Below are 72,089 nucleotides of genomic sequence, written 5' to 3'. Positions count from 1 at the left end.
TTAATATGATTTATGTTTAAACAAATTACATAATTATTATTTTGTAATATTATATAATTTACAATATATTACATAATACATATTATAATTTTTTTAAAACATGAATTGAGTTTATAATTTGGATAAAATGAAAACATAAAAATGTTGTTTTCAGAATTTGCACAATTTGGATCACAAAATCCGAATAAATTTTTTAAAAATAGAATTTAGATTGTCTGTCAAACACATATTTACAGAATTCAGTGAATTAAAAAACATAGAATAGAATTTGGATTCCTGACCAAATAGATTCTTAAAGATTCCAATTTCTACCGTTACAAATTATTGAAAAAAGTGATGTCTTTATTTGAACTTCAATATTTTATAATTTCGTATTAACTTGCCAACTTGAATTAAAAAGAAAAAAGAAGTGAGAATTCTAAATGTCCATGCTATTGAATAAAAAGACAAAAGAAAACAAATTTTTCTTAAGAGTAATTAGAAAAAATTGGATGGCAATGACTCAATATGTTAAGAATGGACTGCATCCTATTTTTGGTATGTTGGTTAGAATTGGCTTTGTCATAGTATTTTTTTTTCACATAGATTTTGTCTAAATATTTGAATTAGTCAGCATTATTTTTAGCCAAGCCTCTTGAATTGAGCCTAGCATGAAAAAATTTACTAATTATCACTAAACTGAGTTTACCTTAGTAATTCTTTTTAGTTTAAAATTGTAAAAGTGAAGATTGAACATCGACCTTTGAAATGATAATGGGTGTATTATCTATTGAATTATTAGGTTCATATTCACTTCAAAATATTTGATATATGGATCTGTTTTGTGTTAGCCATAATTTGTATACCCCTAAGCATGATTTTTATATGTAAAAAAGCTTGCTTTGAGAGTGATAGTTGCTGGTGGTTTGGATATGGCGACATATCCATTGATATATCAATAAATCAAATGGTTTAATTTCGATATTAATGGTATCTTTTTAAAATGCTCGTAAAAAAAAAAATCGTATATCTAATTCAATATGAATATAAATATTAATAACAATATATTCATAACTTAGTTGGATTGTAAAAACAACTTAATTATTAATCTAAACAAATTTTCTAATTTTTTTACTTACAGAAATATTTGTTGATATCGATATTTTATCGACATATATGTAAAATTGAAATATCGATAGTTTAATCATTGCTTGTCATGATATATTTTGTTAGCGTGAGGAGTGTATCATTCTCTAAATTAGATTTCCACTCATTGGCTTAATTTATTTAGATAATCAAATTAATTCAAGATGGGAGAGCATATTAGTGCAAGTAAATTAAACAAATAAGGCTGATTTTACCAACTAATTATAACTATACAAGTTAGTAAATTGATAATATCAATGTTGACAACCAATTGTTTTATAATAATATGCACAATTTACTATTGTCTCTACCGAACTATCTTTTTAAACTATGAAACAAATATTAAATGCATAAATAGATTAATAAAATAAATGAAACTAATAAGATAATATCTATAAATCAATGCATAAAAATAATGGCTACATCAATCTCTAGAAAAATATGCAAAAAATCTCATAGCAGAAAAGTCAAAAGAGAAGAAACTAATTTCATAGTTATCAATTTTCCATAACCAAATTAATATCTTCAATCCCCAGTTTTGAAAATCTATTTTTCTTTACTCTTTTAATATTGAGAGTGATATGACTTTTGCAAGCATTGAGAGCTTTCCTTTGTACAATTGCAACCATAGCGGAAAATTTCGATCGAAATCTAGGTTTAAAAATTTGATTTTCTCTATTTCTCAAAAAAATAATAATAAATAAAAAGTCAGAATCAAAGTTTCATTAATTAATTAACAATAATTTCCATAAAATTTCTCGAGATTTCCACAAAATTAGAACCTCCGTATTTCCATCAACACATTTAATTCTTCTTTATTGGGTCAAGTATATGAAACTTTCATAAAATGTTTAAAACACACAAAAAAAAACTAATAACATTTAAGTTTATTCGTTAGCCAAGATATTGATAAAAAATCTTAGCATTGTTTGATAATTATTTGTTTTTTTTGTTTTTTTCACAATTTTTTTTTTTTTTGAGGTTAGATTTAAATATTTCTTAAGGAGAATTGTGCACTGTTAAGGAGGATTTGAATAAAAATTTAAATGTGGTCATCAAAGCTTTTATAGCTCAGTTGGTTAGCGTTTAGTAAGCGGGAGGTCTTGAGTCCGACTCTCAATGAAAGTAATATCATTTTATCTCTATGTAATTTTGAATATCAAATTAGAATTTCTTTTCATAATTCACTTCATTTTACTTTGCCATACAAAAATTAAAAACAACTATGAGTTTTTACTGTGATCAAAGTAAAATATATCTTCTTTGCTTGTAGTTAGTTACTGCTTTAATGTTCATAACAAAGTGAAAACATTCATGTAGATAAAGAAATATATATTGAGCAAAAACATATTTAGTAATATATTTTAAAAATAATTTCCCTTGTATTATTTCTGCAAGACTGTACATGGTAAGGCTCAATCTTCCCTTTGAACTTTTATTTATATATAAAGGTGAAAATTTTACTTCGTATGCTTAATTTTGACTGAGTAGGTAATGATGTTTCTAGTCTTAGCATTTGTTAATACTCCTTATAATTATTTCCATCCGTTTGATATTATTTTTTGATTTTGAATAACATTTTGTCTGTGATATTTTATTAGTTTTTCTTTTTTCTTTTTTCTTTTTTTTTTTTTAAATAAATAAGAAACATTTCATTGGTTAATGAAATAGGGAAAAAGCCATCAGACAATTTACGAGAAGCATTTTCAATTGAAATCGAATAAGATAAACTAAAATGATTAAAAGGGTGTTTCTCCTTGCACCAATAAAAAACAGTGGACCAAACCATACCTATAAATCTATCGAAAGAGGAGTAAGAATCCTTAAAAATACGACACTTGCGCTCACACCAAATGGTCCAAAAGAAAGCACGTGTAAGGGCCAACTACATCAATCTTTTAGTACCACCAACAGGATGACCCACCGGAAAAGACCCAAAATATAAAAAATATGATTAGAGCATATTTGAGACCAGCCAAAAGCCTCCAAAAGAATGTGTCAAAACTGGGAAGCAAAAGAACGGTGCACAAAGAGATGAGCAAGTGATTCCTCATGACACCAACACAAACTACAACAATAGGGCAAAAGAAAACCATAGTATTCGACTGAGCTCCCGAGAAAAATTTTTATCTTCCAAATAATAGAATAGAGATCTTAAACAAGAAGCTCAACCACCCGAACCATATCATCTAATAGGGATTGATAGAGAAGGACGATGAGAAATCTAAAGTCTAAGACCAATAATTAAATATGGGACACAACTTGATCGATGATAAAATATGTAATAGTAATGATATATAATAAGATGAGTTAGTAAAGAATGTCAATATTCGAGTTTTATCAGTACATAAGACTAATATTAGTTTTACTTAGTCAAGTTGCGTTAATTCATCTATTTATTCTTATTGTCAATAATTCAAAGAAAACGTCCAGAGGTCTCAATCCCTACACTCACAACAGTTGAAGTCCAGAAAAAGAAAAAATATTAATGAAAATAAAATTCTTCAAACATGCCCTTCTAAACAACCAATCTGACCTAAACATTATTAAGTAGTAAGGCATAGGCGGAAAAGAGAGAGAGAGAGAGAGAAAGAGATAGCTTTATAAGCCTTGGATAAATCATTTTTAAAGATTCTTGTTGATATTTCCATTTTACAAGACCACATACTAATTAGTTAAGTAAAAAAGGCAGAAAGGATCATGGAAGAAAATTACAATCATGAAGTAGATCAGACAAGTGGTTTTAATTTCCTAATCAAAGATGGGTCTTAAGTCTTCATGGCAGGCCTCACCAGCCCCAAACCAGAACCACTTCCTAAATGCTTGAAATCTCTTGCTTCAAGTGAATCCCCATGGCCAGCAAACCCTGTGCCTCCTTTCTCCAAGTTCACCAAATCCCTTACTTTACATCCCTTGTTGCACACAAGACAAACTTTGTCCACTGCCATAAACTTATCAGCACATTTCTTACAGAAGACATGGCCACATGTAGTTAAGGCCACAAGAGACATTGTGTTTGTTAGAGTAACCTTACAACTAGGGCATATGTATGTAACATCATAAGATTTTGATTTCTTCTGCTCACTATTGTCCTCTGTGAAATGTATAGGAAAAAGGGACTTTAGCTTAAGTTTCTCATTTCCTTCTGGACAGAATGTACTGCTTGAAGGGGCTCCTGCTTTAACAGGAGCTTCTGGTGTAGCTGAAGGCAGCCAAAATGCCTTCATGGTTCGGAGTGCTTCTTCTTCATAAGAAGTAACCTTTACACTATTTGCCCCATGGAAACCATTCTTGTCCCGACTTTGGTTTCGATCGTTGTATTGTGGTACAGCACCATGGTTTTGTTGATCGAATGCATCAAGTTCTCTAGCTTTCTGCTGCATTAGTTTCTCTTCTGCTTCTTCCTTCTCTTGCTTTTGTTGAGCAGTATATGCAGCAAGCTTCCTGCAGGGTTAACAAAACATGCTCATGAGGGCCATGAAGGGTATTCATGACGAATTTGTTTAACAAAAGGGCCCAACTGCATAAGCACCAGAAAGGGAAAATGTACATCCTACTACACTGTTCCATAGTGTTTCTCGAATTTAGAACATGCCTTCTTACAATGTTCTAAGCATCCTATTACATTAGCGAGTCTAATATTTACTATCAATTAAAAGCCTCATACTCAGACAGACAGCTAGTTGTGAAACTAAATTTCCCAGCATATGTCAATCAATACTAGAACATTTTTTTTTTTTTTTACTAGATTCATGTTTCTTTGTTTATAAGCTTTCGGTAAAACCTCATGAAAGTAGAACTCATTAAGGGAATTACAACCTGCACATTCCACAAAACATTCTTAAATCTTCAATATACCGAAAACTTCTATTGTCAATTGTATCAAATACTTTTCAGCTAATAACTAGAAAGGTAGAGTATAAGAGAATGAAGTGGCTTATGGAAAATGAAAATTTACATTTGGTCTATCAATTTCTCACACATCATTATAAAACATAACGTCAAAAACATAAACTAGTAACATCTCTTGCTCGAAACAACTGCCAGTGCTACTACATTTGTGTTTTTTTCTTTGAAAAAAAAATAATGAAAAGAGACTAATGCTCAAAGTACAAGGAAACCAAAAGCAAAAAATTTTCAAAACAAGTACATAGAGAAGAAAATGACTTAGGGGAAATAAAATCAATCCAGATCTAATATCAAGAGATTTGAACCCGTATTAAACCAAAATGAGCAATCCAATGAAGAAGCTTATCCTGTAATTTGTAAAGACCTTGAGCTCGTAGGGGAAATAAAATCAATCCAGATCTAATATCAAGAGGTTTGAACCCGTATTAAACCAAAATGAGCAATCCAATGAAGAAGCTTATCCTGTAATTTGTAAAGACCTTGAGCTCTTACAAACCAAAGCTTTAACAGAAAACTTGAATGCGATCTAAGCTTGAGAGCATACCCACAAAATTCTGAAGGAAGAAGAACACCCAACAAATGCAACAACCTTCGACCATCTTTAAAAATATTAAGCCTCGAGATTGTAAGTTCAACCCAAAGGACCACTAAAGCCAGCGCTACTACACTTGGTTGCCAAGGTAACTCGTAGTTGGCCACAGAACTTAAACCCATTATCTCCAGATCCTATTTTATCATGATCCCAGTCAATTGGGCACTAGGTCAGGGCATGGTGATTAGCAACATCTCATTTCCTTAACAGTTACTTATAATGATCCCAGTGACTTGACCACAAATTAAGATCAAAATTTCACTTTTTGGAGACCAAATCAATCACAGATTCTTCAAAAACCAACACAGCAAACTGAAGCAGACAACTCAATAACTCAGAAAAAGGCAATAAAAACGACTATAATTCGATCATTATCCAACTACATAAAGAAATTGAAAATTCTCCACTATGGCACACTAACAACGAGTTTACAAGGATCTAAACCACTCGCCCTTCACATCTTCGTACATTTTTAAACAACTGCTTCAAATTTAGGTAGAGAGATACAAAAAAAAAAAAAAAAAAAAGCAATAAAATGTAATCATACAATATTTACAAACGTAACATACCTCTGATTATCCTTCTTCTGAGCCAAAAGGCACTCAAGAATGCATTGTTTACAAAAGGTGTGACCCTTTTGGCAGCACATGGGGTCGATGAAGGGTTTCAAGCATAAGCAACAGACATCGAAAGGTTTGATGGAGTCCTTCCCGAGTCTCTCTTTCTGGGTTCCGTAGCCGAGCTTCCGCTTCTCATCATAGGTGAAGAAGGCTAAATCGTTATTGTTCTTCGAGTGTCTCTGAGGCATATTTCTTTGCCTATTTCCAACACAATCGATCTGAAATTAACAGGAGAGTGAACAAGATCAGAGAATTTGGGGAAGAAGACGATGAGCCCAAGAAACTAAAAGGAGCGAAATTCCCCTTTTCCGAGTCGGATCGGGTTTTGTAGGGCTACTGGATAAAAATATGAAGGTCAATTGTATTATTCTTTTCCAGAATGGCTAAACTAACCAAAACTACGTTTAAACATAATCACATGCCTAAATCAAATCCTACTAACTTATAATTAGGGTTTTTAAAAACAGAGTGGTTTTCAGCACATTCGAATGTCAATTGAGCTATACTCGATTTGAGTCTTATACGTATATTTTAAATAAGACTCAATTACACTTTTTTTTTTTTTTACATGCAACACAATTTAGTTTTTAAGCCCTTCTTATCGATCATTTCTTTTATAAAATATAGGTTTAAATTTTATTTTGGTTCCTAAACTTTGAACAATGTTCTATTTTGGTCCCTATATTTTAAAAAATATATGTTTTAGACTCCAAACTTCGAATATTGTTTATTTTGGTTCCTAAACTTTTTAAATTGTTTGTTTTAGTCCCTGAATATTTAAAAAGTGCTTCTTTTAGTCCTTGCTATATTAAGATTTTGTTAACTCTTTAACAACATGATTTATATTTTTGGATAATTAGGTTACCAAATAAGTTAGTTACGCTAAAAAAATTTAAAGTTTCAATTTTGAATTAGGTAGTAAAGCGGAAGAATTTAAAAAACATTTTAAGTTCAAAATTTTGGTATTTTGGTGTGTTAGTTGTTGACATTTTACTTCACCTTCATCTTGCTCAATACATCTAAAGCATAGTCATCCAAAAATATAAGCTCCTCCAAAATTCTATTGAAGAGTTAACATAATTTTAATAGTATGGACTAGAATAAACACATTTTTAAAAATTTAGGAACTAAAATGAACGTTTTTAAAAGTTTAAAGACTATAATAGATTAAGATTCAAAGTTTTGGGATTAAATTAGGATTTAAACAAAAATGCATATAAGAGAAGTTCAATCACATCACCTGTGGTTATAAACTTACCAAAACGATGATCTTTCCAATACCTACACAATTAAGAAAAGCTATTCCAAAATTTTGAAAATCGTTCCCTCCAAAAATGAAAATAAGAATCAACGATAAACTTCGAATGGGAAAACAAGGTAGATACATCGCTTAGACAAAAAAGAAAAGAAAAGTATATACATTGTAAATACCATAATTTATTTATTTATTTTTGTGTTTTACAACTATACGAGAAAATGTAAATATACATTGCATATGTATTATGTATTTTTTTTTTTACACTTGCAAAAAGGACAAAACAAGATATACAAATTAGGCCCATAGCCCACATGTTTTTTTTTTTTTTTGTTGCAAAAATAGAAAAAATAAAACCCAATCCATATATAAAAGATGTAAAATGTCGCAAATGCCCTCATTACTGATATAAACTTGATACCTTATTCATATACACCTAATGATATACTTGATAATAATGAGCTTGACTGATGTACTCAATATACTTGTCAATCATGCACTCGTTTATACTGTTGGTATCACTTAGACAAAAAAAAAAAAAAAAAAAAATCGAATATACATCGCAAATACCATGGTTTATTTATTTATTTATTTTGTGTTTTTACAACTATATTGGAATATGTAAATATACATTGTATATGTATTATGATTTTTTTTGGGGCACTCATAAAAAGGACACAACAAAATACATAAATTAGGCCCATAACCTACATGTTTGTTTGTTTGTTTTTGTTTTTGTTTTTTTGTTTTTTTTTGCAAAAATAGCAAAAACTGAAGGAACTCTAAATCAGAGTACTTACGAGTGGAAGCGAATCTTTCCAATTCATTGTGATAAAATTACCACATATACATTCAAACATACTAATATGCATTCATAATGCTAAAGAGATCAAGAGATCATACCAGTTGAAGATTTCTTCTTCACAGCGAGTCTAAAACCCAACCGTCTACCTCGAACAATCACTACTTGAACAGAAGGAAACGAAGATGACACCACCACTCAGAGCCCTCAATATTCTTGGAGTGAGAATCCAAAGTGTGGGGTTTGTTCGGATTTGATAGAGGGAAGAAGGAAGAGAGACCGTATACAACGATCAAGCAAGTGGGAGATGAGGTCGTCTATCGCATAAACAAGATACTTGATCGTTTAGGTGAAGTATACAGTAGTGTAGGAAAAAGTAAGCGATCGTCTAAACGATCGTGTAGGAGAAGAGTGAGCGATCGTCTATACGATTGTTTAGTAAATATCGGGAGCTAAACGATCGCTTAAGAAAAGATAAACAATCATTTAGTAAATAGCGCGCGAAGGTGTAATCGGTAAGCAAGCGCTTAGAAATATCATATATGTAAGCGATCGTGTAGGCACTATCATATAGGCACTGATTTTCTAAGCGATGACACACTCTTTTAACACAATGTCCGCGCATCTCATGCTTAACACACTATTAGCTATTTATGCATCTCAAAGTGATCTTTCAATACACTATTCCGTTATTAGAACAGAAGAGACGCCATCCCATTTCCTTTATAACCGTCTAATGAATGTGATCTCATCATATTCATAACATATAATATCATATATTAATTATAATATTTTCCTCTACTAGATATAAATCATATTTATATCCAATTTCTTCCAAATTAATGTATCTCATACATAAAGTTATCATATTATATTTAATTAACTCGTTCAATTATATCATATATAATCGATACTCCCTCTTGTCAATTTGAACATTTCAAATTGACCCAAAATTGACTCTCAACTTATATCCAAGCTACCTAGGGACCTTATGAACCTATGGCTCGAAGCTCCAACGTATGTGAATAGTTGACTAAACTTTTTAGTCATGATATCCATCATTCGTTAACTGCCAAACATTTCACTAAAGACCAACAGTTGAACTCTTATTGCCATAAATATATTTCTATGTCCATTGGATATAACCAATCATCAGTACGATACCTTTCACAGATGCTCGTATTGTAGGATTATATCAACAGCAGCGGAAAGCACAAGGATCATCTAAGCATTCAAATTCACTAATTTGACAATAATAAAGCATGCTTCTGCAGAAAAATGGTTTCAATACATACCTCTTGTAGAACTTCTACATCTTGTAGAACTTCTTCAAAAACTCATCTTCAGTTGCTATCTTTCCATATCTTGTTGTAGACCACACTCAAGATCTTCCCCATTATTCTCTTGGTGCTCTAGATTGAGTTTGTGGAACTCAAAACAAGCTTGAATCAAGGATGAAGGAGAAAGCTCACTGCAGCAACCTTGTTGAAGAACCATTCTTCAAACCGAATTTCTCTCAAAATTATGTAGATTGCATGCCCGATTTTCACTCCAATGCTTTCATTAATTGCAGATCAACATGCAAACAGAAGATTGCATGAAGTTGCACGCTCATGCTTGAAGAAGACAAGGCAAATGTTGCTTCATGTGTGAGCTACTTCAAAGATGATAATGGAAAAACCCATTTTTCCTTTTTGTGTTTTTGGTTTTCTTTCCTTTTTCAATTTTATCTAAAAAAACAAAATTTGATTTAAAAAATCTATTTTAATTTTTAAAATGAAAAAAGAAATTAATTTCATAAATTAATTATTAAATAAAACTTAATTAATTTAATATCAGATATTAAATTAATTTTAACACATATCCATCTTTATATATTTAAATCATATTTAAATATATAAATTATCCTATTCCGTTTAATTCTAAAATTAAACATAATTATATCTCATATAATTACTAATTCCCTTAACTCTAATTTGAACGTTTCAAATTAACTTATCACGCTATTCTAGAGCTAGTCCATTACGAGCTAGTAGGGGAACCTCACAGACCTATAGATCATGAGCTCCAACGATCCGAGATTAACTGGCTAAACTCATTAGACCAGATTAATCTCCATTCGTTAATTAATGGGTCATTCCACTAAAGCCCATAGTTGCACTCCCCTCACTGTAGATATATTATGTCCACATGATTTAACCATAATCAGCAAGTCGACCCTTCATAAGTTGTTCATAATAACGGTTGGGTCAAATATCTGTTTTACCCTCGAGATTACGTCTTATTCCTTAAGTTCCTACTGATCCTCTAATGAACAACTGGTTTGTGATCCAATCACCAAACCAAACTCTCTCAGCACAGTGAGAGTGTGGGGTCCCTTGTTCAAGACCTGGATTCAGTACTTGAGAGAACAACCTTTCTCCTATCCCTAAACCGGGTAGGTGTGAACTCCGTCTTGCACCCTATGTCCCCAGCTATCTATTCAGTCTTACCCCTGAAATAGGAGTCTTATTGAGCCGACACTGTTGAGCCAACCCTCAACTATGCAAATTTAAGGGCAATCTCGAATAAACAGGAGTTCATAGTTAGCTCAGGATTAAGATCGAGTTACCTAGGTCATTAAGGTGAAATAGTCAATCTTAAACAGTAAACAACATTATAAAGTAAGAGTGACTTATTTCTTGGTCCTGATCTTATGCAAACTCATTGCATAGGACGCCCCTACTCATGTCATAACATGTATGAATTAGGATCACATCGTATGTAGCACTACAACTCTTTGTAACAACTATAGGGTAGGTCGCATCCAATGGTGTTACCAGAATAAGGTACCCAACCTCATTCATGTACCATAGATAATTTTGACTATTTACTCGAACCCGATCCACTCTTATGTTTCCACATAAAGTTCAAGTACTCATACAATAGTCATGGGTCTTAATTTATTAGATTTAGACTTTCAAACAATTTATGAGATCCATAACAAGTATATTGATAATAGAAAATGTTTATCATTTTACAAACTACGAGTTTTTAGGACATAAAATCCAACAGTAATTACAGCATGCCAATTTACCGTTTTGCCCCTGTAATTACATATTCCTCTTTAAGTACCACTAATCCCTCTAATGAATAATACAACATAGTCCTACTGTGTGTGAACACCTCTCGGGCCAGGTTAGAAGCGTGCGTAGCACCAACATCTTGTTCAAGTCTCGGGATCAGCCCTTTAAGAGAGCAATCTATCTACTTACACCTGCTTTGGGGAAGAATGAACTCTATCTTATTTGAAGTTGAGTTCGCCAGTCCAAATCAGACGGATCCCAAAATGGTAGGTTTGAATCGGCGCTCTGTCCAACTGCACCTATGCAATCAAAGGACCGCCTCTCATGACAGGAATCCAATCACTCAGGTTTAGGGCATGTTACTTGGTCATCCTAGTGAAGTTGAAGTCTCAGTCATGAACGGAGTTATATGACAAGACTATTAACCACTTCGAGTCAGGTCTTATACGAAACTCCTTTGTATATGATGCCCTGCTCGCATGTCCACTACACGAATGATCAAGATCAAACATCTATGACAAGTCTAACAACATGTTGTAACAATTTTCAACAAAGCTGTGGCCAGCGTCCGTAGTGTTTACTAGGATAAGGTTTCCCTTCTATATCCATATACTACAGACTATTTTGGTTGTCACTTAAGACATGATCCACTTGTATGTCACTACATACATGCTTAAGTTACATAAAGACAACCCTATTGGTTTGTGGTAAAACAAAAAACATCTAAATGTGCAAAGTTAAGAAGTAAATATCATATATATTATATATCACAAGTGTTCATACAAAGTTATTTACAAACTACAGGACACGAGGCTTTAGGGTACAAACCCCAATAAAGACAAAGCCCCATTCACATATAAAAGATGTAAAATGTCGAAGATGTTCTTACTACTGATATAAACTTGATACACTATTCATATACACTTGATACATTTGATGATACACTTGATGATATACTTGATAATGATGAACTTGACTGATGTACTCAATATACTTGTCAATCATGCACTCATTTATATTGTTGATAAACTTGATATACTTGACTTATATACTTGATCATGATGTACTTGACTAATAAAATGCTTATAAATTTGTCAATCATTCACTTGTTTATACTGTTGATAAAATTGATACACTTGACTGATATATTGCCGATAAACTTGATAATGATGCACTTTTTTATAATGCTGATACACTTGACTGATATACTACTGATACACTTGATTGATATACTGTCGATAAACTTGATAATGAAGAGTTGTTATACTTTGTAATGATATATTTAGATTTTTTTTTATTAAAAAAACTGAGCTTCTTTGGCAATAGACCCCTCCCCCATCTCTCTTTTCTCTCTTTCACCAACCAACACTCCTCCACATCATCTACTGCCGACCACCGCTTCACCTCCTTGCCACTTACCTCCGTTGACTGCCGCAAATCCAATCGCCAATCGCCACGTTTTTCTCTTTCTCTATTTTTCTTTCTCCCAACATCTCTCTTTCACCAACTAGCACTCTCCACATCATCTCCGGTCAACCACCAATCCACCTCCCCGCCACAGGGCAAATATGAAATTAAAAATCATTAGAAATCCATATTTGATGTTTTACCATATTTGTAAAATATTAAATATGGGTGAATTTAGAGTGTTTCGGTGTATTTTCAATGTCACAGACTCTCTTGGTTATATAGAGCTAAAGTCTTGTAATGGTTATTTGCTAATTAATTTCTACATTAATTAAACTATTACTAACCATTACAAATTGTTGGAATTATTTCACTATCGGATTCAAACACATGTAGAAGTTCAAACACTTGGTACGAGTCAACCTCTATAAACATAGATTGCACATATCATGATTTATTTTTTCGTGTGTTTACGAATATACTAAAAAATGTAAATATACCTCACATATATTAGGAATAGTTTCTAATTATAATTAATCTTAAGATTTATTTTGATATCTTACTATAATATAATTCAAACAATAAAAGGACAAATAAAAATTGAAAAAGACAAATTAGCCCCATGAAATTTTGCTCGTTTATTAGAACAATCAGTATCTGCAACAACTTGTTTATTGTTGAATTGATGTAACCAACATTTACATGAATTTTTCACATCCTTACATATGTATATCCTCACTAAAAAACTTGGGATATTTTCAGTATTACTATTAATGTTATGTTACAAAACTGATTTGGCTAAAAACACTTCAGCAATCAGTAGTTATCCTCGTTAATGGCTCTAAAGAAAACCCTCAGGGTTTCTTCATCTGCACCTTGTGTACTTCTAGTTCTGTCATTGGAGTTGTTGAAACATTAACTTCACAGAAGCCATTTTCGAAGCTCGATAATCGAGAGTCCGAAAGAACACTGAAAAGCTGTGTATCTACTAATAGCTGCAAAGTTCACCAACCAAATCATCAGATCATTGCCACAGAATACCACATTTTCAATTCTTTGGCTTCAAATATCAAACAAATCTGCCAAACCGAGCCCAACTCAATTGGCATACTCGTGTGTAAAAACCACAAGGTATGTGGTCCGAATCCCTTTACCCCAATCGTACAAATCTTGAATATCCTAGGCTAAAACGATGCCCCAATGTTTTTCGGCCTCGGTTTCTCGCAAGATATTGAGAACTAGATTATAGCTGTTGCATCCAGCTCATTTCAGAATAGAGAATACAGAATGAAGCAGATTCCAATGCACATTGTTAGCTCCCAGTAAAGTAGAACTCATAAAGAATTAACAGGAACAATGACCAAAGCACAAATTTATTGTGCCACATAGCAATCAATATAGAGGCACCCATTTTGATTCAAGTTGGATTTCTTTAATTGATTTAGGCTATGTTTAGGAGCACAAAGAAAAAGTGAACCTTTTCTGGCCCAGCTGTTTGACCAAGAAATACTTTAAATGATTTTTGTTACTAAGCACTTTTTAAAAACAGAAAGAAAAAAAAAATCTACTTTTGCCACCTTTAGGAAGATCTTTTATTAACCTGACCCAATAGAAAGATAGTTGTAACATATTAAAAATATGATTCAGCTAAAGGTATATAATAGAAATGACTAAGAAATCAAGCTGAGAAGTGGAAATCACCTTAACAAATGGTCGGTCCTTAAAAGAAAAGGAATCAATAAAGCTATCCTTAAGAAGTAAAGAAACCTGAAATCATAAACATAAAGAGCTAAGTTTCATAGTTATCGGCCATGTCAGAGACTGGTTGATTATGGGACATTCGATACGGAAAGTAAAACAGAATGTAGATTCGCTGACCCTGTCGTTATTTGATTGGACACTAGTTATTGTATGAGATCTAAGATTTGAACACAATGACTCCATGTATTGCCTCATGACATTCAAAAACTGAGCGGCACATTCAGTCTGCAAATCAAAGTTACATCTGAGTGTTGAGTAGAAGCAGAAGGCATGGGAGTAGAAGAAAAATTAAATTGCCAAGTCTACTAGAATACAACAATCTATAATAACCTGAGATTCATTGCACCTATATACAGGATGCTTTTTGGCTATTGAACTTTTGTTAGCCAATTTAGCGTGGACGGGGCCTAGTTCGGAGGCTAGCTCTCTGTGTCGTGGAAGTGTTGGTAAGGTACATGTTTTAACCTGAATGAGCAAAAAATTGAATACCGACAATTCTATTATCTTGAAGGAGTAGGGAAACAAACCAAAACGGAAAATTTTATATTTGTTGGTAAAGCAACATCAGAAACCAAACCAACAAGGATTGTTTGAAAATCTGTTTAGGAAACAGTTTTTTGTGCCTTTGAAACTGTTTTCCATAACTATGTATTAAATCACCGATTGATCCAAAAGCATACGTTGATGGGTGAAGGTAAATTTAATATTATATTATCTAACACTCCCCTTCACTTGTGGGCTTAAAATATGCAGAAGACCCAAAAACCCAATAAGTGGAAATCAATATTAATTGGGGAGGAAATAATATTGTAAGGGTTTGAACATAGGGTCTCATAGACCACTTGCTCCAATACTATGTTAAATCACCGATTGACCTCAATATTTAAGCTGATGGATAAAGATAAATTTAATATTATATTATCTAACACTATGCTCAAATAAGTCATGAAGCTTAACAATTTTGACCATCTGGAGGATTTACGGCTAACATATTTTGTAAGTTTCCTTTGGTTTTAAGGCTTAACAAGTTGAGCTTGTTCTCATAATTGTGGGACCATCTCAGTTGGGTCATTGTTTAGTATAGCCTTTTTTTTCTGTTATTAAAATAATAAAAATAAAAACAAAGGAAGAATAAAAATGGTCTTTAGAACCTGATTCATACATAAATATAGTGGAAAAACAAAAGGATAGGCAAAATTCCAGCTAACCTGATCCTTAAGTACATCAACAACAACTAGATTAGACGTCTTCATCTTTACATCAGTTGGTCTATTTAGTGTACCAACCTGCAAAATTATCAAAAGGGGAAGCCGTCATTAAGAAATAATTTGGATTCATTAACAAAATTTGACTGATTTGCTCGAACTTCTAGATTAATGAACTTTCAATTTCATACTTAAATCTCACGATCATCTACAGAAAGGGCATCTAAATTTTAGGATCAATAAATTTAGGAAACAATACTTCTCAATGAAAAGTACTAATAAGAGAATTGCATGTTGTTATTTCCATTAAAATATATATATTTTTTCCATTAGAAGTACAAATCCGATTCCATTTAATAGATATTTAAACATACAGTTTATTGTATCAAGGTGATGTTTTGGTTTGAAATAAAATATTCCATTATTTTCGAAATGAACTGCCTCTAATCAGCTAGAAATAGGAGGCCCTAAAAGAAGTTTGAATTAAACGTCAGCAAGAATTTAGATAAAAGAAAATCAAAGACTCACAATAAAGGGAACGGGGGCATCAAGGAGATCATACATTCTTCCTGGTAGAACCTGAAAATTATCGAGATGAGCATAATTCATGCAAGTTCTAGTTTTCTATCAATCAAAACATAATAAAATAATAAACAAGTACTGCATTCCTCTTAGAAATTTGCAAGAACAGTGAAGCTTCAATTAAAATACTATCCATGCCCCTGTTTTTGAGTTTTAGAACTAGTACTATGAATGTGAACTATTACATAGGATGCATAAGAAAAAAGAGTATCAATTACTTCAGAATAGGCTTTCCAGAAATAACCACTGTGTTGCATGGAGAGGCAAACATAACTTACTCTTTTGCTTCAGAAAGTAATGTTTTTAAAAACATGAGACAACTAAAGTGCAATAACCCTCTAAGCCTTAAGCCGGAGATTTTTATATATATCGAAGAAGATAGTATTGTGCAAAATAAAAATAATGAAAATTCTAAGGCTTCAAGGCACAGAGGAGCACATGCCACATGCACTTCACTTCAAACCCTTGCGTGCATGTGTATTTGCCTAGGCTTGCTTTCAAAATACTGATTCAAACAGTGGTGGCAAGTTTCAAGTTACTTTTGACAACAAGAAGCAGAACGAATGGATTTACCAATCAAAAGACTTTCTTAATCTCAAATAAGCTTTTAAGTTTTAACTAAAAGAATTTCAATTCTCTAAATCAAGGTGAAATGATTAGGCCATTTTCATAACCATATAAAAATCTCTGATTTGTGAAAAGAATGCACTTGGTTGTTGTTATTAATGTTCAAGGTAGTTCAAATGAATAAAAATTGAAGATTGATCAATGAACTCACCGGAAGTAATAAACTTTGCCATTGGAAAGGACAAATCAAAGGAACAAAGGATAACACTGTAGCTGAAAGCAGACCCTGCATTAATTGATATACACAATGAAAATCAAATCAAATAAAAAGGTTTAAAGTAGTCAGAATAATGAAGAGTTAAATACAAAAAGTTAAGCATGAGAATATAAGTGAACCAAAAAAGAAAGGACTAATTTACCAGGTTTGGACACACTACTATCACTTGTTTTTCTAGCAAAATCCCTGCAACCAATTGCAAAACCTGAAAAGACACTGTGATCAGATTTATACACTCACTACCAAAGTATGGTATCAATTGCTTATTATACCTACCTGATTTAGAGGGGGGAAAAAAGGGGGAAAAAAAAACTCACGTTCATGAAAGAAGAATATGCAAAAGCTTGCAATAAATATACTTCAACCAAAATTGAGAAGCACTTCTGTTTTTATTTTTAGTTGTCAAGAAGCTGTGGATCTCTATTGCTTCAAGTTCCAAATAAAGAAATCTTTATGAGAAATAACTATTGCGGGGAAAACTCACGTCATATGGTTAAAACATTGTAAAAATGAAGTGACAACGAAGCATTTTATGAGTAGGGAAAATGAGAGAACAATATAAACTGACAAAACCATCTACTTGAGTAAGTTAATTGAATTAACGGAAATCTACAAGGGAGTTGCAAGAATTCATTCTGAAATTAATATAAGAGCAAAATTTTTTGACCTGCAGAATCAAGTGAAAAGCATTGTGCTCACAGTTTCAAGAGAGAGAGCTCGGCATAAAGTGGCCGTTGTCCATATTGACAGAGCAAGAGTTTCTTCAGCTGTAGCCAACTTTGCTTTGACCTATCAAATATTTCACTCCTTAAAGTGACGTGAAACACACCCTAAGAACAATGAGCAACAAGAGAAATACCTCAACAGGGTTCAATAAGTCTAGATAACTTTCACAAAATCCAAGTGATGCAATGGCAGGTCTTCTATATTGAATAGATTGCAAATGTTCTAGAGGTTGAAATAGTAATTCACATCCCCTTTCAGGAACAGGAAGAGAATGATATCCGCAGACTATTTGCAGCACATCATACTTATTCTCCTATCATAATAAAACCATTAAGCAAATGATTAGATCAATGATAATATAGAAAGAAATTAGTCATTGAAGGAAAATTAGCAATCAAAATTAACTAACCCTAGCCCATTCCATTATCGAGTCATCACCAAATTCCTTTTCGCAATTTGGAAAAAGATCATCATCTTCATCTTCTGAAACCATACTTCTAGCTGGACTGCCATATGATTTGATATCACTGAAATTGGTACTGGGCCAAAGGTGTCTAGTATTAACAATATATAAGCATATTAGATATCAGGGTAAATCCACCACCTGAATAAGGATTCAGAACTCCCCAGGCGCTCTAATGGGCGATGCCTTGATGAGAAAGACATCTCTGAGCAGAGGTGACCACTCTCGCAACTTCCATTAGTTCTTTCCATCTAGTCAAAAAATTGAAAACAGTTATAGCCTCAGCAATCACCAAATGATACATATATAAGGAACCATACACACCCTACTATTAATTGACATCTCTTAGAAGTGTTCTTACAATAGAATACATTGGTACGATGAGAATTTTCTTGCAGGCTCAAAACATTGTAAAGGAAATTTTAATCGATCATTTTGGTTTTCCTTACTTGACTCACTTCTGAAGCATCACTGGCTGTACCACTTTCAGGGGATCGAGGTTCGCACGTCTTCACTGAAGAGTTTAAGATCTCACCATCAGATATAATTCCTGCAGCAGCAGCAGTAAGGGCCACTGCACAGTGGATAGGTATTGCTGACGTCATCCAATCACTGGAGGAATTCCTTTCAGGAGAGTCAACATTCTCATTATGATTCGACTTTGACACTGATGGCACATAATCAATGAGAGAAATTTCACTAATAAACTGAGTTACTCGATTCAAACGTTCCTGGGCTATAATACTGCAGACCATAACAAAAAAGGTTGAGTTATTTAGATCCCAAAAGGTTTGTTCTATCATGAATCTGAGTGTAGCTCAGAGAAAAAAAATTACAAATGACCTGTTCAACATCTCAAAGTGTAACTCAAAGAAAGGTACTCTTGTTAACAGACAATAGCAGCGAGGTGCAGAAACCAAAAAACGGCTGCTTACTCCAGGAGAATGAGAAACAGAAGTTGAGATTCCTAGGAGACCAGGTGGCCTCTGAACAATTTCTTGCACGTGTAAGCATACACCATAAAGAGTCGAATTGTTGGCAACCTGAAGGAAAAGAAAGTAGCTTCAGCCACCTTTCCATTTCTTCTACAAACTAAACATATGGAAGTGAGTAAAAAGATAAAAGAAACTTCCAAGTAGTAATTCTTGACTACACATCTTATCATAGACTTGTAAACTCCTCAACCATAAATAAAAAGGTGTGTGAATCTTGTATTACTCATGACTCACGGTCTTGCATTAAAAGCCAAGGCCATCAAAGAAAAATCTAAAATAAAACGTCCATAGGTTGACTTAGACACATATCTGGTGACAAAATGAGCTGAAGAAGCAATCACGAAATTTACCTTAAGGGAAAAAATAAATGCCAAATCATCTCTTTTCAAATGTGCCTGTGACAATAGAAGAGGCTAGCATCATTTGATTTTTGGAAACTAAACGGTAAATTAAATGCTTACTAATAAATGAAGTATGATACATTTACTGATCAAAGGAGGATAAAATATCCTCAACTAGGAAGGAAAAGAAAGGGAAAAACTTTGCCAACAGCCTTTCTTTTTCCTCTCTGAATCAATGGTTAATAATATCCTAATTTCAAGGGTGGCAACAGTCTAGCGAATCCATCCTCCAAATTCCGATTTCCAAAGGTTTTTTTTCCTTTCATCTTTTTATAATAAAACATACTCTATTACTGCTTAGAGCTACAAACGAAGTAAACTCAGAGGACTGCTACCACAAGGGACTTTATAATAAATAACCCGGTTATCATGAATTTTAAATGTGGTTCCATTTGCATATATATGTGTTTAAGTGTTGATTCACTTGGACAGATTACGAACTTACAAACAGCTACCATTCTGAGCAGAATGATAAAGGTTAAAATATATATTAACATATGCTGCCATATATGAAAAGGATAATGCAGAAGATGATTTTAAAATATTCATCCAACACAAAAGACCCAGTCAACTGTTCAAATGTTACCCATCTAACTTTAGGTTATGAAAATAAAACTGGTTGTCATTTTCTTAGCGTTGATATCTTACAAATATAATTCCATGTTCAGAGGATAAATCTTGTCTAGAACCAGAGAGAAATCTAGATGGAGTAATCGCAAAGTCGGCATCACAAAATACATTAATATTGGTACCAGATACCTGACCATAAACAATTTCATTCAGATCACTGAGTGATGGAGTCCTCTCCATCAATTGTGCCTGCATTATTAGAGTCAATGTGTGAAATTATGTTCTAGCGGTAAAGATACATTACCTGAAAATAGAACAAACTAAAACAACCAAGTCTATAGTAAACATCTAAGGCCATTATGATTCGTAAGATGACATCATTGAGAAGTTAAAAGCACCATAAATGTAAACTACTAACTAATGCACAATAATCCACAAAATAAGCAGCGACAAAGATGATAACTTAATGAAACCATTAATTTATTTCAATAAATAATTGTCATCAAATACTATTTTCCCATTCAAGAATTTCATCAATGATATAAATCCCCAAAGGAAAAATTATCATAACCCACATCTGCAACACACCACAACAATAGTTTATTCACATTTAACAATTGATTGGTGAACAAATAGCTTATTTCATATTCAAACGTTGATCAACATATAAATGACATGGAGCATGTTGGTGATAGAGAGGTCAAATTTGACACTTGCAAATATACTCAATCTGGTTTCCTAGATTTTGATTTACACAAATGGATAAAAGAAAAGCAATATCATAAATAATGGATAATAGTCAACCAGCCTAACCTTCCTTAACACATCATGGCTGATGGATAATAGCTCACCTTAACACCTGCAGGAAAACAAAAGGCAGACAAATCCTTCATCCGCATTGGCAGCCTCTTCCCAGGTGGATACTTAAAAAGTATCTGTTGATGCAAGCACAACCGCAATTTCATCAATATGTAAACAACAAATGCAAGAACGCAATAGTTGACTAACTTGTCAACTGCATTGCTTTAGGAAGATGCCAAGAATAAACATGAAACGAGATATCAGACCCAATTAGTCTGCAAGATCTTCATCCCAAATTTTATGCAAGTAAATTTCTTAAGCAAACTAAACTATCGGTAGGCATAAACATAACCTAAAAGAAGCATCTCAAATATCTATCCTTCATAGAAATAACAAAGGCACGAAGAATTAACTCACTACATATTGGATCATTCTACAATACAAATATTAGAGTTCTAACAAACTACTGATCCAGATAAAGAGTTAACCTGAGGTTCCAGCAGGGGAACTGATGGCCCTCTATGCTCTACCATTTTGGCATCTATCATCTCAGAATTTTTCCTTTGTAACTCCCATTTTTTCCTTTTAGCAAATGCATCCTCCACAATCTCAAGGTTAGTATCCGGATGGAGCCCAGCAATAATGAAGTGTTCAAAGAGAGAGGTGGGCTCCTGGTATACATGGTCCTATAAAATAGGAACATATTAAAATTCAGTGTAGCAAATCTTTTTCTTCCTATCTAACTATGGTAGATACATTTAGCTCAACAAAACCTGATCAGCCAAGCTCATTGAAATTAAAAAGACCATGCAATTATCCGACACTGTTGTTTTATATCACAAAATATGCCTGCTGGAGCACCAGTTCTCCTTGTCCACATAAAACTGGATAGTTATACATTTCTTATCTTATGAGTTTCATCTCAAACCAAACTACCAACTCATTTTGTTCTACTTAACTGTAACAACATCAAACACGAAAAGTTATTCAATGAAACCGCCACGTAGTTGCTTCGCCATAACCGTGAGATATGTATTCGACAATATACATGTCTCCTAATAAACATGGGATATAAATTCGAGATACTCTTGCAATTTCTCTCTAATAGATCCAATGGTGCAAAGCTGCCACATTGTGGCAGTCTCCTCTGAGTAATTTACTGTCAAACACCCAATTTAACTCTAATCCAAACTAATCATATTCGTACATGGATATAAGGAAATTCCATAAACAACAAAAAAGCAGAACAGCCAGTAAGTCCAATATATTTTCATGTCTAACTAATTTACAGACTAATACAAGCCATGTGGATATAGGAAATATTTGAGAGCATTGAAAAACTACAGTCCAAGAGGAGCCTAATTTCTGAAATAAGGCAGGATATTGCATCAGTATAATATAACATAAACCAGAGGCCAGAGAACCTCATATGCAAAACGTGCATTCAAAAACACAATCACTTTTTCTGTTTCAAAAAAACAAACATATCCAGCTTTTGTTTGGAAACCTGGAACAAACCCAAGTTGTAGAAAGAATACAGAAATATGGAGTCAATTAGATACCAGAGATTTGGAGTGAAACTGATACCACTGACGTTTTTGATTTGCCAAGATCTCAGGATCGAAACTATAGAAGGCATAATCTTCATCCCGCGTATCTCTCCCCCATCCCCAAGCTTTCTGCATATGGGATTTCAACCTCTGGAAACTGTTGGTTCTTCTGTGTTTGGCGCTTAGAACTTCACTTCGAGCACGTCGATGTCCAATTCCCATTTCCTGTAACCCGGTTCCACCATGATAGACGCTATTTAGAGCTTCACCAGCCACCCTAAACGCCTCCTCCGAGAATTGTTGCAACACCCAGATTGGCGACGGAGGCCGCTCGTCCGCCAATTCACCATCTTCCTTAATCTCCATTCTCAAAAAATCAATTCATCTTTTACGCTCATTGCACCAATTTATCATCGTTCAACACCTCTCCCCATCATCACATTCTCAATCTCCCACTGATTTCAGAGACATACAATTATAAAAAACAACCATACCCACATTTAAAGAAGAAAAAGAAAACCCAATTGTACAATCAAACACGTTTATCCCTCGATTTAACCAAACCCCAAGTCGCAAATAAGCTGAAACATCCCCAAAAATCCACCCCTACTCCATCATGACGTGAATGTTTCCATGCAGAAAACCCACGAATCCCCTGATAGCAAAATGAATGAAAACAGAGAACAGAATGCAAAAATTGTTAAGGGGGGAAAGAAAAACACATACAAGAAGCTAAAGGGGGTGGAATGAGAGAAGCAAATCAAGCATTTTATGAATCCGGTGGATTTGCAGAAGTGAAAACGATGATTGATAACATGAAAATGGAAGAAATGGGAAAGAAAATGCAGAGAAAGAAGGAAGAGAAATCAAAGGGAAAAAATGGTGGCAATGGCAGACATCACCTGATGAATGAATGAATGTTAAGTTAGGAAGTTGGTGCTGAGAGATGGAAAATGAAATTCAGCAAAAATAGGAAACAGAGAAAGGAAGTTTTATGTTAAGAGAGAGAGCGCACCTTCAGGTTCTAAACATTTATATATATATATATATAATCCTATTGGAATTCTCCCATTAATATTTTAATTATTTTTCATAATCAAAACTAATTTAGATTTTAAGCATCAATGTCAGATTCACACCTTTTAAATTAATTGATTTACTGATATTTTGTTGACTTTTTTCCTTTTTCTTTTTTTACATTTTGTCGATATTTTTACCGTATATGAAAAATATTGATGCAAATAATTATGACAATGCTAAAATGAAGGGAAATTTATTTTAAATCATAAAATTGTTGAAAATATTTATAAATAATAATAAAATATGACAGTGATGGACTACTATTTATATCAACACAGATAGTCTATTCTATTCTAATATGAAATTTTGCTATATTTATAAATATTTTGATTCACTTTCTTATGTTTGAAAACAATCTAAAATAAACTTGGTTCAATTGATTAAAGTATTATAATTAATTGAATTTTATATCTTATAATCAATTAATTTTAAAAATTTCTAACAAGTTAAGATCCATTAGACACAAAGTTGGAAGTTGGAGAACTTTTTCAAAGTCTTTAAACATTTTCAAAAATTCATGGATCAACATAGATACAAATTTTAAAGTTGAATAACAATATTTGTAATTTAACTAAAACTTTCGTATCTAGCTATTAAATAATTTGTATATTTTCACATAGATAAAAACAAAAAAAAAAGTAATTAAGGGAAAAAATCTTAACCTTCACCTTCGTAGAATGGGTTTTTTTTTTTTTTTTTTAAATAATTGAGATGATTGTTAGTGCATTAGTGTTTATTACAAAACTATGCGGAAATAATAAGTTGTTTTAAAGTGATTTTCTTTTATACAACTAATACAATAAAATAATTAAATATCTAACTTTTAAGTTCAATAAAACAAATTTTATATGGATTGAATTAGGTTCATCTCTATAATTTATAGAACTTAAAATCCATATAGTCAAACACAACATCAAAACATGTGTAAAAACTTTTTTAAAAAATTGCTATTTGGCACATTAAATGATAAATAGTGATATTAAATGAGAAGTAAATAGTAATGACTTTTCCAAAAAACAGAGAATGATGAAACAATAATTATAAATGATTTTAGTGTATGAGAAATAATGGTATTAAAAAAAAGTATAAGAAATAATAATGGAGAAATAATTAATTAATGTTTTTGTAAATTTAGAGTGGGATCCAAAGGAAACAGTGTTAACTTCCAATAAGAGAGAAAAGAGGTTTGATTTTACTTTGTTTTTGGATTGTGAGAAAACCGACGTGTCGTTTTGATGAAAGACTACAATTTCTACCTGTCGGAAATTCTGGGCCCACGTGGCCCCCACTTTCCAAAAGGCTTTTCAGTTTTTCGCCGTTGATTTTGGCGCGGCCGTTACGGTTCGATGTCCACCGTTGGATCTCCACTTCTCCAGGTGGGAATCCGCTGTTTCCAAGACTATTGCAATCGTTTCTTATTTCACACGTCATCTCCAAGCAATTATTGTTTTTTTTCCCAACTGGTTTATGTGAAGTAAATTTGGTAAATTATATTAATAAACTCAAAATTCATTTCATGCATCTCAAAGTATATGATGTTACATTTTTGTCCACGTGCTTGAGATTTTCATGGACATTTTTCACGACTAAGAAGTACAGATATTTCTAATTGTGTTGAAAATCGATATCAGATATGGATAGATATGAATATCTCTAAATACGTATCTAATACGTGATTTGATATATAATTTTTTTTATTAATTTTTAATTTTAAGATACGTGTATCTGCTTCTAAATACATGAATTGAGAGTTGGGTCATTTTTTTCCTCAAATTTAAGTCCAACCCTCAACCTATTTTATTTAAAAGTCCACTTCAATCTAACAATCTAGAACAAAATAGATTGAAATTGATAAAAACAATAAATAATCAAAACATAAAAGGTTTTTTTCTTAAAAAACTCGAAACATATTTAAATCTTCATTCTTTTCTTCTTTTTCACTATCTAAATCATGATTCACACCTCCTTCATCCTCAACTTCATTCTTCAATCTTTTATTGTTGTATCGTATCTATATCCTATATCCGTATCCTATTAGCATAAATTCTTAATATCTATATTGAGTAGATAAACGCTAGGATGATAGCTTCAAGACGATGATAGATAACTATGGTCTTCTCAACCAAAACTCCGAATGAGGGGATCTCTTTAGATGAGATTAAAGAAAAACTGAGTGCTTATTGTTTTGGTATATTGGGTATCATAGCCCTAAGGTCTCTTTATATACTAGTTCAATTAGGGTTCCCATTAAACCCCAATTAACTAGGAATAGACTTCTACCCATTCAGTCCATACTAATCTAGGGCCTTAATTATAATTAAATCACATAATAGGGTCCAATCTAATAAAATAACCCAATAAAATAAATTATTAATTCACAGCCCATACATTAATTAAACATATTATTATTTAAATATGTCTAACATATCGTATCTGTGCTTCTTAGTCCAAGAGATGAATTAACATTTTTATTATTTGTAAAAAGAGTTCATGAAATATGAGAAATATACAATAATATGTCGTTAATGTGAATATAATATAAATAAGGAAGGTTTTAACTCGTTTAAAAAAGTATAAAATGTTTATTAATTAATTTACATAATTTTCTTTAAAAATATCTATTAACATCGACATATTCATCAAAGTGACACGTTGACATTTTAAACTAGGTTTCAAAATTTGGTTCAGAAAACTACTCAAAATGAAATAAATAAGTTTCAAACCTTCTTTATTTCTTTTCTTTTCTTTTTACAATGAAATTTAAACAAAAACCATTACTTCTACCGTCAAATTTGAAAAGCTAAAATTTTTAAAAAGAATATAAAACCTATTTTCGAACAAACAATTGAAATATCATTATAAAATTGAAGAGCACAACAAGAATAAGAATATGAAAAATGTAATATAATAATAAATAAATAAATAAAAACTAAAATTATAAAATAAAATAACTAAAACATAAAATAACCAAAATTATGAAATTGGATATATGAAAATTAGTGGAAGTGGAATTCTCACCAATGTAGGTTTGTTCTTAAGATCCACCAAATGCCACAAGGCGAAGTGACAAGTAGGATGTGGACTTACATAAACACCAAACATGAATAACTACATGACACATGGATAACATGAATGGTGACACATGATATTTGGGACAATAAGCAATAGACATCTATTTTTTTATTATGATATTCATAATACTCCCCTTTCGATGCCCATATATATATATGAAATATGTCTCGTTAAAACCTTACTAATAAAAACTCAATGGGAAAAACCCTAATGAATGAAAAAGAGTACATATTTCATATAATACATACTCCTAAAAAAATACAATATATTTACTTCCCCTCATGAAAACATCACTTAAGATCTCTAAGTCGCCACATTCCAATATCGTGCACCAATTTTTCAAAAGTTGCGGTTGGTAGTACATTTGTAAATAAGTCTGTCAGGCTATCCTTCAAACAAATTTGTTGTACACTGGTAGTCGTCATTTTCTTCAAGATCATGAGTGTAGAAAAGCTTCGATGAAATATGCTTTGTTCTTTCTCCTTTAATATATCATCTTTTGATCTGGGTTATGCAAGCTGTGTTGTCTTCGTATAATATTGTTGGAAGATTTCTATTAGAAGCCAAGTTACACATTTCACGAATATGTTGAGTCATTGACCTTAGCCATACACATTATTGACTAGCCTCGCCAATTGCAAAAATTTCAGCATGATTTGAGGAGGTGACCGTTATAGTCTGTTTCACCAATGGTCATGATATAGCAGTTCCTCCACATGTGAACAGATAACATATTTGAGATCTAGCTTTGTATGGATCAGATAAATATCCAGAATCTGCATAACCAACTAGATCAAAAATTGATTTATTTGAATAAAACAAACTCATGTCGATTGTTCATCGGAGATAACGGAGTATATGCTTAATTCCGTTCCAATGTTCTTTTGTAGGAGAAGAACTATATCTAATTAATAAATTTACTGAAAATGCAATATTTGGTCTTGTATTATTAGCAAAATACATAAGTGCACAAATTGTACTAAGATATGGTACTTCATGACCAAGAAGTTTTTCATTATCTTCTCGAGGTCGAAATATATCTTTCTTTATATCCAATGAACGGGCTTCCATTGGAATATTTAATAGATGTGCTTTGTCCATATAAAATCTTTTCAAAATTTTTCATGTATAAGTTGTCTGATGAAATATTCCATCTACTAAATGCTTAATTTGTAAACCAAAGCAAGATTTTGTTTGTCTGATGTCTTTCACCTCAAATTCTTTTTTAAGATATTCTATTGCCTTTGAAATCTCTTCAAGAGTTCCAATTATATTCAAGTCATCAACATATACAGTTATAATAGCAAATCCTTATTGTGATTTCTTTATAAAAACACACGAACATATTGGATTATTTTGATATCCTTCTTTCAATAAATATCCACTCGGGCAATTGTACCATATTTGTCCTGATTGTTTCAATCCATATAGTGATCTCTGTAACTTTACTGAATACCATTCTCGAGAATTTGATGTATATGTTTCAGGTACCTTAAATTCTTATGGGATTCTCTTATAAATATCATTATCAAGAGATCCATATAAATATGTTGTGGTTACATCCATAATATACATATCCAGACTTTTATACACAATCAAGCCAATTAAATATCTTAATGTAATTGCATCCACCACCGGAGAATACGTCTCCTCAAAATTAATACCAGGTCTTTGTGAAAAACATTGTGCAACTATTCTTGCTTTATATCTTGTGACCTCACTATTTTCATTTATTTTCCTCACAAATATCTATTTGTATCCCACAGACTTAACACCTTCTGGTGTTCAAACTACATGTCAAAAAATCCAATATTTTGAAAGTGAGTTTAATTCTGTCTTGATTACTTATTTCCACTGAAACCAATCTTTTCTATGTCGACATTCTTCAACAGATTTTGGTTCAAAATCCTCATTTTCAGAAATAATATCAAGAGCAACATTATACACAAAAATATTGTCAATGATTACATTAGTTCGATTCCATCTTTTTCCTGTCATGACATAGTTTTTGAAATTTTATTATTATCTTTAGGTATTTTACCTTCCTCACTAGTCATGTCGATGATTTTTTTATGGGTATTTACATCCTCAACCTAGTCTTTTTCACTATTAATTATTTTTCGTTTTCGAGAATTTTTATCTTTGGAACCCACTAGTCTACCATGCTTCTGGTGTGTTCCAGACTCATTTGTGACAATTTGTTGTATTGAGATATCAATTTTTTATGGAACATTTGCAATTGGTATATGTGACTTAGTTACTTTCTTTGCATCTATAAATCCATCTAGTAATTTGCTATATTTTGCAAATGAATTATTTTCTGAACTTCAAGTTCACATTGATCTATATGGGATGTAAATGAGACAATAAAGATGCATTCCATGTAATTTTTTTCCCAACTTCTTAATTCCTCTTCCTAATGTTGGAAAATTTGTCTCATTAAAATGACAATTAGCAAATTGTGTAGTAAATACATCACTCGTCAGGGGCTCAAGATATTTAATAATTTATGGGGAATCATATCTAACATATATTCATAACCTCCTTTCAGAACCCATCTTAGTGAGTTGTGGTGGAGCAATTGAAACATATACTGCACATCCAAAAATTCTCAGATGGGAAATATTTGGCTCATGACCATAAGCTAATAATAATGGTGAGTACTTATAATAAACTACTGGCCTAATGCGTACAAGTGACGCTGCATGCAAAATAGCATGTTCCCATACAGATGAAAGAATCTTATCTCTCAAAAGTAATGGTCTTGCAACTAATTGTAAACGTTTTATAGATAATTCTGTTAAATCATTTTGTGTATGAACATAAGCTACAGGATGTTCAACACTTATCATAATTGACATACAATAATGATCAAAAGCTTGGGATGTCAATTCACCGGCATTATTAAGACAAATGGTCTTAATTGTATCATCAAGAAAATGTGCTCTTTAAGTAATTTTGCAAATGCAAGATTTCGACTTGATAATAAGCACACGGATATGAAAAATATAATATAATAATATTTTTATATAATAATAATAAATAAATAATAACTAAAATTATAAAATAAAATAACTAAAACATAAAATAACCAAAATCAAGAAATTTGATAATATGAAAATTAGTGGAAGTGGAATTCTCATCAATGTAGGTATGTTTTTCAGATATACCAAATGCTACTATTTATAGACAAAGTGACAAATAAGATGTGGACTTACGTGAACACAAAACATGAATAACTACATGACATATGAACAATATAAACGGTGACATATGGGCTTTAGGACACTAAGCAATGTGCATCTATTTTCTATTATAATATTCATAATAAAAATATATATTTTTTTCTTTTAGAAGAAAACAACCTTAAGGTTATAATAAAAAAGTTTGGGCAAATTAAAAAAACAACCCTAAAGTATGGTAGTAGTTATAATTATATCCTTAGACCTTCAATTTTAAAAATTAAGCCCTTAAACTCATATAAGTGTTAAAATTGGACCTTCATACTTACATAATTGCATAAATTTGAGGGCTTAATTTTTATCATTTATAGGTTCAATTTATACCATTATTATAAGTTCGATGGTCCAATTTTAATAGTTTTTAGAAATTTGGAGATCAAATTTTTGCAACTGAAAATTTGAGGGTGTAATTATAGTTACTGCCATACGCGAGGGGTGGTTTTTGAAATTTCCCAAAAATCTTTATAATACGTGATAACAAGGAAGAAAAGATATTTGTAATTAATAGAATTGCTTTAAATATTATCCCATAAAATTTATTGAAAGCATTTTTAATGTAATATTTTTTAAAAATGCCCACATATTAAAAAGTTTTTCAAATTAACTCCAACTTCGAGGTTCATAGTATAAATATTATGTCAGTTGAGCTATGATCATTTTGACGAGCTTTATTATTAAACAACAAAAACCTAATAAATATAAAATTAAAAAATTAGAATATAATGAACTTAAAAAATTAAAAAACCTATTATAGGTTAGGAGAATGTCAATCTATACTCTTAATTTTGGAAGTAGTATAAATTAAAATTGAACTAATATTTTAAATAATGAACTTTTTTAAATATATTAACTTACATCCCTTCTAGATTTCATTCAAAAAAAATATCGTGTGAAGCATATAAATTATGTCATAATTAAATTTCTAAATTTTAATAAGTGTTTTAAATTAGGCTTCGTTATTATTATTTTTGAAAATCATCCATATATCAATTTCCACATGTGTGTTGGTTTATTGGAATATCGATTTTAAAAAGAAAAAAAAAAAAGACAATTAGCATTGATGCATAGACGATTCTCAACTCAAGTTTTAACTGAAAATTTAAATTGATTCACTTGGAAAATTTTAGGGGTTTAATTATTAATACAAACTTAAGTATCACATGATGTTTTTCCAAACAAAACGTTATGAAGAGCGTAAAAGTGCATTTACAAAAATTCAATGTCTAAATAATTGAAACAATTATTAATTTAGGGTTTAAATTAATACAATTATTTACAAATTTTTTATTATTACTATTATGAAAAATATCCATTTATATCCTTAAACTTCAAAAGTCGTATTAATTTAAACTTGAACCAATACAATTTAAATCCCAAAGTTTTGTAAGTGTATCAATTTACACCCTCCATTATATTCTCTTATAATGGAGGGTGTAAATTAAACCTTGAATTAATTTAGACTCTTATTCAAATTTTCCTTTGAGAATTGTCTATATATACATTTTACTCTAATCCTTCCTTTGGTAAAACTGATATTTGAAGAAATTTGCACACGTAGGATGATTTTCAAAACTAATTACAATGAAGGATTTAAACTAACTGATTTAAGAAATTAGGAGTTTAACTTACTCAAATTATAAGCTTCACATGATATTGGTTGAACGAAAAAATTTGAAAGAGATTATGAATTGATACGCTTACAAAATTTAAAATTCAAATGGATATAATTATTAATTTAATTATTTAATAAATACAACCCGAAAATTTAGAGATATAAATTGATATTGGTTCTCTGAATATTTGCTAACTTTAGTGTATGGTTGAACTATGATGGTACATTTTAGTATTCAAAAAGTAGATTCCTTTCAAAAGTGAATAACAATCAAGTCAACTTCAAAATAAGATACATTCATACACTTTGCTCCTTTTAACTTTCCCACTTTTTTTAAAAAAAAATTCCCACATTTTGTATGTTAATAAAATAAAATAAAATAAAATAAAATACATACAAAGTTGAGATGCAATGAATAAACTTTGACTCCGAGATAACTAAAAGGTAGGACGTTAAAATATCATTTTGGATATTGTATTTTGAATTTTATTTAATTTTGAGATAATTTTAATGGTTAGCACTTTTTTAAGTTAATAATTAAGTGTTTAACAATATTTTTAATAATTTCATATATAATAAAATCTATTAATGATAGACTTCGCTGATAGACTTCCATTAGTGATAAATCTCTATTAGCGATATAGTTTACCCATTGGTGGACTCCAAGAACCAATTCTAAATTTTGTTACATCAGTCAATTCTTTTACATTATGTTATATATGCAAATACTTTGGCCTGATTACTATAGCCCCTTCAATTTGATCCATGCTTTATCAAATGTTCAATTTTAATCTTTGTACTTTCAATAAATCATAAATTTATTCTCTCAAAGATCATTTTTATCGAAATTCATTAAATAATAATAACTTTCATTCTATAGAAATCCAATATGTGAATATGTTTTCAAAATATATAATGAAAATGCTTTAAATAAAAATCAATATAGTAGTGATTAAATTAAATATTTATAGAAAGTACAAGAACTAAATTAAGTATAATGATCAAAATTGAACGAGTCTTAAAAGTACATCAACTAATATAGTCTTAATCTAAGTTTTTATTTTACTTTCATGCTTATTGCATTTTTAGATGATTAAATATTTTATGTTAGTCAAGTAGTTTTGTGAAATGAAATGATTATAATCTCCATTTTTATTAATAAATCTTAAATTTAGTCTTTTTATCGAAATTGACTATAATTTTCATGAATAAAAATATAAAAAATAGTCAATTTAAAATTGACGTTATGAAAATTTAGAAACTAAAATGATCGAAAGTTGAAAAATTTATATTAAGTATATAGAAAAAGATAATATAGAATAGGGGGAGGGAGCGCAATAAACTCCTAAGTGGAAGTAGAGAGGCACATGCATAATTGCTTTGAAATTCGTTCATTCAAACATTGCTTATGCTTTTTGCCTCTTGTTTTTTGCCTCTTTAACATTTTTTTTCGAAAGATGTGGAAAGTTTTACTTTTAATACAAACTTGGGATGTGAGCAACATAACACCACCCTCCCATGTCCACCATACCCTTCAAATCTCCAAATCCTCTAAAAAAATTCCTACTCGTTTTCTTCCCGAACCTACTTTTTAAGGTACTGGATTGAGTTTTGAAATCTAGAATTAATATATCTATATTAAAAAATTTATGTTTGGAATACAGAGTTGTTTAGCATGGAGTTAGAAAATCTGTATTTGAGATGCAAAGTTGAGTTATTAAATCAATGATATTTGGTGTAACTTTTTGCAATTTAAAAAAGTATGATTCTACAGTGGTTATTTTTGTTTGCTTAACTTTTTGTATAACCCTTCAATTGCACGCATATTTTCCCAAATTTTTAACACTTATTAATTGAGTTATCAAACACTTATTAATTGAGTTATCTAATTAAAACCTTCGCATATATCTTATAATTTTATACATGTAATCAATATACTCAAGGCAGATAAATACTCGTGTTTCATGAAAATAACAAAATTACAATATATTTGAATATTTGAATAAATTTATGTGCATCTCGAATAATTGATATAAATCTACTTGAAATTTAGAGAAGTCATATGCTCCTCAACCTATCTTTTTATTATATGGAAACAAAAATATTTAGTCAATGTTTATAAGTTATTTTTCTACTTATTGGGATTAAAGGACAATCAAAGCTGTTGACTTTCATGAATTTTTTACTTCTACGATGTTTTGATTTTTATTGCATAACTTAGTTGGTTGAAAGAATGTGCATTCATACTAAAAGATCGGACATTTGAATCTGTCGCTCCTACAAAATAAAAAATAAAAGTAACCTCTAATTTTGAGGCTGATAATTAAAGTACCATGACAGTTGAGCTATGCTCATTTTGACTATATATACTTTTCTTTATGGTCATTTATATTTTACACCACTTTATAATAAAATTTAATCCTATACAATAGTATTCCAAAAGAAAAGTCTACACATATAAAGTATATTTTCTTATCTCTCTGTTTTTTCTTAGGAAACTATTTTTTTATTTAAAAATGCATAAAGTATCCGAAAATGAAATTATAATATAATATTTTAGTTTTTTTAATTTCTTATTTAAACTTAAAATTTATTTTTTAGATATCAATTATAGATAAAGATAGAAAAAATATTTTTGAATCTTTAGTAAATTAATTACATTAAAAACCTATATTTTTAATACTATACTAAAACATTTCAGTATTATTTTATCAATAAAAAAGCTTCATTAATTCTCTTTTATATTTATACGGATGGTCCAATCATACTTTATCGCGACAAAGTAAATAAATATCAAACGTAATGCTTATAAATTTTGGCAACCAATATTACTCAGTTTAAATTTTATATATGAAAACAAACAGTATATAACATATGCGGTTGTTGATTAATCTCACAAGACAATTATTTGACTCCTACATTTTGATCTCAAGAAAGTTATGGGATTTTTAATTTAAATTGTGGTCATTATATTTGAATTCCGTGTAAGACTAATTATTTTACCAAACAAAATCACCATCTTGAAATAACAACTTTTATAATAATAAGCAACTTGCAAATGTAGCAAAAAGATTGTGGCTCAACTCAAATGAAAACATATTGAAAAGTCGAAACAAACAATCTAAAATGAAGTACATCATCATTACATTTCATATAAGAGATAAATTCTCAAGAGGTCACCTAACATAAGATTAGGTCAAGCTAAGTATGCTTAACTTTGGAGTTCCTATGATTGAACTACCGAAAAGAAAAATATACCTTGTTGGTATAAGTAGTAACTTTTAATTTTTTCTTAACCATACTTTCATGTCAAAGTCTTTCTTAACTATACTTTTATGTCCGCATGATCCCTTTTCTTCAAATATGATCGTGGTCCATTCACGTCTCCTTCCTAAACTTGGGTCGTTACAAGTTACATCAATTATGATATTTCATTGGTACATATAATAAAAAAATATCTAAGTAATTTACTTCGTATATAAGGTTTACCACTGATTTACCTTAAGATAGTTGATGATTTACTTGATCAACTTCTTATCACTGATGTAGTTTTTATTTTTAGTCGTCCCTCCTTTGCTTATATTGTATCTTTTCTTACTTGAATAAACCAATTTTGATTTTTGAAACAATAATAAATAACTTCAAACTAACAAGGAACTTGACAATAATTTTAACTTTTTTTTTTCTTTTATGACTTCTGAGTGAATTTTGTTGTCTTTTTTGTCATCAATTGTTTTATCATTTCATTTAATGCCATTTTTCTTTCTATTTATATACTGTAGTTTTTGTTTTCATATTTCATGCCATTAACTAATTGGCTGACTCACACATGGCATGTTTCAAACCATCTTTAAATGTATTTGAATTTTACCTAAAAAGAAAAAGTACCCAATATTAGTTTGTAGGTGATAATTATATCTCTTGTGTAGTTACAATCTTGGCCCACCCTCTTTCCACATGTGAGGAAAAAAGTTTTAAAAGAATGAAAGTGATGGAGGAACTAATTTGCAGCATTAAGAGAACCAAAGAACTTCAAAGATCCACCAAGGTCTCTAGACTAATATTATGTAGACTTTCAATGAAATGATTCAAGACATTTATCATCCTAGCTCAAATGTCAATACTGTTTAGAACCATAGAGAAAATTAAATTCTTTTACCAAATTTCAGGGTAAAGCTAAAACATTATGAATCATTACATATATGGTCCTATAAAATATCATAGATTTCTAACAGCATTATTTTTAGGAACTTCCATAAAAGAGATCGAATTCGGGCTTGAGCTTAGGGATGGGCGGAAAGAACACAGCGAAGGCAATCGCCTCCATGCATCAGATCAAAGGCTTTGTTGATCTCTTCCAGGGTCAAATTGTGGGTTACGTATTCATCAACTTTGATTTCCTGCAAGCATGGATATTGATATAGTAGTAAGCATCCTGGAACTAGAAGAACTAAAATCCTTGGTACCCAAGTTTCGGATTTCTTTACAAGTTTGATCTACTTTAGGAGTCATGTCTTGATAGGATCTTTTTACTTTAAAAAGTTTCAAAGCTTTTGGATTTTTGTAACCTCTGCTCGTTCTAACTTAATGGCTTTGTAACTATTAAAATATTATTAGCTTTGTTCGTTTTAACGTTAACGAGCCACGTTAACCTTTAAAGTGAAGAATTACATAAAAAGCTTCCCAACCATTGTTATTTGGTAATGTAAGGCTTAACTAAACAAACAAAGGTTAGACCCATCAAACATGAAATTGAAAATTATAGACAAAAAATGACTTAAATTGACACAACAATAAAGGGAGTATTTGAACTCCCAACTTCAAGTAGGTTGAGTAGGCTATTATAGCCCACTCCATGTTTGAGGCTCCAATAATAATAGTTGGTATTTTTAATTATTATACCCTACAATTAATTAGAGTATTACTATTTCAAATTCCTGCATGTTCTAATATTTACTATTTCCTGCCCATCATCTTTCCATCTTTGTTATAGTGTTAATTATTTCCTACTCATACTAAAAGAGTCTACACCCGAAACACATACTATTATATTATACCTACAAACTATTCTAACCCACGGGCTAGAACAACCAACCCAACGTCCCAAACAACTCCTAAGAGTTTTAGGGACCAAACTTATAATTTAACCTTTAGAAAATTGTTTGTTCCTAATAGTTTGTTTTCTTTGCTGGTTCTTAAAAATATATTCAATATCTTAACCAAATTCAAAGAAAGTTTTTAGAAACTGCGATAAGAAAACAAGAACAGCAGATTATTGTTCGAAAAGATAACATAACTGAAAACAAAATGGTCAACGATGAAGCTACAAGATAACATCTAAAAAATACCTTCTTCAAGTACTTTTCAACAAGCCAAGGCACTTGAGAACGACTCTTGAAACCACCAAAAGCTGTTCCTTTCCAGACGCGACCAGTCACTAACTGGAAAGGCCTTGTAGATATTTCCTGGCCAGATGCTGCAACCCCCACAATGACGGATTGCCCCCAGCCCTGATAAGAAGATGCACAAAAAAATCAGGCATGCTCACAGCTACTTCGATGATATATAAAGTCAATGAAATCTGTTATAAGCACTTACCTTGTGGCAGCATTCCAGAGCAGACCTCATCACATTGACATTCCCTATGCACTCAAAACTATAGTCAACACCCCCATCGGTGAGATCAATGATGACCTGCTGAATTGGTTTGTCATGTTCTTTTGGGTTCACAAATTCATTAGCTCCAAATTTCTTAGCTGCAAGGTATCGACAAATAATGTCATAACAACACTTCAATACCCCCTCGAGAATCATCGGAAACAGTGTTCGTATCCAAAGCAGCAGATTCGGTCAGGCGTTAAAAAAGGTAGGGAAAGTTACCACTTAAATCAAACAGAATAAAGAAAATGCAGATTTTCTTTCAGGGGAGTCATTGATAGAATGAAGTTGCAAAAGAAGGAGAATGATATACAAAAACCAAGTCGCCAGGCCAAGGAAGTCACAAAAAGGTCCTCCACTTGCCCCATAGAAAACATAAGATAAAATTTTAAAGGCATTGAAAGGAGAATATGATTTACACCAAGAGAGAGACTAGTAAAAGATAAAGTGATCAAAGAAGTTTCAAGAAGATCTAGAATCCACGTTCCTCTCAAGCCCAATGATTCTTATTTTCACACGAAACAAACTTCTATGAAAAGAATCCCAGCCAAATGAACTAAAAATACCATTCTTTTATTTGTTTCGATGAAAGCTTGATTTCATATTTTTTTCCATTAATAATTTTATATCCTTATTATAAAACAGTAAAGATCAAGCAAACAGACAACCGTCCAATTTCCAAATGACATATATGCTAAGAACATTTAGTAAGATTTAGCAATCAGAAAATCCAAGTTATGTTCAAGTAAATAGGTTTCACAAAGTTTATAAATCTAGAAAACAGAGATGAACAGATTGGCACATCTCGTCCACCGTTCATGTCAGTATTAACTCTATATTTCATTCCCATTTCAAGATAACAAGGACCTGTTATTTCAAATAAATATGCTAAGCAAATGTGAAGTACGAAGTAGGGGTGAGCATGATAGACCGAAAAATCGAGTCGACCGACTAAACCAAAGTCGGTCAATCGGAGAAAGAGAGGGGTCGGTTGGGGAAAATTCCTAATCGGAAAATTAAAAAAAGAATAAAAAAAAGAATAAAACCGACCAAATCGATCAACTTTTACTCTTTGATAATCGAGGTCGTTTGAACATTTACTAAACTGACCATAGCCGATTCAGTGACGATTTGGTCGGAAAACCAACTCTGACCGACCGATGGTCGCCCTTAAGAACTCTATATCCAAACAATAACAATTGGATTAATGCATAATAATTGGGAGAGAATTTTTTCTTCAAATGTGAATTTTCAACAATAAAGCACCAACACTCCCAAAATGGTCAAGTGTTGGTGTCAGACACCGACACACTCCCAACTCATGTCCGACACACAAAATAGCATGTCAATATTATTTTATTGTTATGTTTATTTTCTGAAACGCTAGGACATGTTTATTAAAAGGAAATTAGGGCTTATTACTAAATTAGTTTATTATTATTTCCTTTATAGTATTTTCCTTTATTGGTTTATTGATGGCTATTTATTCACTTTATAAAATGTTGATTATGTACTCTGATTTATTCAATAATATACAAATTTAACATGGTATCGAAGCACTAGGGTGTAACGTTGAACTCTTGCTGCCACCACTCTAAGCTCTGCCTCCATAGATCCGACTAGCCATCAATGGAGGCAGACCCACGTGTAGATCTGTCTCCTTCACTTCCGATCTGAACCTCCCTTACCCAGAACCGTCGACGTCGAAATAAGTGCATCCAGACCGTTTGAGCCAGAACTTTGGGCCATTCGTTTCCACTCGCTTTGTCGCCCAGGTTCGCTTGCGCACGGTTGCCAGTAGCCCTGACGACCACAGGTCCGCCACACATAGCTCTGTCGAACCCTAATCTGCCGTGTGAAGTTGCAACACTTGCCCTCGCTTAGTTCCGTCCAAAAAAGCACAAACACATATACGGATATGATACGATATGACAATACGTTAATTTCTAAAAAACTAAGATATGAATACGTCGAAGATACATTATATATANATATAAATTGCTATAATACTTATTTTAAGTTAGATTAAAATAGATTCAAGAAGAGAGTAAAAACTCGGAAAAAAAAATCCCATAACGTCGAGTGATTGTTGAGCGACTAGAGTAGACGGTAGGAAAGAAGTAGAAGATGAAGATTGAAGAATGAAGCTTAGGATGAAGGGGGTGTGAATCATAATTTAAATAGTGAGAGAGAAGAGAAAAACGAAGATTTAATTACGTTTTGATTTTTTTTAATTCTTTATGTTTTATCATTTTTTTTTTTTTTTTTGATTACTCAATTTAAGTGGACTTTTATGTTTGGAGGTGATTTTAAAATGGTTGAAATCACTTTTGTCATTTAATCATCGTGAAACACATTTAATTCTTCAAAACTAATTTTGATGATATGAAAATTGCATTTAAAAGTATAAAATTTAAAACTAAGTTAATTTTGAGTAATTAAAAGTGTGTTTTCAAGTGATTTTAAAATTGAAAAAAAAGTGATTTTTGATGATTTTAAAATCATTCCTAAACATGCACTAAAATAAAATGGGTTGTGGATTGGGCTTAAATTTGAAAAGGAAAATTGACCCACGTATCCCCTTCACGTATCTGGAAGCAAATACGTGTATCTGAAAGCAAATACGCATATCGGAAAAATAAAAAAATAAATAAATAAATAAATCAGATACTTCAAATCACGTATCTACCACGTATCTGGACGTATCCGTATCTGATATCGATTTTCTGCACAATTAGAAGTATCTGTGCTTCTTAGGTTCCGTCATCCCATTCTTGTGGGTTCCTCTATTCCTGCTTCCTGCAGATTTCAAGCTATCGTGCAGTCCTCACCGCCTTGTGTCATCGTTCTGCTCTGTTCACGCCATTGCCCAGTTGTTTATCGGCGCCAGGTTGCCGACCAATCTCACACAACTGTCCTCTCGCAGCCCCTGTCTTTCACGCACAGTTCGAGAGGTGCGTTCCACATCTATTCAATTCAGTTGTATGTCAACTGGTCCATTCAGTCTAGAATCCAGTTCGGTCACTTGTTTTTGGTTAATTTATTCCGATTCGATTTACTTCGTTGGGTTCAGTTCTTCAAACAGGTTCAGTCAGACTAGTTTAGTTTGGTTAAGATCATTAGTCTGGTTTGCTAGGTTTAGTTTGATTCAATTTGCATTTCTGGATTTATGTTTCATTTCTAAATTAGTCGTTCGTGGGTTTTGTTGTAGATCTCTATGAGGATCTTTGTTTTCAGCCCAGAAGTTCTTCATAGGTTTTATTATAGATCTTTGAGAATCTATGTTTCTAGCCCATAAGTTTTTGGTTATGTTCTTCGAGGGTTTCTGTATCCAACCTACTTTGTGTGTTTGTTCTTCATGGGTTTCTATTTCCATCCTAGATCTGTTGATTTGTTTCAGAAGTTATCTTAAGTTGTTTGCCAATCTACTACCTTGAGTTTGAGGGAGGGTGTTAAAAGGAAATTGGGTTTATTACTAAATTAGTTTATTCCTAATTATTATTTCCTTTATAGTATTTTTCTTTATTGATCTATTGATGGCTATTTATTCACTTTATAAAAGGTTAATTATTTATTCTGATTTATTCAATAATATACAAATTTAACACGATTGGTATTTGAATTTTTTTAAAAAAATAAAAAAAAAATAATAATAATTAAAGGGTGGAAGGGAGGAAGACTTTGTTGGCCTATTTTTCTCTAAATCTTGGGGTTTTGACTTTTGCATCCTCAAAACTCACCGACGACTTACTCTTCCATCCTCAAACGTTCAAAAACCTTGATGTTGCCTTTTTCATGAAATGTATGAATGTGCTTTCGAATGTTTAAAGATAATATTTACAATATGTCAAAATATGTACATATATATTATTTTTTTTTAAGAAAGTGTCCCAATGGCCAATGTGCTGTCCTACTTTTTTAGAAATTGACTTGTCAGCGTATCAATGTCGTGTCCGTGTCGCGTGTAGTGTATATGCTTCTTAGAATAAATTTAACTTAGTATAATATTAAAAAATGTTTTTATTTATAAAATTTAGATGAAAAGAAAAGACTCTTAGATGTGTAAGTCCCCAAAGACAACTTGTTGTGCGTGCTCATATACTCGCACTTTTTTTAAAAAAAAAACTTGTCTCCCTATTTATCTTTATAAACTAGAATAGCATATATAAGAAAATGCACATCAATGAAAAAATTGATAACTAATAAAGCTATTTGAAAATGCATGGAACTTTTCATCTAATCAAGACTGCAGGAAAATTTTAAATAAATGAACACATTTATATTTACAAAGCAATAAGCTAAAATTGTTAGAAAAAGAATAGTAATTTAAAACGGTTTAAAATCAAATCCCTAATTGGTCCTTAGTCTCAGTGCCCTCTCCTGCCCCCTAGGGAGAAACTCACCACGCTTCTTTCATGCTTGTGTTAATACAATGAAGTCACGAAAACAATTACAAAATATGACACCATAATTAAATGAAAAAAATAAAACAAAAACATAAACCTCAAAAGATCAGGATATGTTTTATACGACTATCCTTAGGATTATAAATTCAAGAAATAGAGCATAAAATGTGAGAAACCGAGGTATACCAATTTCAAACTTTTTGCTGTCAATATCAATGCCGATTATACGCGAGGCACCAGCTGCTTTGGCACCTTCTGCCACCTGTAAAATTTATGTCAACAAGAAATTTGATGCTATTAACCAAACAAACTATTTCGTTGATAAGATAAAAGGATATACCTATGAAAGGGATTGGGTAATATTTCTTGGTTTATAAAGAAATGGCTAGCAGAAACCAAACCACTGCAAATACCAATGTTTTGGAAGGCTAATGGCCGTCTGGCTTCGCTTAGAGAGGCAAAGCATAAGCTTTGATATATATATATATATATAGAAAAAAGCTAATAAATTTCATTAAAAAATGGAAACCCCCATTATAACAGTATCAATAACATTTAACTATAAAAGGGATTGGTCTATATTTCTTTGTTCATGAAGAAATGGCTAGCAGAAATCAAACCACTGCAAATACCAACGTTTTAGAGGCTAAAGGCTGTCTGTCTGGCTTTGCTTAGAGAGGCAAAGCATGAGCTTTGATATAGACAAAAGCTAATAAATATCACTAAAAACAAAAACAAAATGGAAAATGGAAAATCCCAACATAACAGTATCAATAACATTTAAAGCTCATTATCATTGTCATTCTTTATAACGATTCTATTTTTTAACATCATAATCAGTACCACACATAGGATCAGCATATTCTATAATTCTAGTCTTTTCCATTTATTCTTAACCTGTGGTAGTAGTATTAGTATTATATATCTACATGCATTAATTAACGTTTATATTTCAAAATATCAGTCCGTAATATTTTTGTAGCTATCACATGAGGCTCATTTTCCTTTAACCTTCAAAATACAAGTCTCAATGCCTTCCAGTGGAGGCACATATACCTCTTGTGAAATGCAAGCCTCTAACAAAACCAGGTGCAAGTTCCAAGGGTAGAAATCAAGTTTCGTTTTGGAACTCTTTTACACCTTAAAACCATTTTAAGACAGCGACAAACATTGAATCTCTGAAGAAATCCTCACTAAATTAGAATCAACTTGAGATCCATTTAGAGGAAAGAGAGGGCAGTCAAAAAAGGACAGGAAGGTCTTATATGAAACTTACAGCGAGGCCTACAGTCCCCAGGCCAAAAATAGCAACATTGGACCCTGGCTCTACTTTTGCAGTGTTCCAAACAGCTCCAAGACCTGAAAATACCACATGCCACAGTATTTAATAATTATGGGGGAAAAGAAGGTTATGTTTGAAAGATATTGTTTTACGTGAATAGCTCCCCCCTCATTCAAAAGAAAAATCAGAAAAACAAAAAGCAAACTGAACATCAGCTGCTTTCTTTTTCCTTGGATAGAAAACCACTTGACATGTAAACGTTAACAAACAAATACATCTCTTTCTCTAAATTCGTCCCATTTCTTCTCTCTATTTTCCGTAGCTATAGGATAACCATTCTCTCAACAGATAAACTAACTATACATGGTTAAAAAGAAGAGCACAGCAAGGCGGAGAAACCAAAGAACTAACAATCAATCCTGCAAGTCGTGCAATGCTTGTTGCTCCTGCGCCAGCTTACTAATCGTTTGTACAGAAAAGGAACACTAACTCATCTTTTTATGTAATAAGCATAATTTTTTTTTTTTTTTTAACACACGTGAGAAGCATAATTTAGTTTGTTGAGCTATACTTCTTGAACAACACAAAAGTACTGGGACCCCTGCTTTTGGTTACAGAAAGTTGGCAAACTCTTCCAATGGTAGTAAATCTGTATAATTTTCATCTCGAGTTGAAAGAAATTGTAGCTTTCATACCTTGAAAAGAAAATATGAACATCAAGAGGATATGTTCGACAAAATGGATTAGAATGATAATAATTATAATCTTTTTAAAATGGTATGAAAATTAATGAAATTTGTGTAATTTATATGCTTGTTATGATGTTGTCTCAAGTCTCATTCTATTGTTTTAGAAAAATATTTTGAATTTTAAAAGAATACGGAAGGGAAAAACAATAAATACTTGCTAGAAGCCAGTTTTGTTGGTGGGTTCTTTTTCTCTTCTCTTCTCCTTTTTATTATTTATTTATATTTATTTTATTTTATTATTATTTTTTTTGGTCATTTTGTCTTGTATTTAAAAGTTGGCTGGAGAGATTGTCCAACTACAAAAGTAGTAAGTACTAGACATTGATGCAAGCTTAACCGATCACTACCTGTGGGAACACCACATCCAAGAAGGCATACTTTATCCAAAGGGGCTGTGGGATCAATCTTTGCAACACTCACATCATGAACGACAGTGTATTGACTAAATGTTGACGTGCCCATGAAGTGATATATAGGTTTTCCATTTATGGAGAAACGACTCTGACGATCTGACATCATCACTCCCACCCCAGTGGCAGCACGAACTTTGCCACAAAGGTTTGTTTTCCCTGATTTGCAAAACTTGCATTCTCGACATTCTGCTTGATAGCAAGGAATGACATGGTCTCCAGGTTGAACTTCAGTCACACCTTCACCAACACTCTCTACTATCCTGCCCATGAGTGTCATATTGCCGCTTAAGCAATGAAATTTATATATACATGCATACATAACTATATATATATATATATATGTATGTATGTATGTATGTATAATAATAACAATCAGAATATCTAGATCTGAGTACCCAAAAAAAAAAAGCCACATACCCTGCAGCCTCATGACCAAGAATACAGGGGAAGAGACCTTCAGGGTCCTAAAAAGGAGGTGAACCTCAGAAAAGTCAGAATTTAATATTGAGAGGCAGGGGTTTCTACGTGTGCAGGAAACAAAATAATAATATAATAACAATAAAGCGCAACATTGAAAAGAAATATGCAAAAAGTTCTATCACATAGGACGCATAGGTCATATGTTTCTACGTGGCCAGGAAGAGATATTGTAATAATGACATCTTAAATATCGAAGTGTTTGGGGCTTCGTCAAACCCACCCCCCCCNCCCCCCCTCTCCTCTTTTGGATTACATTCCATCAATGTAATTGTTACTTATCCAAAATAAATAAACGAAATCTTGATTATCAAAGTGGTTCACTTTTAGTTGTAAAATAATAGCACTATTTTATCAAATTTCGTTGATCCTTTATACTAAACACCTCAAATTTTAAAAGCCAAATGTGAATCATTAAAATGTGCCCACATATCTTCCCACTATCTATCAAACCCAAAAAATGTTCTATATCTTTCCCACAAAATAAAGCACAAAACAACAAAGAATCCAACCTACCAGAGAACACGAACACTCCTTCAAAAGGAAGGATTCAGTTCGAGTCAAGAACAAAGAAGGAGGCTCTATACATATGTCTTTGGCCTTAATCTTTCCCAAGGCTGTGAGCAAAGCAAAGAACTGATTCTAGCCATGACTATTAGGGATACCAGTCAAATGAAGGTGGGTTGTTATCTTATCAAATGGGATGTTGTCTCCAAAGACCTTTGTTTAATGAGAGTTTGGGTATTGGATATCTAGAATAAAAATTTTCTTCTTTTAGAGATTAATAAAAAAGAAAAACAAATAAGAATATGTTATACATTAGTTCAATATGATAAATTATTTCAACACGATTACCAGAAGAGTTCTTAACAAAAATAATGTTTTGGATGCTTGCTAAGAGATTTAAAAATTCTTGACAAAATTCAAAAGCAGGTCTATTACCCAAACTGATGTTTCTACACACTTGAAGCATAGAATCACTGAAACAAACTTGTTTCCCTTCTTCAATTTGGTTGGGTAATTGCCCCCCCTTCAAGTATAAGGCTACCTTAGTTCGTGCAATGCAGTCAAAGTGTCCTTCTACGGTTCGGGTAAGAAAGAAACCAGATTAGGTCAATGTAAGCAATGAGAATTTGAGGAGATACAGTTAACTTTTTAGGCTCTTGATGTTGTACTTCAATTACAATGAATCACTAGAAAGGAATTATAGTTCCAAAGTTTATAAATTTTCTTCAAAACATTCATCGTTAAATCAGGAATATGCAAAGGTCGTCATTAGACAAAACCCCATATAAAGGAGACCTCTCAAGAGGAAACTTTTCGGTTATCCTAAATGCCCCAAAGCATATGGCTAGCGACCCAATCCCATTTCACCAGGATCCTCATGAAGCTTCCCAGCTCTGGTGTTGACAACATTTAATTTATCAAAAGAGACAAAGGAAAATTAGTAAGAACAGGATGGATCATAAGCACACAACTTTTTTCTTTAAATAAATAAATCAACCTTATCCAACTGCACAATCCATTGCAAACTCGAGTGAAATACTACACGCAGAGATTAGCATTTCCTAATCTAACAATCATCAATGCACAAGAGAATTCTGAATCCAAATCCCTTCCACTACCCAATATAAAAAGGACTATTATAAATCACGAACACATCAAATATCGAAAACAAAAACCCACAACGAATAATTCAAAAACAGTACAGAAATGAGGAAACAAGAGGCGCGATGCAATGACCGACAGACAATTGAATCGATTAAAGATTTAGAAGATCAAAGAAGAGAAAGAACAACCTTGCCACTCCAGGTATAAGCATCAGTGTGACAAAGAGCGGTGTAGAGGATCTTGACACGGACCTCGCCGGCTTGCGGCGGAGCCACCTGAACATCCTCGATCACCAATGGCTTATTGGGTTCCCAGGCCACCGCCGCTGAAAAAGAAACAAAGGTAATTGAATCAAAAGCGAAGCATAGAGAGGAAGAATGAAATGTGTATATGGAGTGAGTACCTTTGCAGGTGATAACTTGACCTTGAGTTGCCATGGATGGAAGAACTCAGAACAGTGAAGAAAAGAAATGGAGGAGAAGAAGAATGAGAGGCTAGAGAGAGTGAAAAGAGATAGTATGCAAAACAAACAAGGTGGAGGACCCAACTTAAATAATACATAATAATGCCTCTTCTTTTGTATTTTTGCATGTTTTACATCTCTATCTTTTTTTTCTTTTTTCTTTTTTTTTTTCGAAAATATTTTCTTAGTCCTAGAATTCGGGTTAGTCTCTTTCAAAATATTACACATTTAATTCTTTTACTTTTTATATGATTTTTCACTAAATATTCATCTTTTCATATGTGTCATTAATATCTATTACTAATAATTTAAAATAATTATGAAGTAAATTAATTTTAACTGTGTTCGAGAAAAATAGTGAAACTTAATTTATTATAATTCTTTTATATTTATTAATAAACATTAACATTAAATCATAAAGCATTTAGTGAAAAAACGAGGTTAATAGAGTATATCTACTTGGGATCAAAATAAAACAAAACTCAAAACTTAAATATCAAATATATAATATTTTGAAACTTTGGGATTGAAAGGAAATGAGACACAAAATTTGGGGACCAAAAAAGTATTTTATCTCTCTCTTTTTTTTTCCTTTTTCTTTGATTTTCTACTCAACATTATAAGTTATATTCTAGAACTGTCGTTTATTTTGAACACACATGTTATTTTCAAAGTTGCAATGTTACTGTATAACCTTTTTATAAATGTTTTCAAAACTATGAAGTTAAAATTATTTAGATTAAAATACTATTTTGGTTGTACTCTGGAGCATGTTCAAATTTAGTTTATATGCTTCCACTTTTAATAAATTTTAAATCTAATCCCTCAAAGTTACTTATTATCGAAATTGGTTAAATAAAAATGATGATTTTTATGCATGGAAATACAATATGTATAAATATTTTCAAAATTTATAGTAAAAATGTTAATGGATGAAAATATTTTTTAAAAATTTATAATAAAAATAACAGTCAGGATTAAAATTAATATATACTAAAAGTATAGTGACTAAAATTGAACATTTAAAAGTACATGAACTAAATTGAACCAGTTTTAAATTATAGGGATCAAAATAACATTTTAACCAATTATTTAGAATGTGACCTAGAATAGTGACAATGATCTATCGTGGAAATTCGGGTACCACAACACCATTTTAGGTTAACCTTTTGTTTGATATTCCAATGTATCATTGCTCGAATGGTAATTTAAAACACTAGAGTGTTGAGGTTTTAATTTGAAGTTTAAAAATAGTATTTATTCTATATATGACATTTTATACATGTAATAAATAAGTAATATATAAACTTACTTCAGATCATAAATCTTTAATGCTAGTAAAATAAATCATTTTTAACTATATAAAAGGTGTCTCCAATGCATTTTATTATAAAAATAACTTTAAAATTAAAATTGACCCTATATATTTGTATATGCTTTTTGTCTATCATAAATTTTTGTGTCTAATGTTCAAGATTCGAAATATCAATGTCAATTGGAAATATTGAGATCCCGGTTCTATAGAAATATCAATATCGAGCACTACAAGAAAAAGAGGCTCTCCTGACGTCTAAAAAAGTCATCGGGAGAACAATCGTCGAGAGATAGGGTCTCTCCTGACGACATAAGAGAAGCGTCGGGAGTTAGAACTAACTCTCGACGCTGTATACTAGTCATCGAGACAATCTCCTGATGATTGGCTACTACTCAAACTCCCGACTTTTACTCGTCGAGAGTTTCCGATGGATCTCCCGACAGCTATTGTGCGTCGTTAAGATATCTATTATATAACATCTCCTTCAACCCTAGCCCGCACGCACACTCCTTCTTCTTCAAATCCATAACACCCACCGCATGTCGAACGCCCGCTGCACACTCCTTCGTCTTCTTCTTTTTCTTCCTTCGCGCCTCATGCATCACGCCTCACTAAAAACGTTGAATGCCTCATGCTTGCGCCTCACGCCTCACGCCGTTCGCAGCTGCTGTTGAGCTCATCGTCGACCAACTTCGCCACTCGTTCGACCAGCTCAACTCCGTCGCCCGTTCGACCTGTTCCGCAACTCGTTCAACTTGCTCTGTAGCCACCGATAAAGTGCTCCATTTGTTGTTTTGTTTATTGAATATATGTGCTTTGATTGTTTTTGTGGCATAATCAAAATCAAAATCTAATATTTATTTTGTTATTGTTTTGAATATACATATTAATTTTGTTATTGTAATTGTTATTGAATATACATATTATTTTTTTATTGTTATTGTTATAGAATATAATTATTAATTTTGTTATTGTTATTGTTATTGTTATTGTTATTGAATATGCATATTAATTTTGTTTTTGTTATTGTTATTGAATATACATATTAATTTTGTTATTGTTATTATTATTGAATATACATACTATGATTGAAAGTTTGCTTTGATTGTTTTGCGCCAGTGGTTGGAGGAAAAATTATGGTGCATTGTTGAACTTTGAAATTGAGTTGGAAATATTATGATGCGTTTTGATCATAACAAGTTTAACTTAGAATATAAGAGTCGTAGGAAATGTGGGTGTATATATCTTTCATGAGAAAGAGAACGTGGACGGAGTGTTTGGAGATTTGGAAAGTCTAAAGGGTAGGAATAATTAATGAATTTAAGGCATATGAAGTGTTTTATTGGATATCACAATGTCATTATTTTGGTGGAAATGTGTGATGAGGTGGTTGAATTAATGCTTAGTTAATTTTGCCTATAGTATGAGGTTTATTATTTGATTTGAATGTTGTGAGGTAGTTGACATGTGGTATATATGAGAAAATGGGTTATGTTTGATATAAATTATATTCCACAGATGTTGTGTATACACAAGTCAAATCACCTATTAGAGATTATTTAAAATTTTAAATTATCCGAACAAACTTGGAATTTTTTATTGAATTAATCAAAATTCATGCTTAATAAAGACTTTGTACTTTGTTCTCTAATCCATGTTATTGTTTTGGATTTCAAGTTGGTCAGAAAAGATTTATTTTTAAGGATGAATAAAAAAAAATAGATTAAACTAAGGAATAAGTTATCAGAGAAGGAGTATCCCAGTTTCTAGATATGGCGAAGTTTCATGCTAATGATTTTGGACAAATAAGATGTCCATGCAAGAATTGTATGAATTCAATTTGGAAAAAATTAGATATCGTGGAACAACATCTATTAACATATGGAATATCTCCCTTATACTGTGAATGAGTATATCATGGAGAGCCAATAAACTTATATAGAGGTTTTGAAAGTTATACAACTCATTCATACAGAATGTTGAAGTAGATAGTATAAAGGGTAATGTTGTCGAAGAAAATGAGATGTTGAATCTTATAAATGATCTACAAGTTCCAATTGAAATCGAAGATGCAAATGAAGAAATGCTTGAGAATGAAATGACCTCTAATGGTCAAGAAAGAGATACCATGAGCTTATTCGATGATTTAATGACTAAAGCACGTAATGAACTATATCCTGGTTGTTCGCAATTTTCGTCCTTTAACTTTTTTTGTAACATCCCGAGTTTTTCATAATTTAAAATTAGTAATTTTGTAATAGTTGAGGACATTTTTGTCAATTTTTGAAATTCAGTTCGTTTAAAGAAAAATTTGGGTTTTGTGCCGAATTAATTTGATTTTTAGGTTAGTGTCGAAAATTTAATTTAAACTGGTATTGCTGTCTCTTATACACATCTAGATGTGTATAAGAGACAGGGATATATTGATAGTTTGATGTTTATGTATGCCTTGCTGATATGAGAGTTTAAAAGGCTAGTTGTGCATAGAGATGTTTGAATACTAGTATGATTTGAGTATATTATTTTTATTGGAGATCCTGCTGAATTTGAGGAGGATGAGATGCATATATATGTTGTAAAGCTGTGATGAAGAAATTTATATATATATTGTAGAATCATGATGATGAGATGTATATGAATGTTATAGAACCATGTTGAGATTGTGATGTCGAGATTGTGATAGTGACTTTACTGATTAGTTAGAATGTTCACTAGATTTGTGTTTCCTTTAGGATTCATCGGTTTGTGTTTCTTGATATTGTGTTTCCTTTGGGATTCACCAGTTTGTGTATCCTTCGGGATTCACCAGATATTGTGTTTCCTTCAGGATTCACCAGTTTGTGTTTCCTTCGGGATTCACTAGTTTATGCTTCATTCGGGATTCACCAGTTTGTATTTCCTTCGGGATTCACCAGTTTGTGTTTCCTTCGGGATTCACCAGAGGTAGTGGGCATATTTAGCTACAGTAGGATAGAACTCAATTTTTCATGTATGTATGTGTCCCATGAGGACTAGGACAGTTTATACGTTCCACTAAAGGTAGGCATCTAGAGGACATAAATGCCTAACCTGACCCTAGTAGTGGGGTTACTTACTGAGTATTTTATACTCATTCTTTCTCATGTTGTTTTAGGTAAAGGTAGAGATGCACTGACGATGGACAAACGGAATTCGTGATCGAGTCATTGGGACTAGTTTTACACTTCCGCTCATGAGATTTAGATTTCTTTTCATGTTTTTCTTAACTTTCAGTTTTGATGTTTGAAACTTACTATTAAGAATCGTTTTCAGACTTATTTATTACCATGGGTACTCTATTGTTGTTTTTAATATTTGAATTTAATTAAAGTCTTTTGCACTTACCTTATTTATTTAACATTTATTTCACCATAAAAGAGTGTCGTTTTAAGTTCCATGCACGCATGTATTTAGTAACGGCGTAACTTAAGTCCTAGGGGGTCGGGTCGTTACAGTTGGTATCAGAGCCCATGTTTTGGGTTCTATAGACTGACTTACAATGTAAGTCCAGATTGTCCCTATGGCCCATGAATGGAATCCTCGTCATCGTCAGGTACGTCTTATTAATTAAAAGTATTATGATAGTTATGCATTAAAATATTTGTTCAGATTAAATACACCAGTTATGTTCTAATACTAGAGCAGTGACCCGATAGAAATTATTATAAGAGGATTATCAGGTACGACACTACAGAAGGAGAAAAATAAAATAGAGTAAATTATGAGGTCACTTGGCACTAGTTTATCTCATGGAAATTCTGTTAGAGACAAACAAATACACATACCTCAGTTCAGGGATCTTAAATATTGATGAAACTATGTGGAGTTGTGACAGTTTAGGAATCAATGTATATATATATTTAAGCCCAGGAATAAAATTATCGAGGCAAGAATTCATCCAGGACTAGTGTTATGTTTTGTGTTGGTTAGTGCAATTGGTAGTAGTGTAAACACACAGGCCACGTACTCAAGTATAAAGTTAAAAGTTGTTTTACGGATAAGAAGGAAAAAAAGAAGAGACTAGATTTATTAAAGGTTCTGAGATATTAGACCAAACGTTTCGAGAGGAACTTTGGAAATGATTAATAAGTCATAAGCATCTTGGTAATACTAGGAACTTGATGTTCTAGGTAAAATATGTGTAAGAATCCTTTTGGAATATTTAGGTAAGTTGATGTCATTAAAGGAAGTTAAAATAGTTGGACATGACTTTGCACTTAAAGGGGATAAAGCAAGGTGTTATTTGTCTAGGTTGAAGGACTATTTGAGTATACCTAGACTAAACCCAGAGCCTTATTGTGATGAAGAGATCCAAGTTAGGCAAATTTGAAGAAACAAAGATTTTTTGAAGTTTAAAAGTATGCAAATTGGCAAAGAAGAATTCTATAAGATGGAAATTCTAGTGAGAGAGATAAGATTTATGGCGGAGTTAAGTAAAATATAATTTAGTAAGGATATTATGTTCCATTTGAAAAGTGGAAAAAAAAAAAGGAAAAAAGAGAGAGAGAGAGAGAGAGAAAAGGAGGTGTTTTGAATTTAGTAGTTTTATCAAAGATGAGTGTGAAGGAGAGAGAAGTATCCAAGGAAGTTTACTTTTTGGAAAGAGAAAGGAACTTAATGTATTCAAAACTCTTAGTTAAGTATGATTCGGAGGCTTGATACGAGGGGTTACAAGGTATTTGTTTTGGGTATAAGAGAAGTATATCTCATTATCATGTGAAACTTTGGGACAATATGAGTTTGATGGAAAAATAGCTTACATAGGTGATCGGTATGAAACTTTGTGTTAACACAAGAATCTTTTATTGAAATAAAAGGTTGAGAAGGGATAAGCTAAAAAGGAGTTACTAGTAACAGAAGATGTTTAAGAACTATTGCTATGGTATGTTGAGGCTTTATCAGTTAAGAGGTAAACCATTGAGGGCATTAGTAAGATTTAAGGGATTTTGACTGTGTGCAAGTTGGAAACATGAACTAGCAAAACCATCAATTTGGTTGAAAAAGGAAAATAATCCACGAGGTAGACAATAATGGTGCATAAAAGTAAGGAAGTTGGATCGTCCAAGATCACCATTGGTATACGGGATAGACTTGGTAATAAAGTTGAGTTGATAACAAGAAGTTACTAAAAGTGGGTTTGAAGTATTATAAGATAGTATGTTTTCTCTTGTATGGGCAATGAGTTAACTACCTTTAAGGAGTACGAGTAATCCAAGCTAGGACTTATGAACCAAAAAGGTTTTATCGTAAAAACTAACTTCAGGGATCAATTATGGTTATTACGAGGTTATGGAAATACGTTATCAATTGACTGATGCTTTAGCATCTAGGGACTTCAAAACCTAATTTTCAGAGGGAATTTTAGACTCATCCACTATAGGGTCTAAGTAATGATATGTGATTGTTTTAAACCTAAAGAATAATACGAGGATTTGCTCAAGCAAGTTTTATAGCCCATGACAGTAGCCTCATGATGAGTTTCTCATGAATGTGAGACTTAATTAGATAGAGTTATTCTCAGACATGTAGACCCTAAAAAAGACATCACAGTTGGTGCTTTTAGAGTAGAAGCAGTTTTCAGTTGACCAGATTTGTTCTGGTACGTATATGAAGTTTTCCCTGTGACCGAATGGTAATCTCAGATATATGTTTTTAGTATATAAGCCTTTCTTAATTTCATGACCATTTTCACAGTTCTCAGCTTGGACGTGTAAAAGTGTTGTCGATTTTCTACATCTTAAGTTTCATAGTTATTTATGGAAAGGGTTGTTACACCTCTTTTGGTACTAGTTTCAGCTATGTCAAACGACGACCCTCGTTTTACATTTAGTTTTTTTTAAGAGTCTCCAGTTAGCATTGGGTACTCGATTGGATTTTGGTATAACTTTTCACCCATAGACTGATGGCCAAATAGAATGTTTGAACTAGATATTGGAAGATATGTTGTGCGCCTGTGCGATAGAGTTTTCAGGGAGTTGGAACTCTCACCTGCATTTAATGGACTTCGCATATAATAACTGTTCTAGGCCACCATCGGCATGTCATCATTTGAAGCCCTATATGAGAAGAGTTGCAGGTCTCCTGTATATTGGGATGTGGTAGATGAGAGAAAGTTGTTAGAGCCTGAGCTAGTACAAACCACGAATGAAGCACTACAAAAGATCTGAGCTCATATGCAAATAGCTCATAGCAGACAGAAAAGTTATGCTGATGTTAGGCGTAAGGACCTAGAATTTGAAACTGATGATATGGCGTTCTTAAAGGTGGCACCTATGAGGGTTGTTTTGAGGTTTGGAAGGAAAGGAAAGTTGAGTCGGTGATTTAGCAGGCCTTTCAAAGTCTTGGAGCGAATTGGCCCAGTAGCTTATCAGTTGCCATTGCCACCGTCACTCCCTTTAGTTCATAATGTTTTCCATGTTTCGATGCTGAGAAAGTATATAACAAATCCGTCACATGTGGTGGACTATGAACCATTACGGTTGAATGAGAACTTGAGTTATGAAGAGAAGCCTGTAGAAATTCTCGCTAGAGAGGCAAAATTGTTAAGCAGCAAGGAGATAGTACTTGTGAAGGTTCTCTACTAGAATCATCAGTTCAATGAGGCTACATGGGAATGAGAGGATGAGATGTGAAGGTTCTTTTCATATTTTTCTTAACTTTAAGTTTTGATGTTTGAAACTTACGGTTAAGAATCGTTTTCAGACTTATTTATTATCATTGGTACCCTATTGTTGTTTTTAATATTTGAATTTAATGAAAGCCTTTTGCACTTATCTTATTTATTTAGCATTTACTTCACCATAAAAGAGTGTCAGTTTTAAGTTCCATGCACGCATATATTTAGTAACGGCCTAACTTAAGTCCTAGGGGGTCGGGTCGTTAAATTTTTAGTGAAGTTGATGCATATCAAAATTCTCAACGGCTGGAGTAACAAATCGTTTGACATGTTGCTGAAATTGTTAAAAGTAGCATTTCCAGGTGGCACCACTATACTTACTTCCTTTTATGAAGCTAAGCGAAAATTGTGTGATTTAGGCCCTAGTTATGAGTCGATTCATGTGTGCAAATATGATTGTGTATTGTATTAGAAAGAATTTGTAGATTTGCAACAATGTCTCGTTTGTGGTGAGTCTCGGTACAAAGTTAATGATGGCAAAGGTAAAAAAATACCACATAAGGTATTGCGCCATTTTCCATTGATACCTATTGAAGAATGTATCCACTGCTATTGTTGAATTGTGTACTTTCTTTTGCAACTTATTTGCAAAAATAATACGTGTAAGTGATTTGAACAGACTACAAGCAAACATTAGAGAAATACTTTGTAAGTTAGAGAAAATATTCCCGCCTGCCTTCTTCGATGTAATGGTACATCTTGCAGTTCTTCTACCATATGAAACCAAAGTGGTGGGTCCAGTCAGTTATAGTTGGATGTATCCTATTGAAAGAAGTTTATGAACATTAAAACAATTTGTACATAATAAAGCACATCCCGAGGGGACAGCAGAAGCATATGCAATGAATGAATCATGGAACTTTTGCTCGCGATATCTAAGTGGGATTGAAACGAGATTCAATAGAGATGAACGAAGTGATGATAACATTCTTGAACATGAGATATTCGGTGAATTGAATTATTTAGGCAGAGGATACGATCATTAGGGGCGTCAACTTTACGGACATTGGGACATTATCAACAATTGTAAAGAAATAACAGACTATTGCAAGTACATTTGAAACTTTATAAATTTCTAAGTTCTATGATAAATCCTTTGATATAACTTTCAAATTATCAATTTTCTAGGCAACACTTGAGGTTAATTCGTCGTAAAGCTCAAAGTGTCTCTGACTTATATATAAGACATCAATACAAATTTTTCGATTGTTTCAGATCTCAGGTATACATAGTATTGAAAGTTGAGAGATGATTCATTTTTATAGTCATTTTTAATATATAATTAATTATCAGGTTCTACATGGCGCGAGAGAGAAGATATCTCTGATGATTTCTTTTCACTTGCAACGGGACCTTCGTCTGAGGTGCGCTCTTACAATGGATGCATTGTTAATGGGATATGATTTCACACTGTAGAGCGTGATATTCGTCGAGCTACACAAAATAGTGGAGTCCTAGTGGCCGAAGAGATCAGTGGGAACGAAAGTGTGGATAACAATTTCTACGGTGTTGTAGACGAAGTATTAGATTTCCAATATGCGAACAGAAGACGTATTTTTTTGTTCAAGTGTAGATGGTTTGACACGGATAACAACAAAAGTAATAGGACACATGTGGATTTAGGGTACAAATCAATCAATACATCACGCTTTTTGGTATGTCGATGAGCCTTTCATCTTTGCTATTCAAGCACAACAAGTCTTTTACATTGATGACATAAAATATATTAGCAATTGGAAAGTTGTTCAAGTAGTCCAATATAAGTGAATATGAGATGTACCAGAAATGGATGATGTTGAAAATACACAACTAGATTTACTAGAATTGTCCGTGGAGTCCGAGTGGATTAAACCATTTAGGAGGTTACTTTATGCAGAGTTGACGTTGATCCTATAGTTGTGGAAAGGCCAATTATTCAACATGGCGATGATGACTTCAGAAACGATGACTAAGAACAATTATCTCTCAATAATAGTTCAACTGCTGATGAATAATTTGATTTAGATGACGATGATGAGTAATCATGTATCTACTCAATTCTCTTTTTCTGTTTACATGTATTTCATATTAATTTAATATTGTTTTGTCTTTTTTATGTTTGTATAGATATGATGTCAACCTTTAATAGGCAACAGGAGGTTGATGAAGAATTTCAGGAGCAGGATATATATCTAGGCAACATGGGATCTTCTGTAGGTGACACTTCAGGTTAGTATATTTTGAAATATATTCTATTAACTGAAATACATCCTAAACTATTTTAAATTTTTTATTCCTCAGATAGTAGCTTAGCATCCACTAGGAGGAAACGCGAGCATTCGCGGAACATTGAGTTAGAAAAATACATAAAAAAACATGGCAGAATTACAATCGTGATAAATGAGGGGGAGACGAAGCCGATTTCTCAACATTCGGTATGATTTAGTATTGCGATTGGTGTCGTCGTGAGATTTACATTTCTAGTATGATGTCGTACTTTTGTTGAGGCTCCAAACGACTTTATAGAATTGGCTAAGAGTCAATTGTTGGTAAGTTATAAGTTTATTCTTTTAGAGTCAATTGTAGACTGAGAGTCATGAACATCATATGTGCTAATTCTTCCTTTATTCTTTTGTACCCTCATTTTGTACTTGATCTATCCAGTCAACGACTTAACCATTTTATAGAACATAAAATGCAAAACTCCTTCAAAGAATTTAGAGCAGATTTGCACAGACATTACAGAAAATGTGGAGATCCTCAGCAAGCACGTGTCAATTTGCCTAGTTGGCTTAAAATAAACAAGAAGACTGATATTTTTTGTGTGACCACTTCGAGAGTGAAGCATTTCAAGTTAGAATAATTTAGGGCATGTATCATTTACTGCATTTACTATTATAGAATATTTGTTATTTTTTTTTTTTTGATGAAATGTAGGAAATATCGGAGACGAACAGGAAGAATAGAGAGAAATTACCGTTCAACCACGTAAGCGGATTGAAGTCGTTCCTACGAATNGGAGACGAACAGGAAGAATAGAGAGAAATTACCGTTCAACCACGTAAGCGGATTGAAGTCGTTCCTACGAATTCAAGCAGAGTTGCAGGTAAAGAAAGGTCGAGAAATAAGACATGTTGACCTATAATCAAATTACCGTTCAACCACACACTCTAAAGATGGCAAGTTCATGAACGAGGCAACTGAAAATGCACATGTAACAATTTTTATTTTACTTTCGTGTTGTTTTTCATTTCTAATTTCAGTCGCTCATACTTACACATTTAATTAATATGTCTATAATCAAATGTTAAAATTACAATCCAACCCCACTCCAGAAGGTCCCCAACCACTAACAGGGGATGAAATCTGTGAGACGGTTTTGGGTAGACGACCCAGATATTCAAAAGGCCTAGGTTAGGGCCTTAAACCTAAGTCAAGAAGGGGTAGCAGCTCATCGAGTTCCTCATCTACTCAAGGAACGGAGAAGGAGGTGAGGGAATTGAGAGCCAATTTCGAACAGTCTCAGTCGAGGATTAAAGAACTTGAAGACGTTCATAAACAAATGAAAGAGGATCATGCAAGACAAATGGAAGATATGAAAAAAATGATTGAAGACATGATACGAACACAGAGAGGAGGCCCATCAAATTAGGTATGATTACTTCATTATTTAGTTGTCCAATATGTTGCTATCCTGCAGTTATGATAGTAAAGTAGCTATGTCTTAGTAGCTTTATGATAAAGAATTTTTTGCTATCCTGCAGTTATGGTAGCGAAACAAGTGGATTTTGATGTGCTTTTTGTCGTTTTGTCGTTTTTGTGTATTTATGAATGTTTATGAACTTTGAATATGTTATGGGGGTGGGTAGAGTTTAGTTGTTAATGTTTTGGAGTTGAATTTGTAGGTTTTTATGTGTTTTTTGATGTTTGAGAGGTTTCATGTTTGTCATGAGGGGTGGGTAAAGTTTGATTATACTCGTTTTGCTCGTTTTGTCATTGAACTTGGAGTTTTTGTGTGTTTATAAATGTTTATGAGGTTTAAATGTGTTGTAGGTCGAGATTGGTTTAGATTGTTTTAGGGAGAAAGTTTGAGTTTTATGTGTGTTCGTTCTTGTTTATGAGTTTGAATATGTTGTGGGGGTGCGTAGAGTTTGGTTATAATCGTTTTGGAGTTGAATTTGTTGGTTTTATGTTTTTTTTTTTTTTTTTTTTTAATGTTGGAGAGGTTTCATGTTTGTCGTGGGAGGTGGGTAGAGTTTGATTCTATTCATTTTTCTCGTTTTGTTGTTGAACTTGGAGTTTTTGTGTGTTGATGAATGTTTATGAAGTTTGAATGTGTTGTGGGTGGTGGGTCGAGATTGGTTTGGATTGTTTTGGGGAGAAAATTTGAGTTTTATGTGTATTCGTTCTTGTTTTTTAGTTTGAATATGTTGCAGGGGTGCGTAGAGTTCGGATGTAATCGTTCTGGAGTTGAATTTGTAGGTTTTTGTGTGTTTTTTGATGTTTGAGAGGTTTTGTGTTTATCATGGGTGTGGGTAGATTTTGATTATACTCGTTTTTCTCGTTCGTTAATCTTGAAGTTTTTGTGTGTTTATGAATATTTATGAAATTCAAATGTGTTGTGAAGGTGGGTCGAGAATGGTTTAGATTATTTTGGGGAAAAAGTTTGAGTTTTAAGTGTGTTCGTTCTTGTTTATGAGTTTGAATATGTTGTGGGGTGCCTAGAGTTCGATTATAATCGTTTTGGAGTTGAATTTGTAGGTTTTTGTGTGTTTTTTGATGTTTGAGAGGTTTCATATTTATCGTGGGGTGTGGGTAGAGTTTGATTATACTCGTTTTGTCGTTGAACTTGGAGTTTTTGTGTGTTTATGAATATTTATGAAGTTCAAATTATTGTGGAGGGTGGATCGAGATCGATTTAGATTGTTTTGGGGGAAAAGTTTGAGTTTTATGTTCTTATTTATGAGTTTGGTTTAGATTGTTTATTTATGAAGTTTGGTTGGACGATTATGACATTTGTGGATGTTTTTGTTTATGAAGTTTGAACGTGTTATGGATATTTAAAGATTATGACATTTGAATTTTTTGTTTTATTGTAGGATACTGTTCGAAGATGAGGTTGGACGATTGTTGAAGATGTTGTGTTCCAGACGTTGTTTTCTTTTCTGTATTTATTGACGTCGTTTTCATTTTATTTCTTCCATGTATTTCTAAAAACAAATTTCTTTTATTTAGTATCGATTTTGTTTTATTGTAGAATATTGTAACTTTTGACTTTGTTTTATTGTAGAATATTGTAACTTTTCATTTCTTTATTTACTATGGACTTCGTTTTCTTTATTTTCTTTATATGTGAATTTGTTTGAGTTGGTTAATGATGTTTTACAGGTTATTCAGATCAAATTTTAAAAAAATTACAACTTATAAATTAAAAAAATTAAAAAGCCAATATTCAACTAATGAAGGAACTCCCCACACATATTTTAGCATGGTGGGAGTTCCCATAACTCCCGACGAATAAAACAAACCGTCGAGAGTTCGAGAATTATCGATGCCCTATTCATGCGTCGGGAGTTCTCGAACAACTCTCGATGCGTTTTATGCGTCGGGAGTTGCTCTCCCGACAATCCATCTTTCGTTGGGAGTGAATCCCCCGATGCATTTTCCACCCTTTCCCGGTGACTTGTGGCGTCGGGAGAAGTGCGATTTCTTGTAGTGGAGGAAACTTTATGGAAATTGTTATAATTAGTTAGTGAAACTTTGATTGTGACCTAATTAGACTAAATTGACTATTTTTATTCATCGTTTCTATAAAGTAAGACAATATTTAGAGTTATAGTGTAAATATCTATGTAAATGTCAATGCAAGAGCATAAATTTAAAAAATAAATAGAAAAATAATTACAAAATGATATCAACTTTTTTTCTAATCTTTTTTCTTGGAAATGAAAACTTTAGATGGTAAAAGAAGCAAAACTCACATCAATTCAATTTAAAGATAAAATAATAGAAAAATTCAATAGAAAAATGTTTGAATGAAATTTAAAATAAATATATGTCATTTTTATCAATTTTGGTTTCTTATAAATGAAAGCTTTAGATGGTAAAAAAAAAAACAAAACTTACATCAATTCAATTTTGAGGTGAAAGGATGTAAAAAAATAAGTGAAAATATTTTAATGAAGTTAACAATAAATGTATGTTATTATTTTTCTCAATTTTAGTTTCTTGAAAATAAAAGCTTTGGATGGTAAAAGATAAAACTTACGTCAATTTAATTTTGAGGTGAAATTATACATCGATGTATAAAACTGTAGAATTTATATAATCAAGAGAAGTCTATAAATCTTAAGAAAAAATTGAAATTTCCATCGAAATTGAAATCCTCCCATACCAAAATTTCAACTGAAATTTTAAACTAAGCTTATGTCACTAATTTTCCTCTGTAAAATTTGCTCATAAGTTTTTTTTTATTATTCAAGATTCTATATGTTTATTCTCCCTAACACTTTTTCCTTAAATTTTTTATATCATTATAATCTATTTTCTCTCTAAATTGTCCTCTTTCTCTAATTTAAATACTTTCTCATTTTCTTACTAAATATTTATCGTTCTAGAACTTTGTTTTCGTTGTGTCATTCTCTTATAATTTTTTTCCGTACCTTTCCAAGATATCATCAAAATCTAGATTGATTAATACATTCTAACAAACTTTTTTTAATATTATAAAGTTAGTCTCAAAATATACTTAAGAAGATGAAGATATTTCAATAAATAAGAAAGATACATAGTAAATAAATTTTGTCACCGGCTATATAAGCATATTAAGTTATATAAATCGATGAAGAACATAGAATTTTGGAGGGAAGTTAAAGAATATACTTACGGATAACTTTTTGAACTTCTTACATTCCGGTGAACTTCAAAAGACTATGAAAATTATTTTAAAGAATGTAACAATAATGACTAATTATATAATATCACCACATAACTTCGATACTCCAATAGCAAAGCACATGTGTTATAATTCTTAAATTACAAACAATTAGGTAAAATGAAGCCAAACATTAAAAGGGGAGAGGTTCATGAAAACAACACGTGGAAATGTATTGATGAATCAATCCCTCCAAATGGTTTAGTTTGCATTTTTTATATGGACACTTTTGGTAATTTTTTCAAATTTTATGGTCTTTCAAATTTTCATATAAATTTTACAAGTTTATTTATGGATATTACCCATAGAATGAGTACACCAATTCGATATGTAACCACCTCTGCGTAACAAGCACGTACCATCAACATCAAGTGCACCTATTAGACTTAAAAGATACTTAGGGCTATTTGGGACACTGAGTTGAGATGTGATTTCTGGAGTTCATATGTCTGTGGAGCTTATATATCTATGTAGTTCATATATCTGTGATTGGAGTGCATAATTATTTGGTGAGTTCACATGTCTTTGTTTGGAGCGCATAGTTAAGCTCATATGTCTAGGGTATTTTGTACAGTTTTTTGAACTCTAAATGATCGGCTATTTTTATGTCTATTTTTGTTTTGAATTTTTTTTATTCAATAATTCTACCCAACCTTGTGTTAAATAAAAATATGAACTAAAAATTTTTCCAACTAATTTTTAAAATTTTTCTTTCTTTCTTTCTCTCTTTCTTTTTCTCTCCCTCTTTTTTTTTTTTTTTTTTTTTTTTTTTTTTTTTTTTTTTCCTTCTTTTTTTTTTTTTTTTTTTTTTTTTTTTTTTTTTGTGATAATGAATAACAATTAACCCACTATATTTACTACAAGAATATAGTTAAATAAAATGAAAAATCAAAGAGAAATTAAAACTTTTGAATCCTAATTTCTCCATGGATTTCATCATCGTCATCTTCTCTTTTTTTCTTCTTCTTGTTGCTCTGTATTTTTACTATGTCATGAATTTTGCTTAATTAAATCTTCTCCATCATTTTAGCAACCAATGGAATGCTACCATATTTCTTCAACAACTTCACTTTCAATTTCTCCAAATTTGGAAGATCGTCAGAGAACAAATCTCAATTTTCACTATTTTTTTTTTGCCAAAAATGTTTTGTATTTTTTTTTTTGTTATGTGCTATATACTATTCAATTACATATATACTTTTTCAAATATCATTAACATTCATTTGATATATGAAATCAATTAAATAAAAATATATTTTACAAATTTCTACGTGAAAATATTGCACTTAATGTAGACAAAATACTATTATTTATATAATCAACAACCCTACAACATACTTTAACCATCATCGATCTTATAATAATCGAAAGTGGTTGTCGAAATTGATTATCGAAGATGATTTTCACTAAAATTTGTAGTTGGAGGTGGTTGTCGAAGCCTGAAGTTGGTCTCATGAAGGTGGTATTGGAGTTGGTCGCCGGAGTTTGTCGTTGGAGATGGTTTTTGGAACCCGAAGTTGGTTGTCGGAGTTGATCACGTGAAGGTAGTCGTCTAAGTTTATCGTCGAAGATGGTTTTCATCGGAGTGTTTAGTTGGAGGTAGTTGTCGAAACTCGAAGTTGGTTGCATGAAAGTGATTTGGAATTGGTTGCCGAAGTTTTGTCGTCGAAGGTGATTGTCGAAATCCGGAGTTGGTTGTCGGAGTTGCTCGCTCGAAGGTGGTCATTGAAGGTGATTTTAATCGAAATTTGCAATTGAAGGTAGTTGTCGGAGTTAGTCATCGGAGTTTGTTGCCAGAGGTGGTTGTCGGAGCCCAAAATTGATCATTGAAGTTTTCATCGGAGGTAGTTGTCGGAGCCCAAAATTAATTGTTGAAGTTTTCATCGGAGGTGGTTGTCGGAGCCTGGAGTTAGGTCTCGAAGTGTGGTAGTGATAGTCGTTGACAGTGGTCGATGTGTAGAGCCATTGAAAACATTGGAAGAATGGAGAGTTGTGGTGAGTTGGTAAAATATATCAACTCAACTCCACCAATATTTTAAGTTGTTGGGCCAAACATTGAGTTAGTATATTATACCAACTCAACTCATGTTGGTGAGCCAAACACTTTTCGAATAATCATGTCACATCAACAAAAGTGCAAAAGGAAAAGTAGATATCCCATCAAAAGTACATTACATTCCATCACCAAAAGATAGACATATACTATTAATGCTCGGACAAAAAAGGAAAGAAAATATTCTCCATTTTTTTTGAAGGAAAAAATATTCTTCCTTTATAGTCCTGTTTATATATATTATAAATTTATGAAATGTTGATAACAATATTGCAACTAGAGGTATCTTTTAAATAGATAGCACATTTTAGAGATTTATTATTATTATTTTTTAATAACTTATCTTTTTCCAAAATATCATTTCTGTAATAAAAAAAACATATTACGTTCAAATTTGTTAATTGAGGGTTAACAGATCATCAAATCATCAATTTATTATTCGTTAATACATCAATTGAAAAAATGGATTTTGTTAACAAACAAATTTGGTTTTCTGGTTAAGAGCGTAGACGTATTTAAATAATAATACATATAATTAAAATATGGATTATATAGATTAGTATTTTATCATATTGGTTATTTTATTAAATTGACCATATTATGTGATCTAATTAATTAGGCTCTAGAGTGTGAACTTAATGGATAGAAGTCATTCCTAGTTAATTAGAGTTTAATGAGAATCCTAATAGAACTAGTATACAAAGAAATCTTGGCTATGATCCCTTATATACCAAAACTAGGGGTGTTCGTGGGTTAGGTTGAAAGACTTTTCAGACCCAATTCAATTGTTCGGATTGTAAATTTTTTCAATCCAAATAATCCTTATTAAAAAATGAACCAAACCCAACCTAACCATGAAATATTTGGGTTGGGTTGGTTCGGATTAATTGGGTCATTTATTTAAAAAAAAAATCTAAAAAAAAAAGCAAAACATAAATATGTAAAAATCTAATTTAATTATTTCATATATTGAATTAAGATTAACAACTCAACTTCAATTTATATAATGAAAATTTTCTTTCTAAAGTGCAAAGAAACTAATTTTGAGAGTTGTTGAAAATTGAAATTAAATAAAACTAAAATCAATATATGTATAAATAATTGTGTTATGAGTAATAAAAAAACATATTTTAAAGTTAACAATAAATTTGGGTTAGTTTGGGTTATATTAGGTGAATCTATGAACTAACCCAACCCATAAAATTTTCATTTATTTGAACCCAACCCAACTCAAATGAATTGATAACTCAACCAAAACCGCATGGGTTGGGTTGATTGATTTTTTCGGGTTATCGAGTTTTTTTTAACACCCTTAACCAAAACAATGAACAATTAGTCTTTCTTGAATCCCATCTAGAGTGTGACTCCATTAACTGCGTTCGGAGTTTTGGTTGAGGAAGACAATAGTCATCTTAAATCTATCATCACCTTGAAGTTATCATCAATGTCTGAATGGAATTCAGTATGTTAATTATTCTTGGCAATTTCGCATGAATGATCCTTGTATTAATTTATTCAATATAGATTTAAAGTAATTATGCTAACAAAGAGTATATTGAATTTGTGCGATATGTTTGTGTGTTTGAATATTTGGTAATATTGCATTATTCAATGTGAAGCTATATTTTCTCAAAAAATAAAATTAATAATGATTTAATGTCACGTTTGGTAACCATTTGGTTTTTGGTTTTTTGTTTTTGAAAACTAAGCTTATAGACATTTTTTCACCTCTGTTATATACCTTTTACCAATGATTTAAAAAATTAAGTCAAATTTTGAGAAAAAAAGTTTTAATTTATTATTTTTTTTTAATTTGCTTAAGAATTCAACAATTGTATTTAAAAAAGATATAAATCATTGTAAAATATGGAGAGAAAATATGCTTAATTTTTTTTTTTAAATGATGGTTACCAAATCAGGCTTAAACTATTGAGAATATTTAACCCTTTGTTTACAAATAAAAATACCCTTGTTTTTAGAATCAATTTAGCTACAATGTAACTTTATTGATTAAGACTATTATCGATCAAAAAGTTTTAGTGTATTGAGTTCTTTCAAAGGCAAATTTGTTCATATGTGAAATTTCATTGTTGTTTAATTTAATATATCTTTTAATAGTTTGCGTCTATCATTTCAATAAATCTAATTTTGGGTTTTTTATGCATCTATTTTAGTTTTTAAATTTTAAAGTATTTGTCATGTGAATCCTACATGATTATATTACAAATATTTTTAGTGCATACAAAAACAAGAATTCCCCACCCGTACTAAAAAAACAAAAATAAGTTTTTTTTACATATAAACTTGGTCATCCATTTATTATTATTTTTTTAATTCATATTTAAACTAAAATAACAAAATATGGGGAAAAGATTCATACGATTCTACACGAACAAGTTGAAATAGAATATAAATCACCATGATCGTTACCTTTAATATTATTACAAATATTATAATAATAAATAGACGTCCATTGTTTAGTGTCCCAAAAATCATGTGTCACTCTTCATGTTGTTCATGTGTCTTATAATTATTCATGTTTAGTGTCCATATAAGTCCACATCCTAATTGCTACTTTGCCTATAAATAGTGGCAATTGGTGGATCTTAAAAGCACACATATATGGGTGAAAATTCCACTTCAAAATTCCACTAATTTTCATATTATTCAATTTTATAATTTTATGTTTTTAGTTATTTTATTTTATAATATATTTAACTTTTAACTTTATATTAAATTTTAAAAAAAACTATTTTTAATTAGTAATTTAAATAAATAAAACAATAANTATATATTTAATATTATTATATAAATATATTATCATATTATATTTTTTCTATATCCATGTTCCCATTGTACTCCTCAATTTCACAACACATTATCAGCACGAGCTCCTGTCGTTTTCTTCGCTAGAGGTAGGTCCTGAAGGTATGTCAATTTTTCCCTCTTCTTTATAATCAATAAATTTAATGTTATTTTGCATATTCAATATCTATTAAATTTCTAACGTAAGTACAATATTTTATGATAGTGCTGCCATGACAAATCTTACAAAATTAGAATTTGTCGCCCTTGATATTAACGACAATAATTATTTGTCATGAATACTTGATGCCGAAGTCCACCCGGATGTTATGAATCTTGGGAGATTATTAAAGAAGAAAATATGACATCTATTCAGGACAAAGCAAAAGCTATGATTTTCCTTCGTCATCATCTCCACGGGATTGAAAATTGAGTATCTTACAATAAAAAATCCTCATATCTTGTGAAAAAATTTGAAAGAGAGGTATGATCATCTAAAAATAGATATTCTTCCTAAAGCTCGTTATGAGTATATGCACTTGATGTCACACCCCCTCCTAGTTTACCCTCTTAAACCGTAAGAGGATGTGATGGTAGTAGTTATCGACTTACTTGCCAGCACTTACTGCCAACTTACCAATAAAACTTACTTAAAACCTTGTTATGCAAATACGACTTAGCGGCACAATAATCTATGACTTTAACCAGTAAAAGCAACTTAGTTACATCTCAGAAATAACAACAAAACATACGTCCATCAAAATAACACAAGAACAAATACATGGGTCCCAAAAACAAAATCCACTAGTCCCAGACTTCTTTCAAAACATGTGTACATTAATTACAAGCTTAACCTAAGCTTCCTCCTTCCTAGCCGAGTCTTGAGTGGCAAGCAGCAGTGGGTTCAACCTTAGGGAATCTGACCACTACCTAGGAAAAAGAAAACATTTGAAAACGATGAGTTGGTTGCCTACTGAGTGACTCATAGAAAAGCAGTTTGTCTCATGCCTTTCACACACATAATAAACATGTAAACATGCTAAAATTAGTCTCAAGCAACTTACGTAGTAACATACATTAACATAACACCATAATCGTACATATTATCAAACCTTAGTTGACAACAAGCGTTCGTAGCATAAACTCCCAACGTCCATTCATGGCCATGAGACCCATATTTCAGTCCCATTATAATGAATTATGACCAGAAGACCCATACTTCTGCCTCTCGTACTAAACTACCTACGTGCACGTGGAGTATACTAAGTACCATTAACACCTTAGGTACTTCCTCAGCTACCTTCTATACCTTCAGCATCCGACTTACTAGAAATCGTACTTGTAAAATTTGTACCTTACTTTCCCTTTTTAATTATATTTATTATTCAAGTTAAGAAAAGTGATGGGGTTAAATATTTAAGTTAGATTGGATTTATGCGTTTTGAGGTAAAGGATAAGTTTGAAGAAGGAAAATGTTTAAGTATGGAAACTTAGCTCGCGTATACTTATTAATCTAGCCTTACAGAGAGAATTTCTGGCTAAGTGTTGGTTGTGATGAGGGGTGACTGAGCATCGAGTGAGCATAAGGCAGGCATCGAGTAAATGCTATCAAGCATCAAGAATAAGCGATCGAGGAAGGGTCGAGCGTCAAGTGTAAGTGAGGAAGGGTCGAACGTCGAGTACGAGCGATCGAGGAAGGAATGTGCATCGAGCGAGCCATTTAGCATTAAGTTTTCCATTGAGTATCGAGTCCTTCCCATCGAGTATTTAATAGAGAGCCATTGAGTTTTTCCATCAAGTAATGACCCTTCTCCATCGAGTTTTTCCAGCGAGGATCGATTTTTCTCAAAACGCTCAGTTTTAAACTTCTTTTTTAGTCATCTAGATAGATAGCTTAATCTCGACCTTTAATCTCCACTAGTGAGTGAGGTGACTTAAGGAGATTTCATGCAAAAGGGCTGGACAGTAGTATAAAAAGGGAAGATAACTCCAAGAGCTCGTTTTGGATGATTTCCTCGAGAAAAACAGACAAACTTGGTACCGTTGGAAAGCTTTATGAGTCTAGTTTATGGATTCAAGCCTTTGCAAGGGAGTTCTTGCTGAAAAGATGGCTGAAGAAGAAAGGAAGAGTCAAAGGTTCGTTTTCGGGCATTTCCAGGCACTCGACGAAGAATCATAGATCTAGATCGAACCACTTGGATTTTCAAGTTGAAATTTTAAGGTATTATTGTTATCACCATTTCATGTAAGTTTGTAGAAGGAAATTTTGTAAGAAAAGGGTTAAGGGTTCGAGTTACATATTTTGGAAATTAAACCTAGAATCTTTGCTCAAGCAGGGAGTTGTGGTTTAGGGCTTTCAGGAGAGATTTGAAGGCCTAGGTTAAATCACAAGGAGTTTCACGCTGAAACTTGAAGGTAACATTTTAACAAAATTCTGAACATGTTTGAAAAACGATCTTTCGTAAAATGAGTTCTAGTTTTCAATTTACTGACGTTAGAAGTTGAATTTGGAAATTTTGGACGAACATGCAACCTCTTGCTAAGTATGAGCTTGGTTAAAAGAGTCGTCTCAAAAGGGAGACCAAAGTGACAACTAAACTCTTATTCTTTTATGTACAGGAGCTACGTCCATTGGAGAGGCCTACCAAGCTTAGGGAAAAAAATCAAGCCAAAGATCCGTGAGTGACTAAATTTTTTCAAAAGATACATATAAAAGGAACATGCGTTCCAAATGACTTTCATGATAGCGTTCATGGGATTTCCAGGCAACTAAAGTTTATACTTATGTTTTAAAGGGTTCATGGCATTTCTTAAGAATGATGTTTTAAGTTATTTAAATGAGTTTTACTAATCCTAGCGCATGTTAAGATTGAATGAAAGAGTATTGCAACCTATATGTTTATAATTGTGAAGCATGCATATTGAATCGTAATAATTCTCTTATGGCGAAAACTAATTAAGTGCTATGCCTAAAGCTTATGATCTAAATTTTTTATGAATGTTACGTTTCTAATAAATCGGATACCGAAGGTATAGAAGGTATCGGAGGAAGTATCTAAGGTGTTAACAGTACTTAGTTTACTCCACGTGCACGTAGGTGGTTTTTTGTGAGAGGCCGAAGTATGGGTCTCCTGGCTACAGTCTTTATAATGGGACCAAAGAATGGGTCTCATGGCCATGAATGGACATTGGAAGCTTGAGCTACGAATGCTCATTCTCAACTAAGGTTTGACAGTATGATTAATTACCACGTTATGATTAATGTATGATACCATGTAAATTGCTTGAGATTATTTCCAACATGTTTATTTATTTACATTAATGCATATGAAAGGTTTGAGAAGAACTATATTTATATGAGTCACTCACTGGGCAACCAGCTCACTGTTTTCAAATATTTTCCTTTTTCGCAGGTAGCGGTCAGTTTCCTCTCGCTTGAACCTACAACAGTTTGTTATTCATAGCTCGATTATCGAAGGAAGAAGCTTAGGGTTAAGCTTATTTGATGTACACATATTTTGAGAGGAGTCTGGGACTTGGGAAACTTGTTTTTGGGACCCATGTTCATTCTTATGCTTTTGTTGGACATATGTTTGTTGTTTTCAATATTTAATTAAGTTTTATGCTGGTTAAAGTCATAGTTGATTTACTGCTAAGTCGTTTTTGCATATTGAGGTCTAAACAGGTTTTACTTAAGTTAAGCAGTAAGTGCTGGCAAGTAGGTTAGTAACTACTGCCATCATGTCCTTTTTCGGTTTTAGAGGGTAAGCCAGGAGGGGGTGTGACACTACCATTCATAGAAAACATGTGTAAATAAAGCTTTAGGCATAACACTTACCAACACTACAAGAAAACACCCATTTTCCGATGTTTGAAATCGTCGGAAAATGGTAAAAAATGCGTCAGGAGATCTACTCCTGACGAAAAACTAGTTGTCGGGAGTTTGATTGGGATATACCTGTTGGAGAGCATCTCTCGACATGGAAACATATACCGTCGAGAGTTATTTGAACTCCCGACGCTTCATATATGGCGTCGGGAGTTACTAGAAGTCTCGACGCTTCATATACTGTGTCGGGAGTTATTGGAACTTCCGATGCTTTTATAGGCATCGTCGGAAGGTAGTCATTTCTAAAAAAAAATTAAAAAATAAAAAAGAAAAGAAAGAAAGCCCAAATCAATATCCATGGCATCTTTATCTTAAAAACAAACCTACATAAATAGAATAGTGGCAAAAATCAAGCAAAAATTATCACTCAGAAATCATACAAAATAAGAAAAAACACTTATAAAGTGACTTCTCTCACTATATCAATCAAACCTTATCCTTTTCTTGTATTTATTACAGATATTCATGTAAATGAGATAGGTAGGAATAAATAAAAACTGGAAAAACACATCAAAACAAATTAAAAAATCCAGAGAAAACAAATTACACTTAAAACTTCTTAGGATTCCCTATGCAAAGTTATACAACTTCTTCGATGGTTGGACCTTCGAAATAGCCATAGTCTCAACATGAACAAAGCAACAAAACCATGAAAAACTTAAAAAAAAAAAAAAAAAAAAAGAAAAGAAAAGAAAAAGAGGGGAAAAAACCTACACAACTGATGACGGACGACAGATGGAGGATGAAGGGTGGCGGCCGACGGACGACGAATGACGTAGGCAAATGATGGCTGAATGGACGTCTAACAGCATCAACTTGGGGTTCTCATGCATCTGATCTGCTAGGGTTCAAGGAAGAAGAAGAAAGACAGATTGAAATCTGCTCGATTTGGGGATTTTATAACAAAACTCTCGACGAATTTTTTTATGCATCGAGAGTTCTTACCAACTCCGACGCCTCACTTACGACGTCGGAAGTTATCGAGAACTCTCGAATTGTCTTATTCGTTGGGAGTTCTTTTATATCTCCCGACGCCTATTTTCTGGTCATCGGAAGTTCTTACCAACTCTCGATGCCTCACTTACGATGTCAAGAGTTATCGAGCTCTCCTGACGTCGCTTTACGTGGTCGAGAGAGATCCTCTCTCCCGACCATTTATCTCCTGACGATTGTTTTAGGCGTTGGGAGAGTCCCTTTTTCTTGCAGTCCTAGATTTCACTATAAGAGCATTGTCACATTTCAACACACTTGCTTCACGAAATATAAACATTTGGCTTTTACAGTACTTTAGCATTCAGCCTTGACATGCGCTGGAATTAGTAAAACTTATTTAAATAGCTTAAAACATCATGATTAAGAAATGCTATGAAATCTTTAAAATCATAGGTATAAACTTTAGTTGCTTGAAAAATCCATAAACCTTAACGTGAAATTCATTTGGAACGCATGGCCTTTTATATATAAATTTTTGAAGACATTTAGTCACTCACAGTTCTTTAGGCTTATTTTTCTTAGGCTTGGTAGGCTTCCCCAATAGATGTTGCTCCTACACATAGGAATAAGAATTTTAGTTACTACTTTGGTCTCCTTTTTTAGACTACTCTTTTTAAACTAAGCTCACACTTAGCAAGAAATTGTCTGTTCGTCCAACAAATTCCAGATTTAGCTTCTAACGTCAATAA

General features: G+C 32.1%; 3 protein-coding genes across 6 annotated transcripts; all 3 read right to left on the bottom strand.

Moving 5' to 3' along the window:
* Nucleotides 1–3,707: 3,707 nt before the first annotated feature.
* LOC120068583 (E3 ubiquitin-protein ligase CSU1-like) lies at nt 3,708–6,605 on the bottom strand. Its single transcript, XM_039020398.1, has 2 exons — nt 6,196–6,605; nt 3,708–4,569 (listed from the first exon to the last, which is right to left on the bottom strand). Exons 1-2 carry the CDS (start codon nt 6,432–6,434, stop codon nt 3,894–3,896), a joined length of 915 nt encoding a protein of 304 aa, XP_038876326.1. The 5' UTR covers nt 6,435–6,605; the 3' UTR covers nt 3,708–3,893.
* Nucleotides 6,606–13,398: 6,793 nt separating this feature from the next.
* On the bottom strand, nt 13,399–23,692 carry LOC120068424. Of its 4 annotated transcripts, XM_039020188.1 has the most exons (20): nt 23,576–23,692; nt 22,686–23,328; nt 21,612–21,809; nt 21,174–21,257; nt 20,512–20,571; nt 19,702–19,746; nt 19,200–19,399; nt 18,806–19,100; nt 18,498–18,607; nt 18,303–18,399; nt 18,027–18,206; nt 17,867–17,956; nt 17,310–17,372; nt 17,102–17,176; nt 16,270–16,320; nt 15,745–15,822; nt 14,867–15,001; nt 14,654–14,761; nt 14,477–14,542; nt 13,399–13,770 (listed from the first exon to the last, which is right to left on the bottom strand). In XM_039020188.1, exons 2-20 carry the CDS (start codon nt 23,037–23,039, stop codon nt 13,630–13,632), a joined length of 2,430 nt encoding a protein of 809 aa, XP_038876116.1. In that variant the 5' UTR covers nt 23,040–23,328; nt 23,576–23,692; the 3' UTR covers nt 13,399–13,629. The 4 variants fall into 4 exon arrangements, 3 of the variants coding, with proteins under 3 accessions (XP_038876116.1, XP_038876118.1, XP_038876117.1); XM_039020190.1 differs by lacking the exon at nt 19,702–19,746; XM_039020189.1 differs by having other exon boundaries at nt 22,686–23,678.
* A 12,014-nt stretch (nt 23,693–35,706) lies between these two features.
* Nucleotides 35,707–46,823, bottom strand: LOC120068592 (alcohol dehydrogenase class-3). Its single transcript, XM_039020410.1, has 9 exons — nt 46,679–46,823; nt 46,464–46,600; nt 44,605–44,651; nt 44,122–44,447; nt 43,020–43,102; nt 41,930–42,005; nt 37,278–37,435; nt 37,028–37,189; nt 35,707–36,079 (listed from the first exon to the last, which is right to left on the bottom strand). The coding sequence occupies exons 1-9, from the start codon at nt 46,710–46,712 to the stop codon at nt 35,963–35,965; spliced, it is 1,140 nt and encodes a 379-aa protein (XP_038876338.1). The 5' UTR covers nt 46,713–46,823; the 3' UTR covers nt 35,707–35,962.
* Nucleotides 46,824–72,089: the final 25,266 nt, after the last annotated feature.

Source organism: Benincasa hispida, chromosome 12 (genome assembly GCF_009727055.1).
Source record: "Benincasa hispida cultivar B227 chromosome 12, ASM972705v1, whole genome shotgun sequence".
Classification (NCBI taxonomy): domain Eukaryota; kingdom Viridiplantae; phylum Streptophyta; class Magnoliopsida; order Cucurbitales; family Cucurbitaceae; genus Benincasa; species Benincasa hispida.
Note: the sequence above shows the minus strand (reverse complement) of the source record. Positions and strands in the feature narration are given on the sequence as shown.

Excerpts from the sequence above, each read along its gene's own strand:
- LOC120068424 (XM_039020188.1), bottom strand. The coding sequence starts at position 23,039 with ATGGAGATTAAGGAAGATGGTGAATTGGCGGACGAGCGGCCTCCGTCG. Across the intron at positions 19,747-20,511 it reads ATGAAATTGTTTATGGTCAG|GCACATTTGAAAAGAGATGA; the intron begins GTATCTGGTACC and ends CTATTGTCACAG. Across the intron at positions 17,957-18,026 it reads ACTTATTGAACCCTGTTGAG|GTCAAAGCAAAGTTGGCTAC; the intron begins GTATTTCTCTTG and ends AATATTTGATAG.
- LOC120068592 (XM_039020410.1), bottom strand. The coding sequence starts at position 46,712 with ATGGCAACTCAAGGTCAAGTTATCACCTGCAAAG. Across the intron at positions 44,652-46,463 it reads CTTATACCTGGAGTGGCAAG|GACCCTGAAGGTCTCTTCCC; the intron begins GTTGTTCTTTCT and ends CCTCCTTTTTAG. Across the intron at positions 36,080-37,027 it reads TTGAAAAGTACTTGAAGAAG|GAAATCAAAGTTGATGAATA; the intron begins GTATTTTTTAGA and ends CCATGCTTGCAG.
- LOC120068583 (XM_039020398.1), bottom strand. The coding sequence starts at position 6,434 with ATGCCTCAGAGACACTCGAAGAACAATAACGATTTAGCCTTCTTCACC. Across the intron at positions 4,570-6,195 it reads CAGAAGAAGGATAATCAGAG|GAAGCTTGCTGCATATACTG; the intron begins GTATGTTACGTT and ends TTAACCCTGCAG.